This window comes from Pogoniulus pusillus, chromosome Z, assembly GCF_015220805.1.
Source record: "Pogoniulus pusillus isolate bPogPus1 chromosome Z, bPogPus1.pri, whole genome shotgun sequence".
NCBI lineage: Eukaryota > Metazoa > Chordata > Aves > Piciformes > Lybiidae > Pogoniulus > Pogoniulus pusillus.
In genome coordinates, this window is record NC_087309.1 from 112,017,157 (window position 1) to 112,078,104 (window position 60,948).

A 60,948-nucleotide genomic window follows, 5' to 3' on the forward strand; every position below is an offset into this window, starting at 1 on the left:
AGCTAGGTATTACATTTCATATACATCACATTTGGTGTAAAGCTGAGGGTTCACGAGGGTCAAGCTCTCCTCCTGGGTAATCAGTGTCTGAGAAGGACTCTGTCCACTCTGATTCATGAGATCCAGTTCCCATCTGCCACTGAGTGCAGTCTGAGACTTCCCCAGTGCCTGCCCATGACATCAGTGGTGATAGTGGCATAACTGCATTCATGGGGCCAGGTTCAACATTTGCTTTGTATGTATTTGTATATTTGTTATTTTATTAAGCTGCTTTAGTTCTCTTTTCTAATTTGCAAGTATTTCTCCCATATACCATTTCTCTTCCTCTTTGGATATAGGCAGTGATTAATAGAGAGCATCTGTCATTCAATTACTGGCTGGTCCAGCCCCAACCTTTAACAGGAGGGAACCTCTTGTGTTTCAGTTAAGCAGTGGGCACCACTGAAAAGAGCATGACCCAATCTTCTTTGCACCTTCCCTCCAAATATTGGTACATATCAATGAGACTACCCTCTGAGCCTTCTCTGACAGAGTACCAGCTCTCAGCATTTCTTCATATAAAAAATGTTTCAAGCTCTTAATCGTCTTTGTAGTCACTTGCTGGATTCTCTCCAGTAGCTCTGTATGTCCATTGCTGTGCCGAGGAGCCTGGAATTCAACAGGTGTGGCCTTAACAGTGCTCAATAGAGGGAAGTGGGAGTGATTACTCTCAGGCCTCTTGGCAAGCCTCCCCCTGATGCAGCATTTGCCTGCTTTGCTACAAGGGTACATGGAGGTGGTGGTCAGTGGAGTTAAACCCAGCTGGCAGCCAGTCACAAGTGGTGTCTGGTGAGTAAAGCATCAAGGATGTCCTTGAAGCCACAAAAGGTAATACGAGGAAGGGGAATTGCACAAGCACAGACACAAATAGTTCACATACCCCATGAATATGTAATAGGCAGGATGAATCATTGTGTTAGACAGGTGTGACTTTGCAAAAGCTCATGTATAAAAAGAGATAAGAACTCTTTATCAGTGCACATGGGTTGCCAGAGTGGTCCAGACATGTTCCTTCAGCACTGAACAGAGAAATTACGCTTCTTATGCACCATGGTGTCTGAGGAGCTATTCAATCCTGGCATCAACACCAGCAGTGTGCCCAGGTGGCCAAGAGAGCCAGTGGCATCCTGGCCTGCATCAGTGTGCTAGTTAGAAGCAAGCTGGAATGTTTTGGTAAAAGAACTTGATAACAGGCAGAGGAATGAAAACATGGTGTCTCCTTCTCTCACAGTTATGCTGAGAACTCTGGGAAGAAGAAAGACTTTTTTCTCCATTTTTGTTTCTCACTCTTGCTTTTGCCTTAGACTGAGACACATCTTTCTAACATCACTGCTTTCTAACCCTGCTCCCTAACCTCTTGGCTGCACCTCTCTTCTTCCTGAGAACTGGGGTAAGGTTGAGAGGGGCCGGGGGAGGTGTTGGGGTGGTTTGAAAGCCCCTCCTGGGGACTCAGGTTTCTGGGAGGGGAGTTGTGCTTTTGTATTGTTTATCCTTTGTATATTTCTGTATATAATTGTATATAACTGTATATATTGTAAATAGCTGCTTGTAAATTCTGCTAGCTGTAAATAAATTGCTTCATCTATATTCCCAGGGTCCGTCTGAGTTAGCTGGGGCAAATACAAAGTGTGGGGGGGCAGGTAAGAGCCCAAACCATCACAATCAGGAATGGTGTGGTCAGCAGGAGCAGGGAGGTCATTCTGCCCCTGTACTCTGCACTGGTTAGACCACACCTTGAGTTCTGTAATCAGTTCTGGGGCCCCCAGTTTAGGAGGGACATTGAGATGCTTGAGCATGTCCAGAGAAGGGCGACGAGGCTGGGGAGAGGCCTTGAGCACAGCCCTATGAGGAGAGGCTGAGGGAGCTGGGATTGGTTAGCCTGGAGAAGAGGAGGCTCAGGGGAGACCTTATTGCTGTCTACAACTACCTGTTGGTTGTGGCCAGGAGGAGGTTGCTCTCTTCTCTCAGGTGGCCAGCACCAGAATGAGAGGACACAGCCTCAGGCTGCACCAGGGGAGATTTAGGCTGGAGGTGAGGAGAAAGTTCTTCCCTGAGAGAGTCATTGGACACTGGAATGGGCTGCCCGGGGAGGTGGTGGAGTCGCCGTCCCTGGGGCAGTTCAAGGCAGGGTTGGATGTGGCACTTGGTGCCATGGTTTGGCCTTGAGCTCTGTGGTAAAGGGTTGGACTTGATGATCTCTGAGGTCTCTTCCAACCTTGGTGATACTGTGATACTGTGATACTCAAAAATAAAAGAGTGGCCACACCATGGCATCTGCCAGCTGCCTCAGCACTACAGCGCATTCCATCAGGGCCCATGGCCTTAGGTATGTCCAATTTACTTAAGTATTCCCTGACCTGAATCTCAACCAATATGAAGAGAACCAAGTCCTCCTTCCTTCAAACTTTCCCCAGCCTCCCAGACATTTAAACAAATGCACACCTACATCGTTTGAAAAGCAAACAGCCAAACTGAGGCCAAACTGTTCCTTGCAAACAATGTGGCTGTCACTTACTGACCACAGGCTGGGAGGAGTGAAGTCACAGGTCCTCTTTCTGGCTGCTAGTAGTGCAAAAGGAAAAGGCATTTTTAGTCTCCTGTGATCAGCTCTGGTCTTCTTGCCTTACTGCCTGGAACAAAAGTGAAGGCGAATTGATTCTTTCAAGTACTGCCAGCTGCACAAATCCATTGGCATCAGTCACCTGCAGCTTCTGTGCACAGACATAGAACTAAGGAACTTAAAATAAATGGTAAGGAAGGAGGATGGGGGGGCTGTCTGTGCCTGTGTTTACTCAGTATGGCCCCTTCCAGATAGGGCTAGGAAGACGCTCATTGCTAACTGTGGAGTGACCACCATCCTTCACAGAAAACCATAGAATCATAGAATCAACCAGGTTGGAAGAGACCTCCAAGATCATCCAGTCCAACCTAGCACCCAGCCCTGTCCAATCAACTAGACCATGGCACTAAGTGCCTCATCCAGGCTATTCTTTAACACCTCCAGCGATGGCGACTCCACCACCTCCCTGGGCAGCCCATTCCAAGACACATATAAGTTTGGGTCACTGTTGATTTCTGACAGGACTGTGTTGTTTCTCTCACCTGGCTGCTTTTAACCAAAAAAACTATGCACCTCAGCCCTTAGCTGTCCTCTGCTGCTCAGATATTTTCAGTGGTGGAAGGAAACCTCACATTTCACCTGCCTTGGCCAAGGACAGGGAAGAAGCAGTTGTCAGAGTCACACCAGAGCAGCTGGATAAATCATATCAAGGCATCATTCAAGCTGTGACTGGGGTGAGCTACTCTCAGAGCAGGCAACTCCCTAAGACTTTCACTGCTATGTCACACTTCACAGGGAGCTCTGAGACCACCAGCCAGAGTTCCCTTATGACCAGATACCTGACCATGATGCTCCCTTCATAAGCAGCCATCTCTATGAAGAACAACATGATGAATCTTGGTTGGTGCCCCTGCTATATCCCATCTCAACAGGGAGGTAAAAGGCAGGTAAAGGTATCTTCCCTGAGTCTGGTTAAGGGTAGAAATTGTCTGAGGACCATGCTCTGACAGCAGTGTTATCCCTGTAAAAAAAAAAAAGTGCTCTTTCTCCATGCTTTTTCTCACCACAAACCATACATGATCTGGTCCAAGAGTCACTTGGATCTGCTTCATGAAGGCTTTAGAACCTCATGACTCTTCCATATGGTCACAGGCCTCACTAGAAGACTTCAAAATCCACATCTCTTTCAGCTTATCACACAACATTTCCATAATATTGTTGCTCTGCTGGAAAATGAAGAGGTGACTGATGACCACCAACATGGCTTGGCTAAGGGCAAACCATGCCCCACAAATTTGGTGGTCTTCTACAACAGGGTTACAGCACTGGTGGACAAGGGAAAGCAACTCATATCACCTACCTAGACTTGTTGATCCACTTCAGCAAAAGAACAGGTTCTTTTATGCATCCCCCAAATGAAGCCAAGAAGTTGGTTGAGAAAAGCACTTAATTTTATTTCATTTGTGTGTGCAGGGGGAAAAGTTGGAACTACAGAAAAGGAAGAAAAGCAAAAACCAACAAAAGCAAATAAAGGGTCACTAAAAAGAAAAGGAGGAAAAGCAAGAAATAACAAAAGCAAAGAGAGAGCTCCAGTGATGTCTTGCAAACCTAAAAGGCTCCACAGAATGGGGGGAGCTCCAAATTTCACCAATATCTCTGATGTTTTATACTCTTTCCAGTCTCACTACGTGGTCACTGTTCCCCATTCAGTTTGCCATATGACCACATCTGAGTGGTGTCAGCACCATGCCACAGTTAGTTGTGCATTGCTTGGCTGTGAACTGCTCAGGCTTCCATCATCTATGAGGGGGCTGTCTTTGCATGAAAAGCCTCAAAAAAACGTTGACCCATTCAATGACCTTTGGGTGCATTTACACAGTAAGCTCCAGCCCACATTACAATACTCTCAAAAGTGGGACTTGAGGGTTTATGAGATTGTGTGGCAGTGCTGGCAGTTTTGTCTGGTTACCAATTGCTACAGTCACAGAGCTAAGCTTAGGACTGTAGAATCATAGAGACCTCATCCAGTTCAACCTAGCACCCAGCCCTGTCCAATCAACTAAACCATGGCACTAGGTGCCTCAGCCAGTCAACAACTGAACACCTCCAGGGACAGCAACCCCACCACCTCCCTGGGCAGCCCATTCCAATGCCAATCACTCTCTCTGCCAACAACAACTTCCTCCTAACATCCAGCCTAGACCTCCCCTGCCACAACTTCAGACTCTGTTGCTGCTTGCCTGGGAGAAGAGACCAACCCCACCTAGCTACAGCCTCCCTTCAAGTACTTGTAGACAGCAATGAGGTCACCCCTGAGCCTCCTCTTCTGCAGGCTGCACACCCCCAGCTCCCTCAGCCTCTTCTCATAGGGTTTGTGTTCCAGGCTTCTCACCAGCATCATTGCCCTTCTCTGGGCACATTCCAGCATCTCAACATCTCTCCTGAATTGAGGAGCCCAGAACTGGACACAGAACTCAAGGTGTGGCCTGACCAGTGTTGAGTACAGGGTCAGAATAACCTCCCTCCTTGTTTCTCCTTTGATCTGATCTAATATCTCTTCTCTGTTCCCAGCTAACAACTAACACAAAAGCTTTGCTGGCTTTTGTTGTTGTTTGTCTGTCTGAGATAGAGAGGGAGAAAGAGAGAGCAGCTTTGAGTCTCTTCTGGGCAATTTCCTTTGTCCGGGAGGGAGCTTCTGTATGATTCCTACCTTGTAACTACTGTGCATATCTGCTTGTAAGTTCTGCCCTGCTGTAAATACAGCTTCAGCTTATTCCAAGCCATCTGAGCTAGTCTGGGTTACTTCAAATGGTGGGGGGAGAGCAGTTGCCAAGCCACGTGAAGCTGTGAGGATTCAGGGACACTCTGTGCTGTTCCCTGTTCCTCTGGCCCTGTCAGGCTTTGAAGTAAGGAGAATGAGTGCAGTCTGGAAATTCATCCAGCCTAGACCTTCCCCAGCACAACTTGAGACTGTGTCCCCTTGGTCTGCTGCTCGTTGCCTGGGAGAAGAGGCCAACCCCCACCTGGCTACAGCCTCCCTTCAGGTAGTTGTAGACAGCAATGAGGTCACCCCTGAGCCTCCTCTTCTCCAGGCTGAAAAACCCCAGCTCCCTCAGCCTCTCCTCATAGGGCACACAGGATGAGATATCCTGCTCAGATTCTTCTGTCACTGTCTTTATGGGACAACACTGAGACAAATATCTTGATTTACCAACTTAATTCCACACAGATTTACACTATTCCACATGACATCCCAGTTTAAGAGGGACAGGGATCTACTCAAGAGACTCCAGTGGAGGGCTACAAGGATGATTAGGGAACTGGAGCACTGCCTGATGAGGAGAGGCTGAGGGACCTGGGGCTGTTTACTCTGGAGAAGAAAAGACTGAGAGGGGATTTGATAAATGTTTATAAATATCTGAGGGCTGGGTGCCAGGAAGGGGGGGGGGGGAAAGGCTCTGCTCACTTGCTCCGTGGGATAGGACAAGGAGCAATGGATGTGAGCTGCAGCACAGGAGGTTCCACCTCAACAAGTGGGAACTTCTTTATTAAAGGGTCACAGAACACTGGAATGGGTTCCCCAGAGAGATTGTGGAGTCTCCTTCTCTGGAGCCTTTCAAGGACCATCTGGGTGCATTCCTCTGTGACCTGAGCTAGATCCTATGGCCCTGCTCTGGCAGGGTTTTGGACTTGATCTCTTTGGATCCCTTCCAATCCCTAACATTCTGTGATCCTATGATCCTGTGATCCCTGTCTCTACATTTACAGGTCTACAGGATAGATGGAGAGGGACTTGTTACAAAGACATACAGTGATAGGACAAGAGGTAATGCCTTCTAACTGGAGAAAGCTAGATCTAGATTAGACATTAGGAAGAATTTCTTCACCATGAGGATGGTGAGGCACTGGGATACATTGCCCAGATTAAGCTACAGAGGCTCTAACCTTTGAAATGTTTAAAGCCAAGACAGATGGAGCCTTCAAAGCCAGGTTGGATGGAGACTTGTGCACCCTAGTCTAGTGGGACGTGTCTCTTTCCATGCCATGAGGGTTCAAACTCGATGATGTTTAATGTTCCTTTCAAGCCAGACCATTCTATTTGTGGTGCCAGAGGAAAGCATGTTTACTCCTGCTTTTCTAATGTCAAAAGCTTAAAGGTCTGTGTGCTAATTTGAAGCAGGGTAGAATGTTTTGGTGAGGAAAAAAAACTAGATCATAGGCTGTGAAAGGAAAAACAATGGTGATGTCTCCTTCCCTCAGAGTCTTGCTGAACAAGAAAGCAAAACATTAGATAACACTCTCCCCATTTTTTTCTCTTCACTCTCAGGCTGGGCTTTGACTGAGATGCATCTCCCTAACCTCTCCTGCCACTCACCTTTGCTTCTTATCCTCTTGGCTGAACCTCTTTTCTTCCTTAGGACTGGGGTAAGGTTGAGAGGGGCAGGGGGAAGGTGCAGGGGTGGTTGAGAGCCCCTCCTGGGGACTCAGGTTTCTGGGAGGGGAGTTGTGTTTCTGTATTACTTTTACCTTGTATATTTCTGTCTATAACTGTATATACTGTAAATATCTGCTGTATATTGTGCTAGCTGTAAATAAATAGCTTCAGTTATATGCCCAGAGCCGGCTGAGTCTAGTTGGGTACTTCAAAAGTGGGGGGGGGGGGAAAGACAGGTAATATCCAAAACACCACAGTCTGCTAGCCCCACAGGTTCCTGCACAGATGGCATTCAAGGAGATTCTTATAATGGTGGTTATTCTCTGACTGCTTAGACTGCATTGAACTACAACCCCTGCTACACTCTTGTGAAACAAGGATCTGAGCACACACACTAGGTTTATGCAGCTCAATGTGCATGGAAGCAGGCTGGGGGTAGGATTATTTGGGCATCACATGGGATACTTATCTGGTGACCTGTACTGAAAACAGAGCCACTTTCACTTACCCTTTTATTTCTTTGCCTAGGGAAAACTGTAGATCCTCACATACCTTGGTGACTCAGAATGACACTTGCTCTGGTGCTGGAAAAGACAAATTACAGAATCATAGAATGGCTTGGATTAAAAGGGACTGTAAAAACAATCTAGTTCCAAGCACCATATCATAGGAAGGGACACTTTTCAGTAGATATGGCTATTCAAAGCCTCATTCAACCTGTACAGTTTCAGGGAGGGAGCATGCACAGCTTCTACAGGCACCTTGTTCCTGTGTCTCACCACTCTCACAGCAAAGGCTTTTTTCCTAGTATCTAAACTGAATCTACCTTCTTTCAGTTTAAAACTGTTATCCCTTGTCCTCCCTGATAAAATTTCCCTATCCATCTTTACTATAGGCTCCCTTTAAGTACTGGAATGCTGCTACAATATCTTCCTCGACTCCTCCAGGCAGAGCAACATCAATTCTCTCAGCCTGTCTTTACAGGAGAGGTGCTGGAGCCCTCTGATCATCTTTGTGGCTCTCCTCTGGACCCATTCTAACAGTTCCATGTCTTTGTGTTGGGATCTTCAGAGTTGGACACCATACTCTAGGTGGCATCTCACAGGAGCAGAGTAGAGAAGGAGAATCACTTGTAGTGACCTGCTGGCCAAGATACGGTTAACTTTCTGGACTGCAAGCACACATTGCTGGCTCATGTTGAGCCTCTCATCAGCCAATACTGACAAGAACTTCTTTTCAGGACTGCTCTCTATTCATACTATACCTACTCTGTATTTGTGCTTGAGATTGCCCAGAGCCAGGGGCAGAACCTTGCACTTATCTTTATTGAACTTCATGGCGCTGATCTGCCCCTCAAACCCGTCAAGATCCACCCCCAGGAGGAGCTTCAAGGACTTCAACTTGTCATGGACATACATGGTGACATTCCCTCCTTGTTTCCTCTTCCTGTCCCTCATAAAGAGCTTGCACTGGCTGGAATTCCTATGCGCTGCTCTCCCACTGGTCTGCAATCCTCCTCCAGGCTCTAGTCATCTACTGCTGGCACTGGTCTCAAAGTGGTAGTGGTGGGATGGATTGAGGATATCCTTCTCCTTCAGTTTAAACTTCAGTTTAACTTCAATTTAAAGGCCTCTCCTCTCATCTGTGGAGCCTTTGGCCAAAGATGCTGTTCTGCCTCTCAGCACTGGACCCCATCAGCTGCTAGGACACCAAGTCTCCCAGAGGGAGTCCCTGGGTCTGTGCCATAGTGCCATGGCTGTGCCACTACATCTGCTGGTTCGCCTGATTTGAACGACCTGCTCAGCCCCCCTCCTCGGTCTGCAAAGGCTGACCAACAGACTACCTGCACTCCAGAGTCCTTCACAGCCACTCCTGGAGTCCTGCAGCACTTCTCTATAGAATTGTTTTGGTTTGAAGAGACTTTTAAGATCATCAAGTCCAATCATCAGGCTAAGAGCGCCAGCCCTCAGATTGTTCCTGGCATAGGAAGTTCCATGTAAACATGAGGAGGAATTTTTGCCCTGTGAGGGTGACAGAACACTCTCAATGTGTAATGGCAAAGTCCCTTCAATCACTAGCAGTATATTCTTCAAGCAGAGCTGCTATGTTCCAGCTATGTAATTTTGTTGTCACTCTCAGGATGACAGAACCCTGGAAAAGGCTGCCCAGGGAGGGTTGTGGAGTCTTCCTCTCTGGAGATATTCAAACCCTGCCTGGACCTATTCCTGTGTGATCTGGTCTAGGTGATCCTGCTCTGCTGGGGGGTTGGACTGGATGATCTTTAAGGCCTCTTCCAGCCCCTGACATTCTGTGACTGTGATTCTGTGTCTCCCTTCCTCAGTCTGCAGAGCAGTGAAGTGGTTCTTCTGCAAGGACAACTCACAGTTTGAGGAAGGTCTCTTCCTCCTGATGGTTGCTAAGGCACAAGCTTCCACTCTACAGCACTGCTGCCTCTCCTCCTTTCTGCATGTGCTGGTGGGGAAGTATTTGGTTGCATGACCACTGTTTCTCTACAGACACCACCTGGGTCAAAAAACTAACTCCTCTTCTGCCTCCCTGATGCTACACATCCTTCTCGCCATGTCCAGTAGCCCTGCCGCTTGCTGCAGGTCCTCCTCGTCCTCCTCCTCTCGCAGGCAGGCTTAGCACCTACCCCTGTCCCAGAGGAAAAAGCCTAGGCATGTCCCACAGCCTCAGGTCTGTACACATTGGCCAGCCACAGAGTGGATGGTGTAGCTCCCCCTGCCAGCGCTGCAGCACTTGCTTTCTGACGAGCGCCTACCATTGTGCCTTGAGGATCAGCTAGGATGAGCACCCTTGAGCTGCTCAGCTGGTCACAGGTCAGCACCCTGTTACTGGCCATACCGGTTCCAAAGCAGCTGCTGGTCCAGCTCCTGATCGAGCTTGCCTGCACCCTCCCTGTGTGCCTTCCTGAACAAGCTGACATGCCGTGCACAGACTGATGTGCTACGCCCTGCTTGCCTCATCAGTGGGCTAAGGGCTTCTTTCATAGGCGTGGCTGTGGATGCATCTTGCCCCACATCTTGTCACCCTCTCAACAACTTCTGTACCGCTCCATTACCCTGGGAACCTTACTGCCTACAACACATGACTGGGACCATAACAGAGAACTTAGCCAAAATCTGCCTCAGGAGTGAGATCTGATTTCACAAAACGTTGGACATGCAAATCGATGTGATATTTGGATCCTGGTAGAAGAGAGATACTACTGTATTTCAGATGCCATTCTACTGTTCATGAGTTGTGGCTAAGTGTATTAAGACATTCACTGCACTGTATGCCAACAGCTAGAGAAACTCCAGTGCTTTTACCATGTTAACCTCTTTGGACATCTCTGTGGATGGAGTTTTGAGCCTTCTTTTAATATGACTGAGCTCATCATTCTTTTGAATATGAACAAGGTACTGTTCTTTACTTAGCTGGTAAGCCTAGAGATTTTCACATGGACGTTTCCCATTCATCTCCCTCTGAACACAAAGGCCCCCTCCCTGTGTTGGCAGTCTGGACAGGCTTTTGCACTGGGTATGAAAAGGGCAGTGTTTGGTAAAAACCATCTCTTATTCTTTTATTCTGGAAGCTCACTCTTCCTACCTCCTATGACTTTACTGTCCTGATCATTGTGCTGAATTCCTGCAGTGTTTGTAATGGCATTTTTGTAACCAAGCTTGCATGAACTGCTTAGGAGTGTCTGTTGTTTCCTGGGTGTATTCTGTTCACATACCACTTCCACAGGACCAGCCCGGAGGCAAACAAAGGGACAAAGGTGAGGGCATAACAAGAGAAGCTGCATATCAATATTGTTTAATCAGAGAGTGCCTGAAGAGTGCCTTCTATCTTCTTCCATCTTCTTGCTCTAAAACAGTAACAAATTAGTGTCGCAGAATCATAGAATCACAGGATGTCAGGGGCTGGAAGGGACCTCCAAAGCTCATTCAGTCCAGTCCCTGTGTCAGAGCAAGATCACCTAGACCAGATTGCACAGGAATGTGTCCAGGCAGGCTTTGACCAGAGAGGGAGACTCCACAAGCCCACTGGGCAGCCTGTTCCAGTCTTCTGCCACCCTTGCAGTGAAAAAAATCCTCCTCATGTTTAAATCAAACTTCCTATGCCTCAACTTCTACCCATTGCCCCTTGTCCTGTCATCAGGCATCACTGTGAAGAGCCTGGCTCCATCCTCCTGGCACTCCTCCTTCACATAGTCTATCCTAGAAAGGATCCAGAGCAGTTAACATTTGTTTTCAGCTTCCTACAACACCATCCCAGAGCTCTGAATTCCCACAAATGACCAGAAAAAGCCTCCTGCAAAAGTTCCAGGTCCACATTTCTGTTTCCTCCATGACCAATGCCTCCTCACTTGGGCAGAGCAGAGGTCTCCAGACTGTAAAAACTGCAAAATAGAGATAATGGGAACCTACAAGATGGCAGAATTAGCAGAGAAAGGGTGTTGTCTTTCAATAGGAAAGGATGGTGGAGGCATGCAGAGGACAGGCATGGACATTTGAAGCCACCACTGTATGCCTATACTACTCATTTAATATCCCATACAACTGTACAAAGGCAAAACCTTTGTTTCTCCCCTCTCACTACCAGACAGCTACGTGCCAGCTGTCCAACCTGAAATGAAAGCAGTACAATTTGAGTTTAGCCTGTAGCCTGTTTCTCAGAAGAACACCACTTCTCCACTGGGGTTGTCTCCATCCCCAAGCCATGTGCCAAACTGATAAAAAATGTTCCAAAATACTACAGAAAATGTATTAACTCCTCGAGACTCTAAACTGAGAGAAGAGTGGGCAACAATATTTTGCCAAGACTTCTTCTCTACAGGAGAGGCCAGAAGACAAGACCAGATTTGGCACCTGAAGGTCTGGCTTTGTGTGAGAAGACAGCCACACAGTAAGGTCCATGTAACCTGTATATCCTTAGGTGACTCACAGGCAAGACCAGAGACAATACCACGCACTTCTGTGCTTCTTATTTGTGCTGAGAAGTGGCACATATCACACAACAACCCCAAGCAGCACTACAGGCTGGGGACAGAGTGGCTGGAGAGCAGCCAGGAAGAAAGGGACCTGGAGGTACTGGTAGATAGCAGCTGAACATGAGCCAAGAAGTGTGCCCAGGTGGCCAGGAGAGCCAATGGCATCCTGGCCTGCATCAGGAACAGTGTGGCCAGTAGGACAAGGGATGTTATTCTTCCCCTGTACTCAGCACTGGTCAGGCCACACCTTGAGTCCTGTGTCCAGTTCTGGGCCCCTCAATTCAAGAGAGATGTTGAGGTGCTGGGAGGTGTCCAGAGAAGGGTGACAAAGCTGGTGAGGGGCCTGGAGCACAGCTCTATGAGAAGCAGAGGGAGCTGGGGGTGTGCAGCCTGCAGAAGAGGAGACTCAGGGCAGACCTCATTGCTGTCTACAACTACCTGAAGGGACATTGTAGCCAGGTGGGGGTGGCCTCTTCTCCCAGGCAACCAGCAACAGAACAAGAGGACACAGTCTCAAGTTGTGCTTAGGGAAGCATAGGCTTGATATTAGGAGGAAGTTCTTCACAGAGAGTGATTTGCCATTGGAATGGGCTGCCCAGGGAGGTGGTTGAGGCCCCATCCCTGGAGGTGTTTTAGGCCAGGCTGATGAGGCTCTGGCCAGCCTGATCTAGGGTAGGGTGTCCCTACAGTAGCAGGGGAGTTGGCACTGGATGATCCTTGTAGTCCCTTCCAACCCTGACTGATTCTGTGATTCTATGATTCTATTTTCTGGTGCACTTGTGGTTGCATTCTGCCTCCACACTAGATGCCCTGGGTTGGGCTGAGATAGAATTACTTTTCACAACCTGGGAGCAAGCACAGCCAAGACAGCCAACCTGAACTACCACATCACATGCTTGCTCAGCTGTGGGCTCTGGCTAGAGGGCGGATGGATGTTGGCTCTGGAACAGGCTGGACACCACTTTTCAAGTGACAGGCAATGGCATGATGTATCATTTGCTTTATACTTCATTTTTTTATTAGCTTTTATTACATCTTCTCTCCCTGTAGTGTCCTAATAAATGGTTCTTTCCTCAACCCACAAATTTCTACTTTTTTTTTTCTTTACAGTTCTTCCCATCCCAGTGTGGGAGGGAGGAGTGAGTGGCTCTGTGCTGAATAGCTGCTGGCTGGTCCTAAACTACAACACTGGAGAAAGCACCAACACAACTTACGTGGCACAAGGGACCAGGACAAGAACACTTTACTGTCGCTCACTGTGCTTCAGTGTGTTTATTTGTCCAAAGGTGTTTGATCAGTTTTTAGAGCAAACTCAGGAATATTTCAGGGTGACATTCTGTGCTTTGGGGCTAGTGATTTTGCAATTCCAGCAAAAGCAAAAGACAGAGAAAAAGCTAACATGGAAGTAGCCCAACAGACACAGCCAGATTGAAATTTTCCACAGGGCTAAAAGAACAACTCAGTTAAATAAACGAACTTACATTAGTATCAATCCAAAACAAAGCTCCATTGTTCTAGAAGTTGATTACTCATCAGGACTGTAGGAAGTAAAGGTCCTGTGTAAGAAAAAAATGATCTGTGAGCTTTGAATCATAGAATCATAGAATCAACCAGGTTGGAAGAGAACTCGAAGATCATCCAGTCCAACCTAGCACCCAGCCCTAGCCAGTCAACTAGACCATGGCACTAAGTGCCTTATCCACTCTCTTCTTGAAGACCTCCAGGGACGGTGACTCCACCACCTCCCTGGGCAGCCCATTCCAATGCCAATCACTCTCTCTGCCAACAACTTCCTCCTAACATCCAGCCCATACCTACCCCAGCACAACTTGAGACTGTGTCCCCTTGTTCTATTGCTGGTTACCTGGGAGAAGAGGCCGCCCCCCATCTGGCTACAATGCCCCTTCAGGTAGTTGTAGACAGTAATAAGATCACCCCTGAGCCTCCTCTTCTCCAGGCTAAACACCCCCAGCTCCCTCAGCCTCTCCTCATAGGGTTTGTGTTCCAGGCCCTTCACCAGCTTTGTTGCCCTTCTCTGGACATGCTCCAGCACCTCAACATCTCTCTTGAATTGAGGGGCCCAGAACTGGACAAGAAGCAGCATGACAAATATCTGCTACACAAGAAAAGCACAGTAAGAAGGAATCTGGCTTGGCCAAACCCAAAGGAATTTGGGCTTTTCATTCTATGTGGAGTTGTCCCAGGGAAGAAACAGAGGTTGAAGCTCCCACTCCGACATCCTTTTTTGGTCAACAACAGAGAAAATTTAGAAGCCAAGTATCTGATACAGAAAAACATGGATACAGCTTGTTTTGTGAAACCTTTCACAACTAACAACCATGTTTAGAAAGCATGCGCCTGCACATACATGTATGTGTATGCACACACATGTACACATTCACAGTGCAGGTGTGGAAGAGGAAAAACTGTTCAGTGACCATTCCAATGCTGAGAAGCAGCAAAGGTTGCAAACAGGTGCATGGAAGCACAGCACTTCACTAGAACAGCGTGCAACATTGGTGGGTTTCAGATTAGATTTTAGCCAGAAGAAGGGGGGGGGGGGGGGGGGGGGAAGGTATTTTTCTGAGGCAAATAGAGAACTTTATACCAAAAGAACTCACTAAGCTAAAATACATTGTGAGAGAAGAATCACAAATATCCAAGCATGTGGCAAACAGGGAGGAAATTGCAACATATGCTACACAGCAAACTAGTTGAGTACCTCTTTGTTCTGTGTTTCTACAAGTGTTCACTTTTTGGAACTTTTCATCTGCTGCTTTATTGTTCTTCCATTTGTTTCAATTCTTTAACTAGCATCTTGCCTTGCACACACATAACAGGGTAAAATGACCATCTAGAAATGCACTGCGCTAACGGAGTGCAAATAAAGGGATGAATTAAAACAGGTATTAGCACAGTACATTGATGTGCTAGTTTGAGCCTAGCTAGAGTGTTTTGGTGAGAAGAACCACATTACAGGCTGTGGAAGGGTGATGTCTACTTCCCTCATAGGCTTGCTGAGATGTATAAGAATAAAAGCAAAACATAGCCTGAAGATGAGCCAGCAGTGTGCCCAGGTGGCCAAGAGAGCCAGTGGCATCCTGGCCTGCATCAGGAATGGTGTGGCCAGCAGGAGCAAGGAGGTCATTCTGCCCCTGTACTCTGCACTGCTTAGACCACACCTTGAGTACTGTGTTCAGTTCTGGGCCCCCCAGGTTAGGAGGGACATTGAGATGCTTGAGCGTGTCCAGAGAAGGGCAATGAGGCTGGTGAGAGGCCTTGAGCACAGCCCTACGAGGAGAGGCTGAGGGAGCTGGGATTGTTTAGCCTGGGAAGAGGAGGCTCAGGGGTGACCTTATTGCTGTCTACAACTACCTGAGGGGAGGTTGTGGCCAGGAGGAGGTTGCTCTCTTCTCTCAGGTGGCCAGCACCAGAACAAGAGGACACAGCCTCAGGCTGTGCCAGGGGAAATTTAGGCTGGAGGTGAGGAGAAAGTTCTTCACTGAGAGAGTCATTGGACACTGGAATGGGCTGCCCGGGGAGGTGGTGGAGTCGCCGTCCCTGGGGCAGTTTAAGGCAAGGTTGGACGTGGCACTTGGTGCCATGGTCTAGCCTTGAGCTCTGTGGTAAAGGGTTGGACTTGATGATCTGTGAGGTCTCTTCCAACCTTGGTGATGCTGTGATACTGTGATAGGCAAGGGAGTCTCACTTTTGCCGGGGAACTGGCTGAAGATGCATCTTTAGCCTCTCTCTGATGTTTCTTTTCTAATCCTCTTTGCTTCCTAACCCTCCTGGCCGAACCTCCATTCTTCCTTGAGACTGGGGTAAGGTTGAGAGGGGTAGGGGGAAGGTGCAGGATTGGTTGAAAGTTAAAATCATAAGTTAAAAAACAAAAACAAACAAACAAAAAAACCCCACCAGAATTCTTTTTGGCAATAGGCACAACTACTACTGCTAAATAGCTTTTGTATAGGTGTAAATCTAATGACAGAGGAAGAGCCAATCAGTAGAACCTAGAGGTGCTGTACACTGACCTGCTTACTGGAGTGCTTTTACCGTAAATCTATGCATTAGACGCGTGTGTTTCGGGGAAAAAAAGCAAGCAAGAAAGAACAGAACGGCTGGAGCCAAGTCTGCAAGCACAAAGGCTCACATGTGGGAAATCAGAGAACAGAATGGCAGGTGTTGGAAGGGACTCCTGGAGATCTCCTAGCCCAAAACCCCTGCTAACACAAGCACGCCTAGATTAGGCTGCACAAGAACGTGTCTAGATGGGTTTTCAAAGTCTCCAGAAGAGATTCCACAGGCTCTCTGGGAAACCTTGATGGCTGCGGGTTCCTGTTCTGAAGCGAACTGGGTAGTCTTGGCAGCGCTAAGCACACGAGCGGCAGGCAGGGCTAGCATTCGCCTGCATCTCCGAACTGCGGTGCGTGCCTAGGTGGTGCCTGAGACACGGCAGCAAAGTACAGACACCCGTTCGCCACGTTGCCCTGCAGGGATACTGGCACGACCTGTGCAAATGTAGTGCTAAATCCTCGGTCCCCAGCACGCCTGACGGCTCTCGGGCACGACTCGGCTCCACCTCATACCAGCTCCCGACGCCTATCCCCACGGCAACCCCCACGCCTCCAGCGCCTTCCACGGCCGATCGCGGCCCCCTTCCGGCGGTGGGCGAAGGCGGCGCTTGCGGCGCGGGGCGGTCCCGCCATGGTCTCGGCCCCCGCTACCGCTCCCGCGGCAGCCTGACGGTCTGGGCTTCGGGGTCGCAGAGCCTCCCAGGAAGCGGCTGGGTGCTGGAGACCTGTCAGCCGCCATGGGTACCAACGCACCGGCTCGCCGGGAGCCGCTCGCCCGCGGCCCCCATGTAAGTCAGCGGTTTGTCTCTCCGCCGGCAGGGACCCCGAGCGGGGGGGGGCCGGCAGCGCAGGCGGCGGACCGCCTGCGGGTGTGCCCGCCGTGCGGAGGCTGCGAGAGCCGCCCTTTGTCAGCGGCGGCCCCCCGGGCGGGTGAACGAGCCGGGGCGGTGGGCAAGCGGCCAGGCGGCCCGGGCTCTCCCCGCGGACGGCAGCGTTCTGCCGAACCCCTGCCTGCTGGCGGCCTGGGCGAAGGCAGCGCTGCGGGGGAGGGCGAGCCGGCAGCCGGCGTGCGGCGAGCTTCGGGCGGGAGCGCACCCTGCCCGCTTGGCGACGGTCGCAGTGCCAGTGCCGTTTCCAGGGCCAACGCGGGACCTGCCTCTCTCCCTCCTGTTCTCCATCTGGCGTATAGGATTTTTGGCCGTGGCGGGTAATGCGCAGCGCACTTACAAGTTCTCCAGAGAACGGTGCTGAAATGTTTGCCTCCTTTGTACCCATTCTGTCTGGATTCTCTTTTTCAGTCCGTAGCCAGCTATGGGAACTCTGTGACCTTTCCAAAGCTAGCACTGTTCCTTGTCACTGCTTCTTCCTCGCGTGTTACTCAGGAGATGAGAGGTTAGATTGGGGCTCACCCGTGTGAGAGTACTACCCGGAGGGTGATCTCGTACATCTTTAGAGCTGTGAATCGTGGCTACATTACTGATGTGCCAGTGGCACGGAGGAACGGCCTCAGCGTGCCAGATGCTGTGCAGGCACAGCAGGAAGAAAGGATTCACAGACATGCAAGATATGGACAGGGGCTGGGAGAGGAGACATGAATGCAGGCAGGGTAGCAAGGGGTTTGAAGCTCTGCAGGGTAATTTTTAATGTCCAGTTGCTCAGATGGCATTCGGCTAAACTGTGAACATGAGGGAAAGGCAAAGGAGAGGCATACAACAGGTATGACAGCAAGTCCAGAAAGGTTGGGAAGATGACATTGGAAGGAAGGCCAAAGAGCCTGCCAGGGTTCATCCTAATACCTTGCCCCTTGGCCAGCACTCCTACTGCAGTGAGTTCTGCTGATGCTGTTTCCCCATGCCGTTCACTTTGACAGCTATAGTAGTTATTTTCTGGCTGGCAGCTGTTTTACACTTCCAAGCAATATGGCTCTGAGGTGGTCTGCCCAAATGAAGAACAAAAGGTGTGTGCCTGTTACTCAGAAAGGGCATGCTGCGTTTCTACACCAGCTGGAAACATCTCTTTCTGTTGTTTCTCCGCTTATCCTCCCTTTTCTCTTGCCTTGCGGCCAGCTTTAAATACAGGTTTGGCTCTAGGTCTCCCTGTGATCTGGAGGTGTTGAGAAATACCATCACCTTGGATCACCGCCTCCTATTTAGCCAAACATCTTGGAGTCAGGCTTTAACGAAATGGATTTCCAACAAGCACTGAAAATGGGTTCACTGTTTTTAAGTAAAAAAAAAATCAATTGACAACATTTTTCCCCTCTTGTAGCAGTGTTTATGGTACTCTAAGTTTAGGCGTGACACCCCTATGTCAGATGCTAAAGACAGATGCTAGGGACAGATATGAAAATGAAAGCTCCTCATTCACATGAAGGAAATCAAGGGTGTTGTATGCCCCTAAGGTTTAAAATTAGAATGTTATTACACCAGAACTGTTTGGACTTTTTGACTTAGGAGCACTCTTCTGTCTGAAGATTTTTCACCTCTGTTGTATTGTTCCTTTAGTGTATTATATTTAACAAGTCTACCTGGAATCTGGAGAGCTTTAGCTAGTGAGAAGCTCACACTAGGGGAAATAATTAAGGAAAGAAGATTTTAGTCAACACTGTGCTTGGGGATTGCTATGGGTTATGTAAAATTGAGACTAGGGTAGTCTGAAGGATCCCTGTAATCTTTTCCATTACCAGCATGACTTCATGTGGTAGAAATAATCATAGTGATTTTCCCCCTACGTACTTAGCTTTGAAAACATAAAATGTCCTTTTGGAAAATCCTGCTCAGATTGGATGGTCTTTTTTTTTTTTTTTTTTTTTTTTTTTTTTTTTTTTTGACAGATTTGTCTAAAAGATTGAGATGAGTCTTAGAATTATGAGAAAATAGAGACATGATAATATGCTACACAATGTCAGTATTTCATAACTACCTTTCAGAGGTATGCAGGGAGATTTCAGAAAGCACAGGAAAAGTAAGGAGAGCCTCTTGCAACATGGAGTATTAGGAATCATAGAATCATAGAATCATAGAATCAACCAGGTTGGAAGAGACTTCCAAGATCATCTAGTCCAACCTATCACCCAGCCCTATCCAGGAACATTCAGGCTGAATTTCTGACAACACTGCCTAAACAAGCAGACTAGCCAAAAAGTGATCTACAGCCAGATGATTCTGAGTAGCTGTCTGTGAAGCACACAGCCAGCCTTGGAAAAACAGACTGTATTGTCTTACCCAGAGGGACATGGCATAGTCTACCAACACGTGCTGAAGGTAGAATACCTGTTGAGAGAGTTTTGCTTCTTGCAGGTATATTACTGATTTTATTCCTTTGTAACTCTGGACCATCTTTCGTTAAAACATCCAGCACTGAACCAAAGCTTTAATAAAAGAACATGGAATAGCAAATCCAGCTGAGAAAATTAAGACTATCCTGAAAGTTAAGTCAGAATAACAGCTGAATCAGATGCTCTTCACATGACTTCTTTTCCTGATAAGTATCAAAAAGAACACAGGAAAGAAGCAAAAGGCCATTTAACTTGTTCGGGTTTGGTTTGGGTTTTTTTTCGTTCCTAAATGTCATCCTGAACTCCAGATATTTTTTTTCTCCTTCATTTACAAGATCTTGGCTTCCTGACCAAGTAAAGCACATTTACAGAAGGTTTGCTGGTTGAAGGCTTTCTATGCCCTCTTTAGAGATAATAGCTCTTTTTAATGTGTGCTTGTTTTCAGTTTTCCTTGACTTTCGTCTTGTGTTTGGAAAAACACAAGACTGTTTCTGGAGACAGCTAGTTATGGAAATAAGAGCTATAAATAACCCGGGGGGGGTGGGGAAAGGACATTTTATTCTTGACTCAGAATTAAAAACAAAACCATATTTTTTTTGTATAATGCCTGATACAGAAAATGCTGTGCTTTTGACTGGCACTTGAGCTTTCCATTACATCCCTTCCAATCACTTAAACCATGCTTTAGTCATGGTGAGGAACCTGGGTGATGTTACCTAGTTTATTAATGTAGTCACTCAAACAAAAAGGCAGTGCTTGATCCTATCCTTGAGACACAGCTGCCACTGAAGAGCAGGAGGTGTCAGTGCTTCAGGCCCACCCCCAAGAATGGAGGTAAGATCCTTTACTTTGTAGCCCATTTCTGTTGTGGCATTAGAGTTAAGAGCAAGTTTCTTCACAGAGAGAGTGATTTGCCATTGGAATGGGCTGCCCAGGGAGGTGGTGGAGTCACTGTCTCTGGAGGCATTCAAGAAAAGAATGGATGAGGCACTTAGTGCCGTGGTCTAGTTGGCTGGATGGGGCTGGGTGCTAGGTTGGACTGGATGATCTTGGAGGTCTCTTCCAACCTGGTTGATTCTATGATTCTATGATCTCTGCAGCATCTTCAAATGTAAAGTCTAAAATTGTTCCAGGAAATTATAGTCCTATAATAGTTAAGGAGTTAAGGTTCCTTTAAAGGTTACATCATTAAGGAAGACATTTCAGTAACTCAGCTAAAGATAACCTAGTTTGTTACACACTTCCAGGACAGGATTTAGCCTTTGCTTAGTGAAGAGAGACAGGTACACCTTGTCCATTATATATTCTGTGTCTCTAAATTTTACCTCATTTGTCTTTGGAACTGTAAATTGAACTGAGCTCCTCAGTTCAGAAGAGACAGGGACCTTCTGGAAAGAGTCCAGCAGAGTCACAAGGATGGCTGGGGTACCTGAGCTCATCTCCTCTACAAAGACAGAGAGCCTTGGAGCTGTTTATTCTCGAGAAGACTGAAAGGAGATCTGATCAATGTGTACAAATATCTGACTGGTAGAAGGTTTCAGCTCAACATGAGGAGAAACTTCTTTACAGTGAGGATGACAGAGCCCTGGAACAGGCTGCGCAGAGAGGTTGTGGAGTCTCCTTGTCTGGAGACTTTCCAAACCTTCCTAGATGCATTCCTGTGTGAACTACCCTAGGGCATCCTGCCTTGGCAGAGAGGTTGGACTGGATGATCTCTGGAGGTCTCTTCCAACCTCTAAGGTTCTGTGATTCTGTGACTATAAGCTTTGTAGTATAATAAACCCTACAATTTTCTTCTTTCATCACTTTTTTTCTTAGCATAGTAAATAACCAAAGTCCAGAAACTACACACAAATCATTTTAAGATGGAAAAAAAAAGCTGGAAATACATGTTCAGTCTTGACATTAGATCTCTGCTGAACAGAAAATTTCTTTGTAATTATGTATTAGCATTAGTAACCCCTTAAACTTAGAACAACTACTGGAGGAGACCATATTTCAAACATTTGCCAGCTGACAGTGATACTGAAGATACAGCTGCTTACCAGTAGTATGCCATAGACCCTCAGAAGGGATAAGAAAGATGTGAAAAAGAGATCATTGAATCATAGAATCAATCAGGTTGGAAGAGAGCTCCAAGATCATCCAGTCCAACCTTGCCCAGATACTAGTTGGGCATGAAGAGCAAACAGAAACATCTAAACCCACTTGCACTGCAGGAGGTATTAATAGGGACAAGAGGCCAGAGTTTTATGCAGTAGTATTCCTTACTGCCAGCTACTTAACTTTGTTTTCAGTGCTGTAGGTAAATTTTAAGTGGAAAAGTTAGGCAGTCTTATAACTAGGTGATCGTTTCTGGCTGCTTCCCTGCTTTTCTACCAGCTTCTAGCCTGTTAGACTTTCTTCTTCAAAACAGCACAGCTCTTGCACCTTTTTAAGAGCTCACAAGCCTCCACTATGTGCACAACCTCTCCTCTCTGGACAAACAGCACAATATACCCTTAGTCTCTGCAACCACTCGAAGACCACAATGAAGGTAGAGGGCTGCACAGTGCACCACATTTGCTGAGGCAGAAACTGGGATCTGGGTTACTCAGGGAGGTGATGGAGTCACTGTCCCTGAAGGTGCCCAAGTGTTGACATGGCACTTTGGGATGTGTTCTAATGGCCACTGTGGTATCAGGTTGATGGTTGGACTCAATGATCTCAGAGGTCTTTTACAACCAAAAGTTTTATGGTTCTATGACATTTAGGGAGAAAATGCCTGTGGTTGTTGGAAGACAGGGCAAACCATCTGGGAGGACTGTAAGATTGACATGAGATTATGTAGAGAGAATATTTGAAGGGCCAAAGCCCAACTTGCCAAAGCCATTTGGCTTCAGTTACACAGAACAGGAGATCCTTCTAGAAATACATTAGCAATCAAAAGAGGACTAAGAAGAATCTCTATCATTTGTTAGATTCCGGAAGGAACATAATGGTCAAGGATGAGGAAAAGGCTGAGGTACTTAAGACCTTTTTTGTTGTTTGCTGGATACACAGCCCTCTGAGATGGAAGATAGGGATGGAGAGCAGCATGAAGCCCCAGGAGTCCACAAAGAGATGGTTAGTGACCTCCTGTACCGTGTATGGGGATGGGTGGCATATGCCCAGCATGTCCTGGTTTAACAGAGCCTGCTTTCACAAGCAAGCCTCCACATGCACACAGATATGAGGGAAAGTAACACACACACAAAAACCCAATGAATTTAACGAGATTAAGACAATTAACTTAGTCTGTTTCACAGAAAAGCACAGCAGAAGCAGAAATGACAGCAAAAGCCAGCAACAAAATTTCCTCAAGCTCACAGCCAGCCCAGTGGGGAAAAGCAATACTCCAAAACCAGAAACAACTGTTAGCAGAAACAGGGTGGCAAAACCCTGGGCCGAGTCCAATACCAGCTGGAGCCAGAGGCAGCCAAGCGGCACAGCACAGCTGGCACCACTGGTGCGTTCTCTGTTCGCACAGCACCACAGACACCTTCCATATTAACAGTCTGAACTTCAGGCCTATGACACTTTGCTCCAGCCAGCACTTTCATTTTAAGCCTAGCATGACAGCAGCAGCATATTGCATGTTCTACAGCAGATTCAGCTGGCTACACTTGTGACACAAGGGTGCTGGCAGAAGTGCTCACAGTCACAGAAACATTCAGGTTGGAAAAGATTCTCAGGATCACTAAGTCTGGCCATTATTCCTACTCTACAAGGTGCACCCTAAACCATATCCCCAAGCACCACATCCAAATGACTTTTAAACACATCCAGGGTTGGTGAATCAGCCACCTCCCTGGGCAGCCCATTCCAATGCCCAACCACTCTTGCTGGGAATTTTTTTTTCCTAATATCTAGACTAAACCTACCCAGGTGCAGCTTGAGGTCATTCCCTCTTGTTTCATCACTGTTTACCTGTGAGAAGAGATCAGCAGCAGCTTCTCCACAGTCCTTTCAGGTAGCTGTAGACAGCAATGAGGTCTCCCCTCAGCCTTCTCTTTTTCAAACTAACCGTCCCCAGCTCCCGCAGTTACTCATCGTAAGATTTATTCTCCAGACCCTTCCCCAGCTTCCCTGCCCTCCTCTGCAGTCACTCCAGCATCCCCATGTCCCTCCTGTAATGGAGCATCTGAATCTGAACACAATACTCGAGGTGTGGCCTCACCAGAGCCAAGTACAAGGGGACAATCACCTCCCAACTCCTGCTGGAGCCACTTTCTATCATTTACCAGCAGTCCCGTCCAAATAGAGAGGTCCCATCTGGGTGGAGATTGGCAAATGGGATGCCCATCTACAAGAAGGGGTGGAAGTAGCACCTGAGGAACTACAGATGTGTTAGTCTGACCTCTGTACCAGAGGAGGTCACAGAGCAGATCCAGTGTGATTATGCAGCATGTGCCAGACAAAAATATGATTAGGCCCAGTCAGCATGCATTCATGAATGGCAGGTGATGCTTGATAACCTACAAGAAGGTAGGTTTTTCCACTTGCTTAGTGGATGAAGGAAAGGCCATGGATGTTTTATTACTTGAGTATTTGACATAATTTCCCAGAGCATCCTCCTACAGAAACTGGCTGCCTATGGCTGGATGGGTGGATGATTCACTGGAATAAAAGCTGCCTGGCTGACCAGGCTCAAAAAGCACTGGTAAATGGAGTTAAATCCAGTTGGCAGGCAGCCACTAGCAGTGCTCCCAAGAGCTCAGTTTTGGGCGCTGTTTCCTTACATCTTTATAAATGATCTGGATGAGGTAACTGAATACACCCTCAGTAAGTCTGCAGGTGACACTACATTGAGGAGGAATGTTGATCTGCTGGAGTGTAGGAAGGCTCTGCAAAGAGGTCTGGACAGGCTGAATCAAGCTGAAGTTTAACCAGCCCAAGTGCCAGGCCCTGTACTTGAGTCACAACAACCCTGTGCAGTGCTACAGGCTTGGGACAGAGTGGCCAGAATCATAGAATCAGCGAGGTTGGAAGAGACCTCCAAGATCATCCAGTCCAACCTAGCACCCAGCCCTAGCCAATCAACTAGACCATAGCACTAAGTGCCTCATCCAGGCTTTTCTTGAACACCTCCAGGGACAGCAGTTCCACCACCTCCCTGGGCAGCCCATTCCAATGGCAAAATCACTCTGTGAAGAACTTCCTCCTAATTCCAAGCCTGTACCTCCCCCAGCACAACTTGAGACTATGCCCCCTTGTTCTGTTGCATGGCAGTAAAGGACCTGGGGGGCATTGGTTGACATGCCTCTGAACATGATCCAGCAGTGCTCTGAGATGGCTGAGAGAGCCAACAGCACGTGTCAACAACAGCATGGTCAGCAGGAGTAGGGATGTAATCATGCCCCTGTACTCTGCACTGGTGAGGCTGCTCAGTTTTGAGCCACTCACTACAAGAAAGATAGTGAGTTGCTGGAGCATGTCCAGAGAAGGGCAGCAAAGCTTGTGAGGGGCCTAGAGAATCACAGAATCATAGAATGCCAGCCCCCCCTGCCAGAGCAGGATCACCTAGAGCAGATCACACAGGAACACATCCAGGAGGTTCTTGAGTATCTCCGGAGGCAGACTCCACAACCTCCCTGGGCAGTCTGTTCCGGTGCTCTGTCACCCTCACAGGGAAAAAATTCTTCCTCAGGTTCATGTGGAACCTCCTGTGCCTCACCAAATCTTAATGAGAATCAGATGAGGGAACTGGGATTGTTTAGTGGGGAAGGCTGAGAGTAGACCTCACTGCTCCTGAAAGGAGGTTGTAGCGAGGTGGGGATTGGCCTCTTAACTATCAGGTGACAGGACAAGAGGAAATGGCCTAAAACTGTGCCAGAATAGGTTTAGATTGGATACTAGGCAAAATATATTTACTGAAGGAGTGGTCAGAAATTGGAGTAGGTTATCCAGGGAGGTGGTGGAGTCACTGTTCCTGGTGGTGGAACATGGCACTTCAGGATGTGGTTTAACAGCCATAGTGGTGCTGGGTCTCGATGGTCTTAGAGGTCTTTTCCAACCCAAACAATTCTGTGATTCCAAGAAAAACTAACCAGTGTTCTTACCTAGTGATGATAGCTTCCAATTCAGTTGATTCCTCACTGGCTTTTGTCCAAACACTCTGTGTCTGTACAGCAGTTCTATTCATTCCTGTCCAAGTTTGCTTTATGAAAAGCATGCTGCGTACTGATCAAGTAGGTTAGATGAATAGCACAGACTTCAGCAGAGCAACAGGAAGGATTCTAGCGTCAGAAACATCTCAGACTAAGCATCATTGTTCAAGACCAACTGGTTTGAGCTAGCCTGGGCTGAACTGTGTCATATTTTCCTGTGGCTGTTTGATGTGTCGGGGATCAGCAACAGCAATCATATTTATTCTAGCAGGACTTACAGGAGTGGAGCTTAAGAAGAAACACACAACCCATAACCTTAAGAACTTCTAATCCAAGTAAAGAAAACAGATAATTTTGAAGGGCTGAACAGAACACAGAAGCAGAATGAATCAGGTGATAAGAGCAAATACAAGTCACTTCCCCTGTTTTAATCTTACAGGGCAAGGGTGGAAAAGAAGAGCTCTGTATATTTTTTTCAGCTGAAATTAAGGTAAAGGTTTGAGTTGTTAGAGATTGAAAAGAAATTAAGAAAAAAAATCCCATTGAAATTGCCAGTCTTTCCAGTGCTTTGCACAAGTTTCAGATAGATACTGCCTCACCCCTCAACCCTTGGCCAAGGCATCCCCTAGGGTGGAGGCTGATTTTCTGTTGCATCTTTTTCACATCCTACAACTCTAGCTAGCTACTGGAAACATGACTCAAATTGTACAGGATGCATTTATCTCATAAAACACCAGACATCAGCACATGCCACGGTTCCAGTGAGAAGGAAGAAGCTATTCTGTTACAGAACACTAGCAGCTATAAACAAAAAGTCCTATTTTGTGATTTTTTTGGTAGCTAATTTCCAGTTATTTCAGTGAGATTCACAACAAGGATTTTGAAGCACCAGATTTTAACATAGAATCCTAGAAACATTTAGGTTGGAAAAGGCCCTTAAGATCATTGAGTCCAACCATTAACCTATAGCTACCAGCTGCACCACTAAACCACATCCCTAAGTGTCACATTTGCAGGGCTTTTAAATGCATCAACCACTTCTATGGGAAGCCTGTTCCAGTGCTTCATAACTCTTTCACTGGACATTTTTCCTAGCATGCAAACTAAACCTCCCCTGACAGAACTTGAGGCTGTTTCCTTTCATATCACTTGTAACTTGGGAGAAGAGATCAGTGCCCATGTTGCTACAACCTCCTTTCAGGTAGTTGTAGAGAGCAGCAAGGTCTCCCCCACATCCTCTTTTTCTCCACACTAAACAACCCCAGTTCTCTCAGTCACTCCTCATACGATGTTTCCCTTCACCAGCTTCATTTCTGTTTGAACACATGCTTCCTAAGGCAAGTAACAAATTCTCACGTAGCTTTGGATTTCTTCTCCCTTGGCCCAGAATTATGTGTTTAACTATCTTACCTAAATGCAGGTCCTCCTGTGTTAGCATAAGGCACTGAGCAAAGACATAAGACAACTGTGTTGTGTTGAAGACAGAATAAACCCCCAAATTTCCCATTGCATAGCATGTATGTCATTGTCTTGTTTTCCATTTCTCCCCTTTCTCTTAAACATAAATATAAGCTGCAAGCTCACAACGTGGTACTGGCCTAGCTAACACACTGCTGTGGTTGCTTATAATCTCACCTCGTGGTTCTAACTGGGAAGAACAAACAGGAAAATGTAGGAAGGTAACAAGTTGTTATGCTTTCCCTACTGCTTATGTTTTCCTTACTTGGTCTTTTCCTGTAAGAGGTACTCATAATGGAGTGCATTCACAGCAGCTGAGCATGAGCACTGCTGTGCCAGGATCTTCAAGTTCCTAGTTTGGCTGTGTTGGAAGGACCTGCTCTTAAGAAACCACTATGATGCTTACTTTTAACATCCAAGTTGCTTTCAAGAGTTTTTACATTGGACAGCACAGGATTGACACACACATAGCTGCTTTCTTACATTCAATAGCTGTTTTTGACATAAAAGAGCTGTAAATGAAGAGTTATAGAAACAGTCAGGGTTGGAAGGGACCACAAGGATCATCTAGTTCCAACCCCCATGCCATGGGGACCTCACACTAGATCAGGCTGTCTAGAGTCTCATCCAGTCTGGTCTTAAACATTCCCAGGAGTGGGGCTTCAATCACCCTCATAGTGAAGAACTTCTTCCTAACATCCAGTCTGAATCTACCCATTTCTAGCTTTTTCCCATTCTCCTTATGGGAAGAAGTAATTAAACCTTGGCCTTGTGCTGACATTGATTTAAAATAACATATTCCTGTGCTTTCAGGAGAGAAGTAGTAATGCAATGTTTAGCCTCAACAGAGAAAATGAGATTGTCCACACTATCCATCTCCTAGAAATAGTCATGTGCTGGTAATCAATCTCTTGTTAGACCACAGTTTAGCACCTTTCACCTCTTTTGAGAAGGGCTTCCATAGAGTTTGATCTTTGAACCAGCTGCCAGCTAGAAGAAATGATCTTCCTCTTTCAGATCTTAAGCAGCTCTCCAGGAAAAAAAAAAAAAAAAGTAAAAGCACCTCCATCATTTCCCAATACTTTGTATATTCACATTCATTTAGTCCCTGCAGAGCAGTTAACATTTCTGCATAGCTTTTTGATGAGGAGGGGCCAACAAACACTGAGACCTCCTGTAATGAGCCCCACTACTGCCTCAGGGCTTGGTAAGGACAGGAGGCTATTTGCATGCAGAGTATCATTAGATTTCGAGCACCAAATGGTAAAGCTGACTGGAGCAGGCACATTATGGGATGAGGCTTCTCCTCCTGCTTCATCTTCCTGAATAGTATTTGTCCCTCCTACGGAGAGACTTGGTGCAGGCCTCGCTCAGTAGCACAAGATAATTTTAATTCTATTAATGTAATTAATCCTATTAATGTAATATTAATGTCTGTCAGGAAGTAACACCACAAAGGAGCGTCAGCTCTCCCCCTCTTCTTCTGCAGCTTGTGTTGCAAGATGCTGAAACACCACTAGAACATTTCTGAGGAGAAAAAAGAACAAAACACATTAAGAGACACAATTGCCTCAATACAGTCGCCTCTAGCTGCATACTAGTAAAATTAAGAGTTTGTAAATTAATGCACACTTTTCATACATTTTAGGCTTTCATGTAGCACGTTTCAGCAAGAGCAGCTGTAGATACACTGTAGATGCAGCCTAAAAGCATTAAAAGACTCTGGTGATACAAAGAACAATGAAAACAAGTAGGACATGAATTGAACTTAAAGTCCCCTGCCTATGTTTTATTCACTTTACTTTTTTAATTAAATTGCCAGATTTTTTTTTCTTTTAGTTAAAAACTTTAAATATTTATTTCTCAAAGCCTTTCTAAACACTTTTAACTGCTAGAAAAGTCAAAATTCTCCCCCTAATAAAGGACAGGAATGCAACCGTCCCCATTCTTTGCATCTAGTTTGGGTTTTAGGTATGTCAGACACAAAAGCCATTATTAAGGCTAATTTTTTTCTGGGAAGGATTTGAGACACCTCAGGTATTACATGGATGAAGAAAGATTAAATTCGGACTCAAATCTATGTTAGAGTGCAGGTACCAACGAGCAGAATGTGGCACAGGCTTTATCACATGGATGTACCTACCACATTACATTGTCAGCTTTCAGCCACACACATATGAAAAGTACCAGAGGGAGGAAAAGTACCAGAGGGAGAAAAACAAGTGAGGAATTCTGATTTTACTAGGATATTGAAACACTAACCACCAAAACATTTTATTTAGGTGCTTCTATAGCAAAAATACACTGGGCATGGGCTGTTGTTGTTTATTACACATGCTGCCTAGGATATTAAACTAGACTCCAGGTCAGAGTAATCTCATTAATAAGAGACCAGATGAACACCAGAACACATCCAGTGTGAGAAAACAGGACACATCTCTTTTACAATCAACCAAAACACACAGATGATGAGCAATACTTGATGGTGGTTTACAGCTTTTTCAGTTGTGTCATGTGCCAATGAAGACAACGTAAGGTAAGGAAATGCAGGTGTTCCTGGCTGAATTAACACCATAGAACCATAGAATAGAATCAATCAGGTTGAAAGAGACCTCATAGATCATCCAGTCCAACCTAACACCCCATCCTAGCCAATCAACTAGACCATGGCACGAAGTGCCTCATCCAGTCTTTTTTGAACGCCTCCAAGGACAGTGACTCCACCACCTCCCTGGGCAGCCCATTCCAACGCCAATCACTCTCTCTGCCAACAACTTCCTCCTAACATCCAGCCTATACTTCCCCCAGCACAACTTGAGACTGTGTCCCCTTGTTCTGTTGCTGGTTGCCTGGGAGAAGAGACCAACCCTCACCTGGTTACAACCTCCCTTCAGGTAGCTGTAGACACCAATGAGGTCCCCCCTGAGCCTCCTCTTCTCCAGGCTGCACACCCCCAGCTCCCTCAGCCTCTCCTCACAGTGTTTGTGTTCCAGGCCCCTCACCAGCTTTGTCGCCCTTCTCTGGACACGTTCCATTACCTCAACATCTCTCTTGAATTGAGGAGCCCACAACTGGACACAGTACTCAAGGTGTGGCCTGACCAGTGTCAAGTACAGGGGCAGAATAACATCCCTTGTCCTACTGGCCACACTGTTCCTGATGCAGGCCAGGATGCCATTGGCTCTCTTGGCCACCTGGGCACTCTGCTGGCTCATGTTCGGCTTACTATCTACCAGTACCCCCAGGTCCCTTTCTTCCTGGCTGCTCTCCAACCACTGTCTCCAGTCTGTGTCACTGCTTGGGCTTGTTGTGGCCAAAGTGTAGAACCCTGCACTTGGCCTTGTTAAATCTCATCCCATTGGTCTCTGCCCTTTCAGCCAGCCTACCAAAACTTCTCTGCAGGGCTCTCCTACCCTCCAACAGATTGACACCTACTCCTAGCTTGGTGTCATCTGCAAATTTCAGATCATCAATAATTCAATCTTTTCTTAAGAAAGAAATCACCTTTTCTAATGTTGGCTACCCTTGTACCAGATAGCTGCTACAAGGTTATAGATGCAGGCTAAAAGCTCAGAAATGGAACTAAATAGACTTAACAGACTCACCAAAGTCACTGAATCATGCAGCACGCACAGAAACTTCCTAGGAACTATGGGCAGGTGTGGTAAGGGATACGGTTCCTCACAGCCTGCAAGATCCGGCAGCCTCTTTATTCTTCAGTGCACTGCTGTGGGGCTGTGCTGCATCTCCTGCGTCTGACCTCAGAGCTCAGTTTTCAGATAACCGTCATGTTAAAAGCTCTTAACATGATGGCAATCCCCTCTGAATCAGCAGCTTTAACTGGATTGCTGTGACGCATACCATATATAAACCCAAAGTAAGAGGCTGTCGTGACACAAGGATGTTGATTTTGGTCGCAAATATCCTTTGGTACGATGCTACAACCGCTACCACGGACGGCCCCATAGCTGAGGCCTTCCTCCGGGCTCCCTCCAGCTGGACGCTACTCACGCTCCTATCCCGTCGTTCTGTAGACACCCGCGGGGGGAGCCAGACCACCAGAGCAGGCCCCCGGGCCCGCGGCCGGCCCCCAGCTGCAGGGAGCGCCGCCGCCGCCGCAGCGCTCCGCGGCCCAGCGGAAAGCGGCCCCTCAGGCCCTTTATTACCTCCCTCCCAGCAGCGCCCCGCGGAGGAGAGCGGGGCGGGCCCGGACCGCCCTGCTGCGGGCGTGGCCTTCGCGCCAGCTCGGCCTTTGATGCAGTCCGCTCCAGCGCCACTGCAGCGGCCTGGGTGTGGGGCGCGGTGACCGCGGAGCGAGGTGAGCGCGATGCGCGATCGCGCTGAGCCATCACAGCCTGCTCGGGGCGTCTGGGCGCCTAGGGGCACCGGGAGGGGCGCGCTGCTAGCGGCTAGCGGCTACCGGCCCGGGGAGAGAGGCGCTGGCGGGCGCTCCGCGGCGGCGCCGGAGCTGTCATCGGGCGGGAAGAGCCGCGCAGGCTGCGCGGGGGCTACAGGCGGCGCAGCGGGCGGCGCAGGACCGCGTGTGGGCGCATGCGCGGGTGCCGCCGCGGGGGGAGGTGGCCGGGGCGGGCAGGGGATGTGCGCGCCGGTGGGGCGGGAGAGGAGGCGGGCCCGGGCCTGCGGTGGGGAAGGGGTGCGGGGTCCTCCGGGCACCGCAGATGTCGCTTTGTGCCTCGCTCTTTCCCGCGGATACGGGGGGAGGCTGTAGCTGTGGGTACGTAGGAGGAGGAAGGGCTGTGCTCTGACAGACGCGTGTGAGCTTTTGCGTCGTGGAGGTGTGTTGAGGGGCTGGCATGGCACGCGTGGGTTTGGCAGGCCTGGAGATGTGTACGCACAGGTATGTGTGTGCCATGGCAGAGGTGTGTGATAGTGTACACTGGGGTGTAAAGCAAGAATGGCATTTTGCAGGTCTGGAAGAAAGGAGGTGGAGGAGGGCAGGCCCATATAGAATCAGGATAATTCAAGGTTGGAAGGGACCGCAAGGATCATCTAGTTCCAACTCCTCTGCCATGGGCAGGGACACCCTACCCTAGAGCAGGCTGGCCAGAGCCTCATCCAGCCTGGCCTAAACACCACCACGCATGGGGCCTCAACCACCTCCCTGGGCAGGCTCTTACCACTCTCATGCTGAAGAAATTCCTCCTCACGTCCAGGCTGAAGCTCCCCACCTCCAACTTTGCTCCATTCCCCCTTGTCCTGTCACTACTGATAGCCTAAAAAGTCCCTCCCCAGCTTTTTTGTAGGCCCCCTTCAGATACTGGAAGGCCACAGGAAGGGCACCTGTGAGCCTCCTCTTCTCCAGATTGAGCAGCACCAACTCTCTCAGTCTGTCCTCACAGGAGAGGTGCTGCAACCCTCTAAGCATCCTCTGATGATATACTAGAGAGGTGTAGAGGGGTTGATCCCACATAACATGAAAGGGCTAGTGAAGACATCGTCATGTTTGGGAGGGGTGGGTGGGAACGGTTTGCTTCCTCAGCACAGACTATATGCATGTATATGTATAGAGAGAGAGTGACAAGAAATAAATACACAAGATGATGGAATGCCTTTTCCCCTCAAACAAATGTTTTGCATCTGTGGTCACCTATATATATAAGGACTGCAGGAACAGGCCCTGGCTGTATGTGCACACAGGTAATAAAGAAGCAGTGGTTTCATGAATAAAGAATTGCAGAATCACAGAATGTCAGGGGTTGGAAAGAACCTCAAAAAATCATCCCAGGCCAACCCCCCTGCAGATCAGGACCAGATCACACAGGAATGTATCCAGGTGGGTTTTGAATATCTCCGGAGAGTGAGACTCCACAACCCCCCAATGGGCATCCTCTCCCAGTCTTCTTCTCAGAGTGGAAACAAAGTTAGGTAGCTGGAACATAACAGCTCTGCTTGAAGGAATATACTATTCATGATTGAAGGAACTTTGCTGTTACACTTTGAGAGTGAATGCTATCTGAAAGAATTGTTTCTGCACTTAGAGGCTTAAAATAGGTCAGAGTCAAGATAGAACTCTGTCTTTTAGTCGTGACATAGCCATGAGTCACGTTCTTTAGGAATCATGATCCAGCTTAACCTGTAAAGCAGTAGATTGGTTTAATTAGTGGCAGTAATTAAATGTAGTTTATGCTCTTACTGGATTGTTGTCAATCCTTTTTCTGTGGTGAATATTGTGGTGCTTCAGAACAATGCATGTTAAAAGTGACAACAAGAGAAAAGCTGTGTCTGCACCAAGGCCTTTGTGTGACTTACTCACAGGTATTTGAATCAATTGTGTACAGAGGCAAAAGACAATACAAAAACTCACAGGATCACAGGATGCTACGAGTTGGAAGGGACCTCCATGGATCATCAAGTCCAACTCCCTTGCCAGAGCAGGACCATACAGTGTAGCTCAGGCCACACAGGAATGCATCCAGACAGGTCTTGAAAGTCTCCAGAGAAGGAGACTAATAAATAATCCTGCTTTGAGGCTTGTGGAAATTGAACATTCGCAGAAACTGAAATGCTTTTGATTCTAGTCAGTTCAAGCCTTTGCAAATTCTCTACATCTACATCTGAAGTTATTTTAAGAGACCATTATTGTGGCCAATGGCAACTGTAATTAAATGTCATGTGTATGACCAGATGCCTTTCAGTTCTGGTAGATCTGTAGTGATGACAGGATGTCAGGGGTTGGAAGGGACCCAAAGAGATTGTCGAGTCCAACCCTCCTGCTAGAGGAGGACCATACAATCTAGCTCAGGTCACACAGAAACACATCCAGACAGGCCTTGAAAGTCTCCAGAGGAGATTCCACAACCTCTCTGGGGAGCCTGTTCCAGTGCTCTGTGATCCTTACAGTAAAGAAATTCCCCCTTGTGTTAAGGTGGAACCTCCTGTGCTGCAGCTTCCATCCATTGCTCCTTGTCCTACCCAGGGAGCAGTGAGCAGAGCCTGTCCCCCCACTCCTGACCCCCAGCCCTCAGATATTTATAAACATTGATTAAATCCCCTCAGTCTTCTCCAGACTAAAAAAGCCCCAGGTCCCTCAGCCTCTCTTCATCAGGCAGTGCTCCAGTCTCCTCACCATCCTTGTAGCCATCTGCTGGGCATTCTCCTGAAGATCACTGTCCCTCTTCAACTGGGAAGCCCAAAACTGAACACAGTATTCAAGATGAGGTTTCACCAGGGCAGATTAGAGGGGGAGGAGAACCTCCCTTGATCTACTGGACACACTCTTCCTAACACACTCCAGAATCCCATTGGCCCTCTTTGCCACAGGGGCATATTGCTGTCCCATGGATAACTTGTGTTGGTGAAACATTAGATTTTATGTTTGTTTGTTGTGGTTTGGGGTTGGTTGTGGGGTTTTTTACTGTTTGGTTTGGGCTTTTTTCACAATTTACAGATTTACAGTTTTAGGAAGTAGTATTTTCTGGATTTGAAGGGTTCTGGAATTTTAGACACTGCTTGAAGATCAAGGGCACAGAATTATTGTTCATCTTAAAAACGTGCTTTGCACAGATTAAAAGCTAACTTTTGTCAGAGGTGAAGTTGATGGTTCTAGCTTAGACAGGTAACTTGGAGTAAGCATACTTTGGCTAAGCTTACTTTGACACTTCCTTATTCTGTGCCCTTTGAATATGTATGCAGCAATGACTGTCTTCTGAGATGTTTGCTTCTAATTGTGCTAACATTATTCATTGTTTCAAAGACAAGCTTACAGGAATGCCAAAAGTAGCCTTCACATCTTGAACATAATTTTTATTTGAATTACTTTCTCTTTTTACGTATGCAATGTCAGGATGTCCTCTTCAGAGCTACCTTCAAAAAGAGGTTGTTGTAGAAATGAGAAAGCAGTGGTTTTGCTAGATTTGGGTCTAGCTAATGTGATTTCACTTTTCACTCAGTAATACAGGGCTAACATGCTCTCTGAGCTGCCTTTATGCAGCATCTTACAATCTTGCAAAGTACCCTCTTTGTGTTTTCAACATGAGGTACAGAATTTCTTGCATACATTTAAAATATTCCAAGCTTGTTGAAATGAGAAGATTAAATTGACATATACACGGGTATCTGCAGATGTTTTCAGCATGAAGAAATAATTCATTTGCCTGAAAGGATTTATCATCTGACCCTTTGAAAGCGTAACACTAATTAACATATTGCTGTGGAACTGAGGTTCAAATGTTAAGTTCAAATGTAGGGGCTCACTCAGTGTAAACCAAATAGTATCTGTTACTCTATGTCAGAGAATCACAGAACCTTAGAGCTTAGAAGGGACCTTCAGAGATTGAGTCCAATCCTCCTGTCAAAGCAGGATCCCCTAGGGTAGTTAACACAGGAATGCATCCAAGAGGATTTGGAAAGTCTGCAGAGAAGGAGACTCCACAACGTCTCTGGGCAGCCTCTTCCAGGACTCCATCACACTTACTGTAAAGAAGTTTCTCCTCGTGTTCCAGTTTGTAGCTGCTCCTTGTCTAATTGCTGCTGACCACTGAAAAGAGATCGGCCCCATCCACTTGACACCCACCCCTCAGATAATTTGTACACACTGACCAGATCTCCTCTCAGCCTTCTCTTCTCCAGACTTAACAGCTCCAGGGCTCTCAGTCTCTCTTTGTAGAGGAGAGGCTCAGCTCCTCCAGTTGTGTCTGAATCCATGGACCTGAACTTTAATTTGTCATTAGAGTAATAAAACGCTGAAACTCCAAGCAGTAACTATTCTGGTGTATGGCAAAGCCATAGCTGCTTTGCTTGAGTAAATGAGAATTGCCATTTCTTATTACCTTAGTCGTGGCTGCTTTTTGCCACTTCAGTTTTGTTCTGAAAGGTAGTGTAAGCTTCTCTCTCAGGAATCATGGTTGTTGGAGTTGGAGTTAAAAGACAAAACCACTACTGCCAGTCATAGTTTTGCAGAGTTATAATGAATTGCCAATGGAGACTAGAAATGCCTTGTCTCTTTGCAACTTGAAACAGGTTCCTGTTCACTCTAGCATTGCCAAAATACTGTTTCATTATGCGTAATAAAATCTAAAGTAATATCTCTTCAAGCCAGGGAACTCTTGGAAGTGTTGCTGAATTTTTTAAGTTTCATAAGAGTGAGATGTCAAAATAACCTATAATGAAAAAAATTAAGTGTAATGTAAAAGGAGCATGAAATTCAGTGTCAGTATTGTCACACTTGCATAGCAGCTGCTCAGAAAGAGCCTTCCTAGCTGTCAGAACCAGCAGAGATTGATACTGCTCCATCTGAGTCAGAGATGAGCAATCCTCATGCACTAATTTGGAAAACCATCGCTTGCCATTAAACTGGAGCAGAAATCTGACATGATTTTAGAGCTCATGCTTAAACAAGTTGGGGTGGGGTTTTTTGGAAGGAGAAGAACAAACAAAAAGTAAACACAAAAATACAAACAAACCACCAAACCCCAAACAAACCAAACCAAACCACACAAAAAACCCTCCAACATAGCCAGTCTGATACCCTTTGCCTCCAACTTTGTAGTTTTGTTTGGAGGGAGAGGAAATTTGGGTTATTTGTGGGGGAGGGAGACAATTGGTGTATTCTTTTCTCAACGGGCTTTTCTTCTTCCATAAAATACATTTCCAAATGCTAATTGCAAAATGCCTAAATAACAAACTCACAAAAACTTTTGTTTGCAGAGTGTGTTAGTGGATGTCAATGTTTAACTCACCTCACTGAAGCATGTTTTATGATACTATCTTAGGCAAAACACTTTCTCTTTTCTTCGCAGAATGTGCCAGTGGAGGTCAATGTTTAACTCACCTCACTGAAGCACGTTTTATGATACTATCTTAGGCAAAAACTTTCTCTTTTCTTTGCAGAGTGTGCCAGTGGATGTCAATGTTTAACTCATCTCACTAAAACCTGTTTTATGGTACTGTATTAGGCAAAACACTTTCTCTTTTCTTTGCAGAGTGTGCCAGTGGATGTCAATGTTTAACTCATCTCACTAAAACCTGATTTATGATACTGGCTTAGGCAAAGCTTTCTCTTTTTGTTTGCAGAGTGTGTCAGTGGATGTTAATGTTTAACTCTTCTCACTGAAATGTGGTTTTTAATACTGTCTTAGGCAAAAACTTTCCCTCTTCTGTAAAGTCTCAGTTGTCTGCTGCTTATGAGTTAGTATGCGTCCAGCTATGTATGCAGTTCATGAATCATAAAATCATAGAATCAACCAGGTTGGAAGAGACTTTCAAGATCATCCAGTCCAACCTATCACCCAGCCCTATCCAGTCAACTAGACCACGGCACCAAGTGCCTCATTTGCTTGCTATAAAGTTTACTATTAATGCTGCTTTTCTCCCCTCTCTCCCTTTATTATTTCAGGAAGTATACTTCAAGAATCTTTCAAAACAGAAACAAAAGGAAGTCATGGAGAAGAATGGAAACAACCACAGACTTCGTGTTTGTGTTGCTACCTGCAACCGTGCTGATTATTCCAAATTAGCTCCCATTATGTTTGGTATTAAGGCAGAACCACAGTTCTTTGAGCTTGACGTTGTAGTCCTTGGTTCCCACCTGATTGATGATTATGGGTAAGGTGAATCTTTTTTTTATCTCTGCCAATTCGTTTCTGAGGTGTTAGCAATAACATAATGAATTCTAGGTAACAAAACTCTTGTTATCATGAATGTACACCAGAATCTTGAGTCCAGTTTTTCAGATTTCATTTAGCACTCCTGAGATTGCATATTTCTGACTTTTCTTTCTGATCTTGGAATTAAAAATAAAATGTGTAAATCCTATTAATTGAACTTCAACAAGTTCACAAGCTACTTGAAGTGAAAAACTCAGTTCAGATTTCCCTAAGAATCTGGTGACTACCAAGTGACAATATGCTACAGTTCTTAATTTTCATAGAGAAAAGATAAACCTCTGTTGTTTCAAGTTCAAGCTGTCACTTTACATAGTTACTGGAGAAAGTACTTCTGTATTGCACATGCCAGGAGACTACTGTTAGTTCTTAATTTCAGGGCTGTGGAGGAAGGAAAGGGTGGTGGTATCTTTCTGACAAAAAGAGTAACTGATAGATACATTACATGTGGTTTGGCAGGAAAGATCAGGGTCCTGTTCTTGATTGGAAGGATGGAATGTTGTGGTCCAGATTCCACCCTTTTGAAGGACTTTTCACTTCCCAGGTGAATATTCTCCAGTTTACTGGGGAAAAGGCAGAAGGAACAGCATGAAATTTCTTGCTGGGATTGTGACTGTTGGTTGGTTGGCTTTGCTTGGGCTGCATTTACCAGATGAGGCCCAGTAGGTGAAATGTGTAGGAAACGGTTTACTTTGCAAGTCAAAATCAGACTATAGCATAAGGCTTACAACATATCAGCATTATTTAACTTATATTCAAGTAAAGGCACTTTTTGGACTTCCAACAACAAACTTTGGCACTTTGTAAGGATATGAGGAAATTACATTATCTCAAACTACTGAGGACGTTTTGTTGTTGTCTATTCTCAGTATAGTCTTTTTGTCCCTTGCTTTGTGCTGGATGTTGTTGCCATCTAATAAAATGTCAGTGTGAATCTGGCACCACAAAACTACCCTGGCTTTTTTTTTTTGGAGGGGGGTGGGATGGTGTTTTTCCTTTTTTTAATAACAACAGCAAAACAACTCCACCAAACAAAACAAAAACACAATCAAACTTCTTGTCAAGCTAGTATGTTAAATTACATCCTGTCTGATTGGTGAAACAAGGTAATCTCATTTTGCTAGCTGGACAGGAGGAACATGATCTTAATTTTTCCCTGGTCCTGAATTCTTTGCTGTCTCCAAGACTTGTGCCAAGTATTAGGAAATGCTGCTTTTCCAGTTCCATCTCTCTGTTATGATTTCTAATGCAGAAGAGTTTGATCTGGCAAATGTCATTGCTGTAAGTTGCTTGTGATAAATATTCTTAAACCTTGGTACTGCTGGGGGATTTTCATTACCTAGCCCTACACTCCTTAGTGTGAGAGATCTTGGAGAATTAGTGGATCCTCAAAACATTTGTAGTCTAGTGATCTGAGTAGGGTAATCAGCAGCAGCACAATTCAAGTAATAGTGATCCTGTGAAATGTTTCTTACAGAAACATTTGGAGAATAGTGAAAGAAACAAAACACCGAAAATAGAGTCTTGTTCCCTTGATTCTTTCTCTTCTGAAGTGTCAAAATATAGAAGATTTTTTTTTAGATCAATGCATGCAGTAAAGAAAAAGGTAGGTCTATAGGTCTGTGAAGGATAATTGTAAATGGAGCTGGAAACCGTAGAAAAATCTGAGCCACTTCAGTCACATAAAAAGGATTTGCCTGGCCTGTAGGAATATATCCTATGTGTTAGAGCAGTGAGCAAAACTGAATGGACAGATGGGATTTTCTTCAGTTGGATGAGAGATTGCTTCTTTGCTTGAACCAAACCACTTTGCTAACTTTGCTTGCAGATCATGAGATTTGTGTTTGCAGAATGTAACAGCGGATTTAATGAAAATGAAACTGGATTTAAATCAGTTTAAAAGTGTCTTCCTTTCAATACAGCAGTGAATGTGTAAAATAGGCTGAAGATGAGCTGGGTTTCTTCTCCATTCAGAGTGTGCAGACTACTTATATCAGGTTTAGTGAACGCTGAAGACAGATAATCATATACAGATGGTATTTTCACATCTCAAATACGTAACTAAGCAATAACAATTGTTAGTATTCAAGGCATGTTTCCATTTAATCATTATGTAATGAAGCTGGTAGTGTATGTGGAAAACCTTATTTCCTTAGTGTGAAATCCTGTTTCCTCTGAACCAAATTTCTCTGTGCAGTGATTTCTTTAGAGTGTGAGTATAAGCTTTGATACAGTTAGCATACCAAAACCTGATTACAGATGCTAGTTGCATAACATTTTCCTTCAACATTACAGGGCTCAGCTTTGTATAATATTTATACATTTGTATTTATTCATTTGTGCAGCCAGTTAGATGTACTGGCAAGGAGTCAACATAACGTTCCTGAAAGGAAAAGATGTCCCTATCTATTCTCTGAAAGGCTCTGCAAACATGTGAACAAGAGGTTGATTTCTCAGACTTTCCAGAATGTGTTCAGCAAAGTTCCTCACTATAGGTTTCGATAAAACCTTTATGTTTGGAATGAGGGATGACCTTCAGATGGTTGAGAACAATTTGTTAAAATCTTAAAAACTAGTTCACACAATGAATCACAGAACCACAGAACTTAAGAGGCTGGAAGAGACCTCCAGAGATCATCAAGTCCAACCTCTCTGCCAAGGCAGGATGCCCTAGGGTAGTTCACACAGGAATGCATCCGGGCAGGTTGGGAAAGTCTCCAGAGGGAGACTCCACAACCTCTCTGGGCAGCCTGTTCCAGGGCTCTGTCACCCTCACTGTAAAGAAGTTTCTCCTCATGCTGAGGTAAAACTTTCTATGCTCCAGTTTGCAGGTGTTGCCTCTTATCTTATTGCTGTGGACCACTGAAAAGAGATTGGCAATTGGCACTTGACCACCACCCCTCAGATATTTGTACACATTGATCAGATCTCTCGGCCTTTTCTTCTTCAGACTAAACAGTCCCAGGGCTCTCAGTCTCTCTTTGCAGGGTTGATGCTCAAGTTCCCAAATCATCCTCGTGGCTCTCTGCTGGACTCTTTCCAGCAGGTCCCTGTCTTTCCTGAACTGGGGAGCCCAAAATTGGACACAGTATTGCAGATGTGGTCTCCCTAGGGCACAGTAGAGGGGAGAAGAAGCTCCTCAGACCTGCTGACCACACTTTTCTTGATGCACCTTGGCCATGAGAGCACACCGCTGTCTCGATGAAGGAGATGTGATAAGCAGGCCTCTGTCGAAACCCAGTGTAACTACTCTGATACACAGTTAGTTTTGTCAAGCTATGTTGCTGTAAACTCAAGTTGTATTTACCCTTTCTCCTCTTACCTTCAGTAACACCTATCGTATGATTGAACAAGATGACTTCGATATTCATACAAGACTGCACACCATTGTGAGAGGGGAGGATGAGGCAGCTATGGTGGAGTCAGTGGGCCTTGCACTAGTCAAGTTGCCAGATGTCCTCAACCGCCTGAAACCTGACATAATGATTGTGCACGGGGATAGATTCGATGCTTTGGCCCTGGCTACGTCTGCAGCGCTGATGAATATTCGCATCCTTCACATTGAAGGCGGGGAAGTCAGTGGGACCATCGATGATTCCATCAGACATGCCATAACCAAACTGGCCCATTACCATGTGTGCTGCACAAGGAGTGCAGAGCAACACTTGATAGCCATGTGTGAAGACCACGACCGCATCCTTTTAGCAGGCTGCCCTTCATATGACAAGCTTCTCTCTGCCAAAAATAAGGACTACATGAGTATTATACACATGTGGCTAGGTGAGCAGTCCACTTTGGATGTTTTCCACATGCCTTTCAACACTAGACAAACTCGGTAGCTATGTTATTAGTCTATGATATTTGTTGACCAGTAGCTCTGAGAATAGTACAGGACAGAGATAGACCTCTTGCTAGTAAGTTCAAGCTGTCCAGGGCTGATCTTAGAGAAAAAAAAAAAAAGAAAGAAATCAAAGGGAACTGACACCTTATGGACATTCTTTTGAGAAAGGCACTGCAGCATGTTGCAGTGGGGCAACATGCACCAAAGGCTTTGGATATTTCATATTCGCTGCCTTACAAGTAATTCCTCTAAGCAGTCAGGGTTTGTGCTTGCTTCTCTTTGACAAAGTGATCTCCTACATGGCACATGAGCTTGTGTGGTTGGAAGCTGAAATACCCTTCCATCAGTTGATGGTAGTGTTGCAGGTAAATATTTTAATCAAATGTATGCAAAACAAGTATGGCTGACTTTTTTTGAACCAGGAAGAATGAAGTCTTTGCTTCAGGATGCACAGACGACAGGAAAACAGAGCAGTTTCAGGGGTTTCATGTTCCAGGTTTATACTGGTGTGAGAACAGGTGCTTGACCCTGGTATAGTCTTGCAAATCTCTATGAGTAGGCCTGCGAATTAATAGTTTAGTGGAGTTTAGGCAGTAATATCTAAAGATATGAGACTTACTAAGAGGGACGATGTCGACCCTCCTGTTACTCCTTCAAGATTTTTGGTAGCAGCATTGAAATTTGTGTCAGTTATCCCATTCCTTGACTGTTCAGTGTTTCACATCAGCAGTTTCAAAAACATGTCCTCATTTCCTGTTACTGTCCATGCCAACAAAAAAATAACCTTGTTTTGGGCTCCGTTGGGACAGGAGAAGATGTCAAAACAAGAGATTATATAGTTGCTCTGCAGCATCCTGTAACCACAGACATTAAACATTCCATAAAGATGTTTGAGCTGACACTAGATGCACTCATCTCCTTCAACAAGAGAACGCTTGTTCTGTTCCCTAATGTGGATGCAGGTGAGTAAAATACTTTCATGATGGAAGGGCATGTAAGAGATTGTCTGTAAAGCATCAGTTGTTATGGAGTGCTTTTATACCAAAACTTCCAACCAGATGGAAACAGCTGTATGTGCATCCACTGCAGCTCCATGTTTGCATTGCTGGAGGACTTTCTAGCTTTTCAGTGTGAGGAAGAGGATGAAGTGGAACCATTTCATCTGTAGAAGTAATGTTAGTTCCTCCTAAATTAACTAAAAACAAGAAGATTTTTGCAGTGGATATTTGGATCAAACTTTGGCCCATGTGCCCAGCCCTGTAACTTGTACTGTGAAGATAAAAAGAGAACAAAACCAAATCAGACTTGGCAACTTAATGAACAGCTATTGGCTCCTCCTCAGGATGTTTGCATGCATACTTTGCGTGCATACTTTGCATGATGCTTCCAGTTTAACAGTAGAACTAATCAATCATTCTACTTCTTGCTTTTCTTTAGGAAGCAAAGAGATGGTTCGGGTGATGAGGAAGAAGGGCATTGAACATCATCCCAATTTCCGGGCAGTAAAACATGTTCCATTTGACCAGTTCATTCAACTAGTTGCTCATGCTGGTTGTATGATTGGTAACAGCAGTTGTGGTGTCCGAGAAGTGGGAGCGTTTGGGACACCTGTAATCAACTTAGGGACACGTCAGACAGGAAGAGAAACAGGTACATGTTTGCATAAACCTCTTCATTTTCTCATGGTTCTGAGGTATTCTTTTCTTCCACAGGACAAAGTCAAATGAATGCTTAATAGAGGCTATCTTACAGCATCAGAGCAACACAATTTTTGACTCATTTTAAAGCTTCACTGGCTACTCCTGTAGCATGTTAGTGTTGCTTGGTGTTATATGTAAGATAATGAAGCTTTTACCTATAGGCAAGTTAAAATATACCTCAATTTGCACTGGATTTCATTTAGCAGAGTAGGCAACTGTTTTCCTTTACAGCTAGTTTGATGTTTGATGTGTATTAAAATTTCACTTGAAAAATAAACTCTTCTCCACTTTAGGAAGTAACTGTTGTGTTATTTCACAGATATGCAGTTGTTATCTGGATAGCCATTTACCTCCTGTTTTATTTTGTGCAATTCTAACTTAGCAACAGCATTCTGCTGAAGGCTAATATTCTACTCTCTAGTGTTCTGTAATGCATGACAGCATATCATAGGAGTCACCATTGCTTTACTGGGAGGAAGGGGAGGAACATAATTGAAGAGTTATGCTCATCTGTCTGGAGTCTTGCCTGCTCAGAGGACACAAAAATATTTTCTCTTTTCTGAAGCAATTCTTATCCTCTGATATAATTTTAGGAGCTGACCTGTCCCGTTATGTCCAATTTTGTTGTCTAGGTGAAAATGTTCTTCATGTTCGTGATGCTGACACACAGGATAAGATTCTGCATGCTCTGCAGCTGCAGTTTGGTAAACAGTACCCATGGTAAGTACATTCATTTTGCTTCACTGGAGAGCATGTTGAAGCTGCAGAAGTAAACGACATAAAGTACTGAGGTGGTTCGTTGTGTTTTATTTGAGTGCTTTAAAGGCACTACTCTGAGATTACAAATTACTTTTCATTTCACATACCTCATTCAGAATCATAGTGCAACGCCCAGCATGCAGATTAGTATTTGTAAAGCAAAAGGTTTTGGTATAACTAGTAATTTAATATCCAAGAGAAAGCCAAGAGGACGGAAATTATATGTTGTTTTAGATTAGCATGATTACAAGGGCTTGTTTCATAGGAACAGTGTGGGGGAGAAGATCCTGTCTGCCTACCTCTGACTTGAGCCTGAAGGACACACCAGCTCAAGCCACACGTAGCTGGATTGACCTCAGGCATGATACACAGACAGTCCTAAGTGTAAGCTCCCAGGGAAGCCGCAGGATTGTAGCAAGATGCTCTTCATTATTCTTCAGCCATGCAGTATTGACCCTCAGTACTTTAACATATAAGTTCTTATAAACTTGAAGATAATTTGTCTCATTAAAGACAAGAATCAAAGGTGTGTTTCTTAAGAGCCTCAAAAGAGTAATAAAACTGAATGCAGCTAAGACCAATGTCTGACACCACGTGTGATGGTATTTTAAAAATAGACTTATATGTTGAAAACTGACATTAATGTACAGTGTATTATTACATAGCTGTCATCTGCATGATAAGTACATCTTCTCTGGGCTTATAGCACATACATAGTATTTTAATAACTTTAGAGCTTTATTATATGAGTCTTCTAACTAAGCTCTTAATTTTTTTGTTGGTTTTTTTTTTTCAGCAGCAGCTTTCTAATTTTCTACATTTTGTGTTTTCTGTTCTAAAACTGAGCTAACACCAAACTTGCACAATTCATTCTGTGATCTTCAAACCACCAGCGTTGTCTACTGTGACAATAGTATTGTGAGCTGCAATACTGTTATGATGTTTTTTATAATTAAGCCTCTGCCACATAAATAATTTTATAGCTTGTAGTCTTATTTCCAATTAAATGATTTTTTTTTTCATATAGCTCCAAAATATATGGTGATGGTAATGCTGTTCCAAGGATTTTGAAGTTCCTTAAGTCTATTGATCTCAAAGAGCCATTGCAAAAGAAATTCTGTTTTCCTCCTGTCAAAGATAACATCTCCCAAGATATTGACCATATTCTAGAGACACAGAGCGCTCTGGCTGTGGACCTAGGTGGAACAAATCTCCGAGTAGCAATTGTCAGTATGAAGGTAAATGTACTGTCTTGTGCTTTTAGGTACTTTGCAAACTCCATTGGCCTTTTTGGTTTTGTTCCTACAGTGGGGATATGGGCTTATGGTGCAAAATAGCTCCAAAACAAACCAGTCACAGGATCACAGAACCTTAGTGATTGGTAGAGACCTCCAGAATATCATCAAGTTCAACCTCTCTGCCAAGGCAGGATTGTCTAGAGTAGTTCCCACAGGAATGCCTCCAGGTGGAGTTTGAAAGTCTGCAGAGCAAGAGACTCCACAACCTCTCTAGGCAGCCTGTTCCAGGGCTCTGTCACTCTTACTGTAAAGAAGTTTCTCCTCATGTTGAGCTGAAACCTTCTCTGTTCCAGTTTGTAGCTGCTGCTCCTTGGCTTACTGCTGTGGAGCACAGAGAAGACATCTTCCCCAGGCACTTGACACCCACAGTATCACACACACACACAGAGTATCACCAAGGTTGGAAGAGACCTCATAGATCATCAAGTCCAACCCTTTACCACAAAGCTCAAGGCCAGACCATGGCACCAAGTGCCACGTCCAATCCTGCCTTGAACAGCTCCAGGGACAGCGACTCCACCACCTCCCCGGGCAGCCCATTCCAGTGTCCAATGACTCTCTCAGGGAAGAACTTTCTCCTCACCTCAAGCCTAAATCTCCCCTGGCGTAGCCTGAGGCTGTGTCCTCTTGTTCTGGTGCTGGCCACCTGAGAGAAGAGAGCAACCTCCTCCTGGTCACAACCTCCCCTCAGGTAGCTGTAGGCAGCAATAAGGTCCCCCCTGAGCCTCCTCTTCTCCAGGCTAACCAATCCCAGCTCCCTCAGCCTCTCCTCGTAGGGCTGTGCTCAAGGCCTCTCACCAGCCTCGTTGCCCTTCTCTGGACATGCCCAAGCATCTCAATGTCCTTCTTAAATTGAGGGGCCCAGAACTGGACACAGTACTCAAGGTGTGGTCTAACCAGTGCAGAGTACAGGGGCAGAATGGCCTCCCTGCTCCTGCTGGCCACACCATTCCTGATGCAGGCCAGGATGCCATTGGCCCTATTGGCCACCTGGGCACACTGCTGGCTCATGTTCAGGCGGGTATCGATCAGCACCCCCAGATCCCTTTCTGTTTGGCTACTTTCCAGCCCTCAGATATTTGTCCACATTGATCAGATCTCCTCTCAGTCTTCTCTTCTCTAGACAGCCCCAGGTTTCTCACTCTTTCTTTCCAGGGGACATGCTACTGGCTTTTGCTGTTGAGGGATAAAGTTGCATCTCTCACAATTTGCCTGTTGGTCTGTTCTTCTAAGACTGCTGTTAAACTACCAAAGGCCATTTGCTGGTTTATAGTCCTAGCTGCTCGCTCTCTGAACAGAACAATTCTCAGATGTGTCAGTTCCCTGTAAGAGATAACTCGGCTCACTTAACTTTTTATATGCCCAGAAAAAAGAGAAAGGCTGCAAGAGCAGTCACCTAACTTTTCTGCAATCAAACATAGCCATGTAATGGGCACACAGAAACACTTTGACCAACAACCAGTATCTAGCAAAGCATATTGCTGAGGGAGTGTGGTAGTGGTGAGTGGGTTTGGAATTTTGCTTCTCTTCTACTAAGAGGAGAATATCTAGTTAGTACATGTCCTCGATATCTCCCTGCAAAGAAGCATAATAACTTCATCTTTATTGATGATCTGGACCAGGGGATTGAGTCCAGCATCACTAAGTTTGCAGATGACACCAAGCTTGGAGCACGCATGGTTCTGTTGGAAGGGTAAAAGAGCCCTGCAGAGGGACCCTGACAGGCTGGATGGGTGGGCAGAGGCCAATGGGATGAGATTTAACAAGGCCAAGTGCAGGGTCCTACGCAGTGCAGATCCTTAGTTGAAACAGTGTTTAATGCATCAGTCCACAGAGATGTAGACCAGCTGCAGAGAGAACCTAGGGAAAACAAAGCAACAGTAATTAGTACAGATGTGGAAAACAGAAAGAAGTTGAAGGAACTAAAATTACTTAGTCTATAGAGAAGGAAACTGACTGGGGGGGAGCCTTGAAATGTGTAGGAGCCTTTTCCATGAAGAGAAAAAAATCAGATTCAATTGCAGGAAAATATTTAAACAGTAGAAGGAAAATCAGTATTGTAACATTCTTCTTATTATCCAGCTTAACTGTCAATGCAGGAGAAGGCTGGTGTAGACAGTCTGGAAGGGTGTGGTGTCTTCATTGCCAACATGGCAGGAACTGGGTTAAAAAGTTGCTTAAAACCAGCTGAATTATAGTTTGTTAATCTTGCATTGGACAGTGATGGCAGACTTGAGTTGACTGATGATCTAAAACTCCCATCAGGGTTGTTGGTTTGGGTTTTTTTTAAGATGCACTGACTGTGTCCTTTGGTGTACAAAAACAGGTGCTTGGTGGTTTAATACTATCATCAGAATAAGCAGAATTCAATGCATTCACTGCCTCTCTTCCTATAAAGGTAACCCATATGAAATATGCCTGAAGTTACAGCCCTGTAAAAGCCGTATGGAGAGAAGTTAAGGTTTAGAGATACTGTGTGACTTAATTGTCTCCATGCCTACAAAGTTCCTCAAATCATTTATCTGGTAATGGCACAATAGGAAGCTTTCATTTGCCTGTGTCATAGCACTAATAAGCATGCATTCCATATAGAATCATAGAATGGTTTAGGTTGGAAAGGATCTCAAAGATCATCTAGGTCACAGGCAGGGACACAGGTCGCTCAAGGCCTCATCCAACCTGGCCTTGAACACCTCCAGGGAGGGATCAGCCACAACCACCCAGGGCAACCTGTGCCAGTGCCTCACCACCCTCACCAGAAAGAACTTCTAACAACTAGTTTAAATCTTCCAGTTTAAACCCATTACTCTTCTTCCTGTCATTATAGACAACACATTGCAAATACCTGACAGATAGCTTATAAAGAGGAAAGCTTGTGCTTGGTGAATGTAACAAAAGCTGAAGCCTTAGCAGCAGGTGAGGCTACTAAAGTGGCATCAGTATCAGTCTGCAGCCAGAAGATTTGCAAAGGCATCTTGCAGTGTAACCAGTTAAATACATGAACATTAGCTGAATATCAGTGAACAAACTCCTAAGATTTCTACTTAAAGCTTCCAGAAGACTGAAGCTAAGCTTATGGGATAAAACCCACTTGGTGATAGTGTAAAAATAACTGAAATCATTCTTATCTGCATTGATAAATGAAAGAACAGTTAGGATTGAAGAGTTTTAACTCCTGAATGAAAGGACAGCTAGGATTGAAGAGGTATAACTCATTTAGGGACCTCATTTTTGTTTGTGGAGGGAAGAGGGGCAGCAGATGTAAAAGTCCTGAACTCTGCAGCAGTGTGTGCATTATTAGAATTCTTTGTCTGTTGCTCAACAGGTCTGGTTACCCAGAAAAAACAAAACAAAACAAAACAAAACAGAACAGAACAGAACTAAAATGACTGCAAAAAGATTGAATGGCTCTGTACACTGACCAGAATTTTTGCATTAGTTTAGGTGGCCAAGAGAGCCAATGGCATCCTGGCATGGATCAGGAACAGTGTAGCCAGTAGGACAAGGGATGTTATTCTTCCCCTGTACTCAGCACTGGTCAGGCCACACCTTGAGTCCTGTGTCCAGTTCTGGGCTCCTCAATTCAAGAGAGATGTTGAGGTACTGGAATGTGTCCAGAGAAGGGCAACAAAGCTGGTGAGGGGCCTGGAACACAAACCCTATGAGGAGAGGCTGAGGGAGCTGGAGGTGTGTAGCCTGGAGAAGAGGAGGCTCAGGGGTGACCTCATTGCTGTCTACAAGTACCTGAAGGGAGGCTGTAGCCAGGTGGGGTTGGTCTCTTCTGCCAGGCACCCAGCAACAGAACAAGGGGACAAAGTCTCAAGTTGTGCCAGGGGAGGTACAGGCTGGATGTTAGGAGGAAGTTCTTGATAAGAGTGATTGGCATTGGAATGGGCTGCCCAGGGAGGTGGTGGAGTCACCATCCCTGGAGGTGTTCAACTGCTGACTGGCTGAGGCACTTAGTGCCATGGTCTAGTTGACTGGCTAGGGCTGGGTGCTAGGTTGGACTGGATGATCTTGGATGTCTCTTCCAACCTGGTTGATTCTATGATTCTATGTCTGGCAGATCTTTGAGGCCTTAAAGACAACTTTCAAATGTATGCTTTCTTCTAGAAGTAAAATGGACACTGTATTTCCTGCCAATGCAGCCTGGGAAAAAAAGAACTAAAATAATTGCTGTTTTGTAGAGTATAGCCATGAAAGTTGAGATGCTAGCAAATCAGAGTGAAAAGGATCAGACTTCATACAACAGATGTAATCATGTGCAGGAAAGGGCAGAGTTGAAGGTGCGGTTTTCACAAAGAAAGTAACTAGAGTTTTCACATGCTTCTTTTAATAGCTGTTGTGTCTTCTAATGATGTCTACTGCAGCCTTATCTTCCAAAATAACTTCTTCTGATGCCATTCCAAACCAAAAGTGAAGACACTAAACATAAAAGCCCTCCAGCCCTGTTGCTGATAAGATGCTGAGGTAGTGAGATCCAATACTCAAGCCACAGATGTCTTGTAATTTGAAAAGTTACTCTGGATACAATGACAGGGTCATGTTGCAAACCGACTGTTTTGGTTACTGCTTCTTCCTTAGTTGTAGCAGTGCAATGCAGTTTACTTAGATGCAGAGCACAGGGGACATCAAAAGGGCAGTAACATTGCTAAGCAGCCTACCTTCTGCCATTTTCTGGTCTAACCCTGCAAGATTAACGTTACGTTAAGATTAGCTCCTCAGTACCCACAGATTCAAGGCATATATAATGAATGCTTTCATTACCACTACATAACTCTAAAGCTGAAAATAAATCCCCACCCCTACATCTCTCCCTCCCCTGAATGACACAGACTGCAGTAGACGGTACTCCAGAAATAGTTCAAGTGAGTCAGCAGTGTAATTGCTTATGAGAGGACAGTAAATTTTCCATTGAAACTTCTAGCATACTTAACTCTTCTCCAGATGGTAAAATACCAGTATCTGACACCATACAAAACTTCCATATGTTCTAACTGGAAACATTTTACTCTTAAGGCGCTATTTGTGAACACTTCACTTTGGAGCTTAAATGCATTGCTGCATCATGGTTTACTCCTATAACAATGGTTCTACTAGTCCCTGTGATGTGTTCTCCCCCTGTGCTCTGCCGTGGTGAGACAACACCCGCAACACTGTGCCCAGTTTTGGGCTCCCCAGTTCAGAAGGGACAGGGACCTGCTAGAAAGAGTTCAGCAGAGAGTCATAAGGATGATTTAGAAACTTGAGCATCTTCCCTATGAAGAGATACTGAGAGCCCTGGGGCTGTTTAGTCTGGAGAAGAGAAGGCTGAGAGGAGATCTGATCAATGTGTACAAATATCTGAGGAGTGGCAGTCAGCAGCAATAAGCCAAGGAGCAACAGCTACAAACTGGGACAGAGAAGATTTCACCTCAACGTGAGGACAAACTTCTTTACAGTGAGGGTGACGGAGCTCTGGAGCAGGCTGCCCAGAGAGGCTGTGGAGTCTCCTTCTCCGAGACTTTCCAAACCTGCCTGGGTGCATTCCTGTGTGAACTACCCTAGGACATCCTGGGGATTGGACTGGATGCTCTCTGGAGGTCCCTTCCAACCTGTAAAGTCCTGTGATTCTGTGAATCCTTGAAATAGCTATTTTAGAGAGGGCAGATTGCTTACAGAAACAGAACGTAACACCTAATGCTGCAAACTTGTTGCCAAACATCTTGCAGAGACCAAGATCTAAGGCAGGCATCTGCAGGTCTGGGGTTTATTGTTTGGTTGTTGTTTATTATGTTTGTTTGTTTTAAGACAGAAGTTACGACTCTACTTTCAAGCTCACCTATAGCTTAAGAGAAACTTCTTCATGAAGTACATTTCTATGGGACATGTTGTGTTGTTTTTAATTTCTAGGGTGAAATAGTTAAGAAGTATACCCAACTCAACCCTAAAACCTATGAAGACAGACTAGAATTAATTCTAAAGATGTGTGTGGAGGCTGCATCAGAGGCAGTAAACGTGAACTGCAGAATCCTGGGAGTAGGTAAGTTCACAAACACTAACTTTGTCTTTTCAGCATGCAGTCACTCCTGAGGGATTTTAAACACCTTTCTGAAATGGGTCTTGTGTACTGAAATACAGTCTTACTCTTAACACAAAACCTTTTTTTTTTTTAAATGTCTGTCAAAATGAGGAGCTGCCTAAAAAATCTGCACACCAGCCCATTCAGTAGCAGCCATGAAAGCAATCTGCTGAGTTATATCTAACCTCCAAAGCCTGCAGTATGGAGGTTTTGTGTATTTTGAAACCACATCCAGTCTCACCATTCTGAGTCAGATGCTTAGTGAAACAGCTGTGTTCCTTTTCTGTCTGTAAGCCTTCTTGGTGGTCAAGATTAACTGTGTAACAGAATTCTCACTTCTACTGGGCCACACTAAAATGTTACAACAGATAACAGAGACAAAGAAGGCTTTTTGCTGATTTCCAGTTCACTTACAGTATCACAGTATCACCAAGGTTGGAAGAGACCTCACAGATCATCAAGTCCAACCCTTTACCACAGAGCTCAAGGCTAGACCATGGCACCAAGTGCCACGTCCAACCTTGCCTTGAACAGCTCCAGGGACGGCGACTCCACCACCTCCCCAGGCAGCCCATTCCAGTGTCCAATGACTCTCTCAGGGAAGAACTTTCTCCTCACCTCAAGCCTAAATTTCCCCTGGCGCAGCCTGAGGCTGTGTCCTCTCGTTCTGGTGCTGGCCACCTGAGAGAAGAGAGCAACCTCCTCCTGGCCACAACCTCCCTTCAGGTAGTTGTAGACAGCAATAAGGTCACCCCTGAGCCTCCTCTTCTCCAGGCTAAACAATCCCAGCTCCCTCAGCCTCTCCTCATAGGGCTGTGCTCAAGGCCTCTCCCCAGCCTCATTGCCCTTCTCTGGACACGCTCAAGCATCTCAATGTCCCTCCTAATCTGGGGGGCCCAGAACTGAACACAGTACTCAAGGTGTGGTCTAACCAGTGCAGAGTACAGGGGCAGAATGACCTCCCTGCTCCTGCTGACCACACCATTCCTGATGCAGGCCAGGATGCCACTGGCTCTCTTGGCCACCTGGGCACACTGCTGGCTCATGTTCAGGCGGGTATCAATCAGCACCCACAGATCCCTCTCTGTCTGGCTGCTCTCCAGCCACTCCGACCCCAGCCTGTATCTCTGCATGGGGTTGTTGTGGCCAAAGTGCAGCACCCTGCACTTGGAGCTATTGAATGCCATCCCATTGGACTCTGCCCATCTGTCCAGATGGTCAAGGTCCTGCTGCAGAGCCCTTCTGTCCTCCAACTCAGTCACATCTGCCCCCAGCTTAGTGTCATCTTACCTTGCAGTAGAGCTCTAAGTTAAACTTTGTGCTCATACAATACAGGACTTCTTCATGATGACTGGCTGCTTTGGTCTTAAGTACTTCAGTTACTTAGGAAGGTGTTTATTAATGTGTCCAGGATTTTCAAGGAGGACATAAAATCCTTACTTTAACTGAAAGAAAAGTAGTTTGCTCCAGAACAAAGTGTAATTGAGTCAAACACAGGACCACAAGATGTTAACATCCTGTGTTGGAAGGGGGTTGGAAGGGACTTCCATATGTCATCGAGTTACATCCCCCCTGCTAGAGCAGGGCCATGGAGTCTAGCTCAGGTTGCTAGGGATGGACTTAATCCCAGACTTTTTACCAATACCGCTAGTCTTTTTCCAGCTGTGGTAGGTAAGGGTAAAATTAATAACCATTGAAAATTAATAAGAAGTAAGAGCTACTAACAAAAAGGCAATGAAAAAAAGTGTTTTCCTCCTTTTAGCCCTATAAACTGCTGTCAGCACTCAAAATAGTAGCTACATGAGCTAATCTTGATTGAGTAACTCCCAGTAATACACAACAGGTTTGCAGAGTGCTCAAAATTAGAATTCTCAAGAAAACACCCACAATATTGAACATGTGCTTGCACATTCTAAATTGCAAGAGCTTTGCAGACAAGTTTCAGATTTCTTTTTTAATGATTTTTGGTGTGGGTTGTCTTTTTCATTAAAGCATTTATATTAGAAGCAGCTTTATGTCAATGAGGGTAAAGTTTTAAAGGCTGGCAGGCCCAAAGAACATTTAACAGCTATTAATTGATTGTTTTTATTGTTTTGTTTCACAAGACATGGATGATAAACCAAAGATAGACCTGTATCTACACAGCAATATTACACAGAGATACTTCTGACAGCTATTTACTGCTGCTAGGCAGTGCTTAAGTTTTCTTTCTGGAGCTTACAGTGGTGAAGAAGGGGGTGAGAAGAGAGCTGTTTTTATCAATTACATACTTATGGCATTAGTATTAACTGAGCTTCTGTTGTAATACATATCTGGTTCTTAAAATCCTAGGGAGACTGTCACAGGGTGACTTCAACAGAAATTACATTGGGAATGTGATTTGTCAAAGGCATTTGCTTGACAGGGTCTCTGATAATCTGTTCTTTGTATTTTTAAGAAGAAATCACCACTCAAACGTCCAGTGGTTATTTTAACTCATTCTGAACCTAAGGAATTAGAGAAAATTTCAGAATACTTCTGCTGTTCCAGGTTTAGAACAGTTTATTTTCACAGTCTGCTGTTGGGGGCAGGGGGGAGGTTAGTCTCTTCTCCCAGGCAACCAGGGAGAGAACAAGAGGACAGTGCAGGTTTAGGCTAGCCCTTAGGAAGAAGTTTGTCACAGCAAGAGTGATTGGCATGAGAATGGGATGCCCAGGGTGGAATCCCTATCACTGGAGGTGTTTAAAAAGGAGACTGGATGAGGCACTTAGTGCCATGGTTTAGTTAATTAGAAGGTGTTAGGTCATAGTTTGAACTCAGTCATCTTGAAGGTCTTTTCTAGCCTGGTTAATTCTGTGATTCTGTCAATCTTTCATGCATGACTAAAAGGAAACACAAGCAGTATGTGACTTGCTGCATTCTTGCCTGAAGTTAACTGTCTGATCAACACTAACCATTACCTTATCTAGTTAGCCTTAAGATACTGGATGCATTATGATTGAAACAATGGAGTTCTGTGAATTATCTTTACATGTCAGTAATTGCACTGCCAGTAACACATAGGAATCTTTATTTTCACGCTCTCTTCCAAAACCTAGTATTAGAAATAAAAATAATTGCCACCGAAAAGAGTAAAAATGGATCTTTTACTTAAGGTATTACACAGACTTAGTTTTGATTTTTCTTTCCTATATTCCTGGGGCTTAGGTATTTCCACAGGAGGCCGGGTAAACCCCCGAGAAGGAATTGTGCTTCACTCTACAAAGCTCATCCAGGAGTGGAGCTCTGTGGATCTCAGAACTCCAATATCTGATGCTCTGCACCTGCCAGTCTGGGTGGACAATGATGGAAACTGTGCTGCTCTAGCAGAGAGGAAATTTGGTCACGGAAAAGGAATAGAAAATTTTGTGACACTCATTACTGGTACAGGTGGGTATGGCTATATTATAGTTCAGGTGGGTATGGGTATATTATAGTTCAGTTAACCCCAGAGGCAGCACCACCACTCAGAGGCTGAGCTGATCTTAAAATCTTTAACACCACCACTTCAACACCAACACATCTAATATATTTGGTCCTTAAACCAAAAGTCCTTTTGCCTTGGTATCTATTTGGGGTTTTTTTTAGGGTTCCTGTCAATTTATTCAGACAAACTTTGGCAAAGTGTAAGCTTGATAAAGGAAGTTCTACTGATACCTATGCAACCTTAGCTGGATTTCCCCTCTTCCCCTGCCCCAGCTTTATGGCTTGATTTTTCTTCCAACTGCAGGAATACATTTCAGATCAGGATAAGCATCTACAAGATCATAGTAGTATCATAGTAAGCAAATATAGATGAGAGTTGATGATTATTATATCTTGATGCAACTGTGGGGTTAACTTTTCTCATATGTTACATATGTATGGTCCTTTAGAAAAGTGGCAATAACAAATAGTTGATTAATTTTCCCTCCCATGGTTTGGGATGGGGCAGTAGGTTGCTCCTGGCTCTTTAGCAGGCAAGTTGAGCTGTCTAATACATCTCCTCTGAAATGCAAAATTTCAAGGCCCCTTAAAAGGTTAGTTTTGTGCATAAAAAGCAAGACCTGCAAGCTTAGGAGATCTGTCATAGTGGCTCAGTACCATGAATAGGCTTTATAAAGAAGGAAAAGTATTATATACCATTTTGATACATATATGAGTATGAGGAAGCTAGGAGCTTGCTTATTAGGTGTGTCAGAGAAGTGAGTTTTGGTTTACTATAGAAGACCACTGATGCACATATTTTGTCTTGTCTGTATTAGAGTTAGCATATGTCAGTGTCCCGCAGAATGTAAAAAATGGTTTGTTTTTTCTTTTTTCTGTTGTTTTTTTTTTTTCTTCTTTTAATTGTAGAAGTTCTTGTGTCTTTGCAGGAATTGGAGGTGGAATCATTCATCAACATGAATTGATCCATGGCAGTTCTTTCTGTGCTGCTGAGCTTGGGCACATTGTTGTATCTTTAGATGGACCAGAGTGCCTGTGTGGTAGCCAAGGATGTATAGAAGCATATGCCTCTGGAATAGCACTACAGAGAGAAGCTAAGAAACTGCATGATGGTATCTATCTACTTTTTTTTTTTTTTAATGAGATTACTAAACTGCAGTATAGGAAGAAATCTGTGGAAATAGTACTTGGAAATAATAGACCTCTTTTTTTAGAGAATGAGGAGAATAGGTCTAAAGGCAGGCAGACAGAATTGCTGTGTACAGCAAATCCAGCAACTGCCACAACCTGGAGAGTACAATGCAATTCTTTCCCAGTGATGGCAATACTCAGGCAAGCCACATCTGGTCTCAAAAGTACCAGAAGCATGTAGGGTCTCCTTAAGCGTGCTGTAAGGTTTGGTTTCACAGTGATTGTCTTTCAGCAATAGCTTCTCAAACTTAGATAAACTATGTTTGAGAACATTCATACTTATTTTGTTAAACTTTGGAAGCAACAAGAATTACTATGCTGTAACTGTTTGGAGTCAGATGCCCTGGTTCTACAAGTAGATCCCTGAATAATATGGATATATCTGCTTTGGCTAAACTCATACTTGCACAGGTTGCTCAAGGTTCAGACTTCAGTATATAAATTAAGAGATGTGGAAGATCTTAACTGCAGGCTTGTCACCCTCCATTTCTTGACTTGTCACATCACCATGTTTTCCTCCTGACTTTCCTCTTCAATCAGAGGACCTGCTTTTAGTAGAAGGAATGACAGTGAAGAATGAGGAGGTTGTTGGTGCTGCACATCTCATTCAAGCAGCTAAACTTGGGAACACAAAAGCAGACAACATTCTCAGAACAGGTGAGAACACAGCTCAAAAGGTGGAATGATTATAGTTTTGGGGATACAGAAATGGTAATGCCCTATAACACTACCAACACAACTCTACAAATTGAGGACCTCTCTGTATAAAAATTAACACTGTTTAAGTATTAAATTTAAATGCTGGAGGAAAAGTAAGAAGTGCATAGAACACACAAGTCTGTTTGGATAAATGAGATGATTAAAACCTTCTGCAAAGGTCAGCTTAAAGAAAGTGAAGTCTCAACATTCTTATACTGGAAAGTTTGGAGACTTTTCTTTGTAGGCAAGGAAATGGTTAGCCTGAGTAATCAAAGGCAATCTATATTTCACATGGGATATTTTACTAGTTTTAAACTCAGTCCTCTTGCTCATACATAGTGGACAGCACTACAGTGGTAGAGTAACACCTACCTAACTTCTCTTAGCTTACAAGTGTGGTAATTCACTGGTTTGACCTTCACATCTGTATCATTGAATGATGGATTACTGTGCAATAAAAAAGCCTTTTTGTGAGAAGAATTAATGGCAGACCTTTATCAGCTGATAACTTAAACTCAGAATTGTCTGCTGTGTGGAGCTGAGTGCTTTCCTGACACTATCATTTGCTGCTAACAGTTCCATCTCAACTACTGATGCCTGGACTGCTCTGAGTATTCTGCTTCATTTCTTTTTACTTTATCTTTTCAGCTGGGACAGCGTTAGGCCTTGGAGTTGTCAACATTCTGCACACGATGAACCCCTCTCTTGTGATCCTTTCTGGAGTCCTAGCTAGCCACTATGTGAATGCTGTCAAAGATGTTATAAATCGACAGGCTTTGTCCTCTGCTAAAGCTGTGGATGTGGTAGTCTCTAATCTGGCAGATCCTGCTCTCCTTGGAGCTGCAAGCCTGGTACTGGATTATACTACACGTAGAATTTACTAGGTACTTGGAAGAAGTACAGAAATGGACTGTTCAGGTTCCTCATGGGGAGTACTTCCCCAAAACTCTTCTTTAATGAGAGCAGCTACTGAATGAGAGTAGTGTTGAATACTGACTACTTCAGCATTTCCTAACTGAGGTACTCTCTTTTTTTTTTAGTCTATTTCCTAAATTCCATCTGACTTTATATGAACTACTGTGCAATTCTGTTGTTTTTAATTGCCTCTGTTGGCAAGCCCATATGTTGCTTTAAGTGTAGCTGAATTATTTATGAGCATATCTTGGTGTATAGTGGGGGATATGTGTATGGTGTGTCAAATTATAGCTAACACTTGGGGATAATCGCTCATTTCTCGACTGTGTGAAATGAGGTCTGCAATGTGACCAGCTCTTCAGCTTCCAGGCTTCCACCAGCAAACTAAATATGATGGAGTCACTGACAGCAGGCAGCAGTTTCAGTGGGTGGAAATGAAGGAAGTTGCCTCTCGGGTCAAGCTGGCTGCATCTAGAAACTGGTTCGTGAAGGCCCTGGTGAAAGCAGTTATTTATTCCATCATCTCTGGAGGGCAGAGTCCCATTTTAGAAGCTTTGCCTCTGAGGGAAGAAGAGGTCTAGTGAGCTTACTTAGAGCCTGCAGAGCAATCCAAGCCAACCAACAGCTGTGGCAGTGAGCATTTTTGCCTTCTGGTTATGGCCAACAGTAAATTATTTGAATGTATTGCTTGAAGTTTTCTCAAGGGACTCAGTCTGCTATTTTGTCTGCCAAATTAACAGTTTATTCATTGGTAGCCAAAGTGGCACATCTGATCATAAAGGCTGTGCCTTTCAAGAAGAGCAGAGTGACCTGCATCCCCTCAGCAGTTCTGGTGGCTGCAGATACACTGTTCTTATCCTGCGTTCGCCATCAGCTTGCAGGATGGAAAAATCAAATTTGAGCCTCATCCTCACCTTCAGGGCATTCAGAAGCCTGGGAGCAATACTTGTCAAATACCACTGAAGGCTCACCTAGGGAAAGCATGTTTCTTTAACTAGTCCATCCTGACATTATAGCTCTCTTTATCTACAATACTAAAAGCAGAACTTTCAAGATACTCTAGTAATAACCATTTGAGACACACTGAAACTGAAACACAGACCCTTCTAACTGATCAGCCACCACGGAAAGAAGGTATCTGTGGAGGAATTCACAGTATCATCTACTATCCTTTGTCTAGAATTTTATGGCCTATTTTGACATTTAATTCAGGCCATTGATGATATTCTCAGAAGCCCAGAAGTATACTAGTACAGGGCAGTGAAAGGGACTATTCATAACATACTCAAACTAAGCCAACAAAAATGTGACCTTCTGCAACCACTCCCCTCTGCTGTCCAGTAATCTTGGATCTTGCTGCTGGCATAGTAAACCACTCTGCTTGGCTAATTCTGGGATCTAATACATACAAGTTTCCTTTATCCTCTCTTTTGCAAGGAACCCTTACCCAAGAACTCACATCTTCATAGCAGACTAAAAAGACCACCACCAGGTCACTCTCCTGATATTCCTAGGAATAGTTGTGCAGCCTCTATACTGGAGTTTTCCTCAGAATCAGCAAATACTGGCTCAACCAGTTGCAAACTAACTTAAATATTACTGTGGTAACTCCATGAGTAGGTCAAGGAGAAATCCACTTTGCTGTGCATCGATAGTAGCTGCAGTCAGGAGTAAACACTGTTGAGGTTCTAAGAGAGATGAGCCCTGCCTCTTGATTTTTCCATCCTCTGGAACCACAAGGAATGCCTGTCATAAAGTGGGACCAGGCTTTTGCTTTCCAGACCTCCTGAAGCTCTGCATTTATGATACCTCTGCCTCTGTGATTTTTCCCTAGCAGTTTAAGCAAGGATGCAGACATGAAGAAAACATGAAAAAAACTAAAATACATTTGGAAAGATTTATTCTAGACATGGTGGGTCCTGTTAAGGAAAGAGGTTCTTCAGATGCTCTGAAAATTACATTATTTTCTCTCAACTGGACAAGAACCTGCTGTATATGTACCAATGGTGCAAAAGTCCTTGGCAGTTTTTCCTGAAACATTTATGGATTTATAAACACCAGAAAAAATAAAAACAATCATATTTAATAACACAGTAGTGATTTTATTTCTTGCTTTTCATTCCTCATCTGTTCAGAAACCTCCCTCATACTTCAGGCACTTCATTGTGGACAAGAGATTTTAGGGAAGATGAGGCTTTACAGACACTATTTCATCCTGGGAGGAGGGAACAGGCAGTGTTCACAGAATATCTGCAGTACTGTTCACTTGATGATGGTCCAGTGTCCTTTGGAGCAGCCCTTAGCCATGAAAGTCATGGGCTCCAGTAAGGGCAAACCAGCCTTTCTATCCATTACAGGAAAGGAAGAAGAGGAGCAAAAGCACAAGACAACTGAACTCTCTTTCTCCTGCTATTTTCAGCATTTCAAAGCCTAAAGAAGCATTCTCGTTACCTGAACTGGCACCATCTGTTAATACTACCTGGTGTAGCAGGAGACTTGGTTTTGCAGCATCCCCGGTAAATGCTCGCACTATCCTGACTGTGGAAGCCTTGGCAAGAATGCTGCTGTCCAGCCCTCTAAGCAGAACTGCCTATGACCCTCTGGAGCAAGGTCCAGAGGAGGAGCCATGTCCAGAGAGGAGCCCTCTCACGGACATGCATGTTTCTAACTAGCATTGCACAAGCAAGCACCAGCAGTATTTAAACCAGCAGATCACCGACAAGTTGGAAGGTGACTTCAAAACAAGTCCTCGGTGCTGTAGTTTACAGTTGGTCATTGTGAGACCTCTACCAGTCCCTACACAGCACTGATCTTTATCCTTGCTCCCGATGTGTAAAAAGATAGCTTGGTCTGTGACAGCTCTACCTAAGCTTAGACACTCAACCAGCCAGGAGACCTGGGAGAATGAGGAGGCAACTTGAGTTTTGCCAACTATCTTTTTACAGGTCATTCATAGAATCAACCAGGTTGGAAGAGACCTCCAAGATCATCCAGTCCAACCTAGCACCCAGCCCTAGCCAGTCAAGTAGACCATGGCACCGAGTGCCTCATCCAGTCTTTTCTTGAAGACCTCAAGGGACAGTGCCTCCACCACCTCCCTGAGCAGCCCATTCCAATGCCAATCACTCTCTCTGTGAAGAACTTCTTCCTAACACCCAGCCTATACCTACCCCAGCACAGCTTGAGGCTGTGTCCCCTTGTTCTGTTGCTGGTTGCCTGGGAGAAGAGGCCACCCCCCACCTGGCTACAATGTCCCTTCAGGTAGTTGTGGACAGCAATGTAGATATTGCTGCTGCTTTGCAAGCCACATCACCAATCAGTGTGGTATCCAAGTCTGAAGTTTATATTTTGGTCTCCTGAGCAGTAAGTTTAATAATTCAGTATTTTGAGTCTTTGACCTGCCATCCAATCACTCAAAATTAACATGCCTCACCCTTCTGGTGGTC

General features: G+C 45.1%; 1 protein-coding gene across 2 annotated transcripts; it reads left to right on the top strand.

The window, feature by feature from the left end:
• The first annotated feature begins 16,722 nt into the window (after nt 1-16,722).
• GNE (glucosamine (UDP-N-acetyl)-2-epimerase/N-acetylmannosamine kinase) lies at nt 16,723-59,591 on the top strand. Of its 2 annotated transcripts, none has more exons than XM_064176320.1 (12): nt 16,723-16,897; nt 37,327-37,535; nt 40,923-41,374; nt 42,245-42,397; nt 42,873-43,085; nt 43,768-43,855; nt 44,922-45,132; nt 51,085-51,214; nt 54,440-54,661; nt 55,627-55,809; nt 56,429-56,545; nt 57,236-59,591. In XM_064176320.1, exons 1-12 carry the CDS (start codon nt 16,847-16,849, stop codon nt 57,469-57,471), a joined length of 2,265 nt encoding a protein of 754 aa, XP_064032390.1. In that variant the 5' UTR covers nt 16,723-16,846; the 3' UTR covers nt 57,472-59,591. The 2 variants fall into 2 exon arrangements, with proteins under 2 accessions (XP_064032390.1, XP_064032391.1); XM_064176321.1 differs by lacking the exon at nt 16,723-16,897 and adding an exon at nt 31,205-31,290.
• The last annotated feature ends 1,357 nt before the right edge of the window (nt 59,592-60,948 follow it).

Coding starts and splice junctions, on each gene's coding strand:
- GNE (XM_064176320.1), top strand. CDS start 16,847: ATGGGTACCAACGCACCGGCTCGCCGGGAGCCGCTCGCCCGCGGCCCC. Junction 43,856..44,921: donor TTTGGTAAACAGTACCCATG/GTAAGTACATTC, acceptor TTTTTCATATAG/CTCCAAAATATATGGTGATG. Junction 51,215..54,439: donor CTGCAGAATCCTGGGAGTAG/GTAAGTTCACAA, acceptor CCTGGGGCTTAG/GTATTTCCACAGGAGGCCGG.